Source organism: Chenopodium quinoa, unplaced genomic scaffold (genome assembly GCF_001683475.1).
Source record: "Chenopodium quinoa cultivar QQ74 unplaced genomic scaffold, ASM168347v1, whole genome shotgun sequence".
NCBI lineage: Eukaryota > Viridiplantae > Streptophyta > Magnoliopsida > Caryophyllales > Amaranthaceae > Chenopodium > Chenopodium quinoa.
This window is the reverse complement of record NW_018743977.1, coordinates 1,167,618-1,233,284: the sequence shown is the minus strand read 5'-3', so window position 1 is coordinate 1,233,284 and position 65,667 is coordinate 1,167,618. Positions and strand designations below refer to the sequence as shown.

The 65,667-nt window shown below is 39.5% G+C and overlaps 1 protein-coding gene, 2 long non-coding RNA genes and 1 pseudogene across 5 annotated transcripts; 2 read left to right on the top strand and 2 right to left on the bottom strand.

The window, feature by feature from the left end:
• The first annotated feature begins 9,778 nt into the window (after positions 1–9,778).
• Positions 9,779–10,261, top strand: LOC110689854 (uncharacterized mitochondrial protein AtMg00310-like). The gene has a single exon (XM_021866687.1). It carries the CDS (start codon positions 9,779–9,781, stop codon positions 10,259–10,261), a length of 483 nt encoding a protein of 160 aa, XP_021722379.1.
• A 1,503-nt stretch (positions 10,262–11,764) lies between these two features.
• Positions 11,765–28,376, top strand: LOC110689698. Of its 2 annotated transcripts, XR_002504938.1 has the most exons (4): positions 11,765–12,594; positions 12,726–12,820; positions 12,899–12,943; positions 27,947–28,376. It is a non-coding gene; the product is annotated as an uncharacterized LOC110689698 (long non-coding RNA). The 2 variants fall into 2 exon arrangements; XR_002504937.1 differs by lacking the exon at positions 27,947–28,376 and having other exon boundaries at positions 11,824–12,594; positions 12,899–13,058.
• Positions 28,377–32,752: 4,376 nt separating this feature from the next.
• LOC110689697 lies at positions 32,753–50,051 on the bottom strand (annotated as a pseudogene).
• Positions 50,052–53,216: 3,165 nt separating this feature from the next.
• Positions 53,217–55,592, bottom strand: LOC110689924. Of its 2 annotated transcripts, XR_002504967.1 has the most exons (3): positions 55,562–55,592; positions 53,801–54,651; positions 53,217–53,700 (listed from the first exon to the last, which is right to left on the bottom strand). It is a non-coding gene; the product is annotated as an uncharacterized LOC110689924 (long non-coding RNA). The 2 variants fall into 2 exon arrangements; XR_002504966.1 differs by lacking the exon at positions 55,562–55,592 and having other exon boundaries at positions 53,801–54,839.
• Between the last annotated feature and the right edge of the window lie 10,075 nt (positions 55,593–65,667).

Sequence of the window (65,667 nt, the reverse complement as noted above, 5' to 3'; positions counted from 1 at the left end):
CTACTCACTTCCCCGGACCCCACCCATTCAACCGCCACCATTGCTCTTTTCTCACCACCATTACGTCACCGTGGCTTACTATATATTTGCCACCAACATTGCAATGGTCATATTTGACCATCAAAATTCCATATATAGAGCTTTAATAAAACCACAACATTTCTTGCTTTGGTGGTTTGTATGTCTCTTTCAATCTATTTTTTCTCTCAAATCTTCTCTTTCTTTTTCATTGGTGGTTGACATGGTTGTGGTTGATTTTACTTAATGATGATTATTGAGGGTAGTGAGGAAAATAATTTCATTGTAATCAAAATAATTATATTAGATAAATGTATGGTCATCATCTTTATGTTTGTAGCAGATTAATTATTAATAGACCCCCTTGTTGAAAATAATCTATTAAACACAGTGATTATGTAAATAGGACAAACAATAATGTTTAATATGCAACAATTATAAATTTTTTTTTTGAAGGAATGCAACAATCGTAACTTTGTTTAAAAGAAGTTTTTATTTGATTCAGTTTTATTTTATGTATTTATTAACGTTTATTCTCTTATAAATTTTACTCCGTATATTTGAAATATTTTATACATGAACATCAACTTTTCGGACGGTATAAAATTGTTGCCATCCTCCTAAGTTTCCAATCCATAGGAGTGTTATTGTGCTAAGCTATATGTGCGTGGTAAAGACCTCCATAAAGATCCCATATTACGGTTACTTTTTAGGTCTTTCGCCATTTAGTCCCTTTAGAATTTAAAGCATTAATTGTTTTCATTATTATTGGACGTCTATGATTCTTAAATTCTCATACACAATTATGAATATCTTTCTATTGCTTTCTGACCATGAATAAGTTAATTCGAAAGCTACACTATGGTCGTGTAATGGGCTCATATCTTTTTCAAAAGTAAAGGCATAAAGCTAGCTAGGCGTCACTTTTGCGTCTTAAAAAGCAAGATCTCGATCATATAAACCCCATTAGCAATTAAGGACAAGCAAAACTATCCGAAAAATAAAAAACCTGATTCGTAACCAATCTAAAAATTAAGGATTCGTTTGGCATCGTTGTGCTATTCTGTTTTTTGGTTTTTTTTTTTTTTTCAAAATCATATGATATATGTCATATATTAATTTAATAAATCAAAAATTAGTCAAACTTATTAATATTATGATAATTTTGAAAACTGACTACAGAAAATTGAAAACACCTTTTTCTTGTTTTCTATTTTTGATTTTTTATTTTAAAAAAAACAAAACTGAAAACAAAAAACGATGTCAAGCAAGCCCTAAGGTACCCGATCCGATGACTATAACGATTCGGATACCCGTTTCGATAATTTGTTATCGGGTATGATTATCGGGTACCCAATAAGATACCCAATAAGATATCTGTTATCGAGTACCCTTATTAGCAATAGCTAATATGGTGATTTTTTATGAGGAGAATTTCAATCCCTCTACATACATGTGTGGAATAATGGTAGAGGCCTAAGATTTGAGGAGGTGACAACTTTATAATTTACGTTATACAAAATATTGAGTGACACCGTTTCACCATAAGTCTACCTATCCAAAACTGTTATAATGCTCAATATCTTAATAAAATTTTCAAAAACTTATATAAGTATCTAAATTTTAAAGTTGAGATTTTCAATCCCTCTATATACTTGTGGGATAGTAGGGGCCTAAGGTCGGTTGAGGAATTGGCGACAATTTTGTAATTTATATCAAGGCGAATTTGGAGGAACAATATATTTCTATCAAGAATAATTGTTTTGACTACGGAACATATTATTTGGAGAATATTTGCCATAAGGAAAAAAAATAACATGTGAATTGTTTTATTGTTTTAAGTAAAGAAATAATGACTAATAACGTTTAACTTACAAATCTAGTTAGCTAGTATATATTTTTTTGAATAGTAGTTAGCTAGTATTTTAGTCTACTCAATGTAATTTTTTTTTAGGGTAGCATACTAGCATTACACATTCACACCAATAAAGGACAATTACTTCTTTTATTCTTTTTCGTTGTTCCATTTTCTTTTTATGGTGTCTCAACTTGCACTACTCCTATTTCGAGTTACTGTGATAATTTAAATTTTACGGCCATTCACACTTTGACCATAATATTTTACTAGCATATAGCCATAAACATACAAATAAGTCAATAAAAAAAAAATATAATTAACCTCAATGTATTTTTTTTTAAAATATATCAACTTTTCAAAAAAAAAATTAATACTACTATTCGTGGTCAAAGTTGTGCTTTGACAAAAATAAAACTTTTGCATTTACCCTATAACGGCAAATGAGTTGTAAACTTTTCTCTCTTTATTATTTTTTTCCCCTTGAATGGTTTGTTATCCGCATTTATTAATGCATAACTTCATCAATAGTTAATATCTTTAATTATATATTTGTGAAAATTATAAAAATTAAATTCTGATAAAGTAAATATTAAGAAAATCCGACAATATCTTATATGAACATGTTTTTTTAAGTATAAATCATAAATTGTAAATAAAGTGGAGTACTAATGAATATTGTACCCCATATAAAAAATATTGTAAGTATTTTTTTAAAATACGGAAGAAGTAGAAGAAATCATAAAGTGAAATAGTGAATATATAAAAGTTGTTCCATGATGTGGAGTATTGCATATGATAATGTTTGTTTACTCCCAAACATTTCTTTTAAAGACAAGAAAAAAAGACACAAACTTTTCACATTCCTTGAATATTGGCCTTCAACCCTTCACTATATTCTAAAATTTGACCATAAAAAGGAGAGTATATAATCTAAAAAGCCCTTCACTATGCTATGATTTTTTAACATTGTTTTACATTGGTTGATTAATCAGAATCGCAGAATCTTTTTATTTTTTTACATTACTTTCATGATATCAAAATTTATCAGTTAAACGTGTTGATATTGTTAGAAAATAAAAAGAAATGTGGGCAGTAAACAAAAATTAACAGAGAATAAGTCAGATTGGCTGAGAACCATTGATTGGTGATTAGGATCTTGTACTTTCTGAAAAACGAAATAATAATCTAACTTTTAATTTAGGGAACAAATTGTATGATATGCAAAATTATTGGATGCTTTATGATATGAAATTCATGATTATGTTATAATACTCCACATGGCTCCAATCAATTATTGTATAATTAAAAAGTTTATAGTATTAGATATTACGAATATTTTTTACAAATTAATCAATCTTTTAAGATGCAATTAAAAATTAGATTATTAAGTGTATCTGATTCTCGTGTTTGGGGTCATTATCTTTGAAAATGGAACCAAATTACCCCTTACATATTTATTTATCTTCCTCAAAGATGCTATTACTTGAGTATTGATGAATGTGCGAATAGTGTGATGCCTATGCATTGTATTGTAACCAAGCAAAGTTTGGTCTAGTGGTAAGGTTTGCATCTCCCAACCTTGAGGTTGTAAGATCATGCAAACTACCCTACCCCCCACTCCCAAAGTGTCTAGCCCGCTAACCTGGGTCGCGAGAATCCGTGAGAGGTTTCGATACGGTAGGATTCTTCTCCTTACTAACTAACCCAAAAAAAATGGACATTGTATTATATTGAATGATTAATGTGTTTCTCAATTAAAATAGTACTGTCGCAGCTCGAACATTTATCCAATAAATGAAGTAAAACAAGATTTATACCACCTATGCGATTGGAATTATGCCTTAATAATGAAGAACAAAATTAAATCAATAAAAGCATTGTTAAGAATGAGTTATCAATTCCCTGGGTCACTTCATGGCTCATGCAGGCACATCAGAATATTGATATTTCATTCTTTCTTATATAGTAAATTTTGCTTTTATATTCATGCTGATAAGTTAGGTTGTAGTTTTGAGAGAACAATGTTCTAACTTTTTCTATATCTTTCTTTAATAAAAAAATAAATAAATAAATAAAAAATAAAAGAAGAATGAGTTATAAATCATGGTATATTTATATGTTATCAGGAAGAACATGGATGATAGAGCATTTTTTTAAGTTCAAACATCAATCTTGAACAAGAAGCATTTACCACATATTATATACGGCATAAACTCTTGTCAGGAATATAGCAATACCAAAGTATTTGCACTATTAAAGTGTAGATTTGTTGAACTAGGATGTGCTTTGTACGTAGAAGATTTGATTCCATGACCTGGCTCTATCTGACAATGAGAATTAGTTCTTTTTTAGTTGTTAACTGTTTTTGTGAGCTAGTTTGACTAGCTGATTGTGATAGTATGAAATGGTTTAATCAGTTGCTTATATTAGTTGTTTGTGTAAAAATATTTGATGAATAGTAGTTTTTTTTTTTTTTTTTTTTGGTGAATAATGGTGAATAGTAGTTGTTAGTTGATAATTACTTTTATTGTGTATGAAAAATGACAATAACAAAGTAAGCTAAGTAAGTAATTTACTTCAGGATATACCAAACATAAAAAAAAATAAAATAATAAATAAAAAAAAAAAAAAAAAAAAAAACTTTAGGAATGAAAATTCATTTCCTCTCGCTCAAATACCACAAACCTCTCTCACCAAAAAAACTCGTATTATTAGCTTTCTCAATCAAGCACTTACATTAGAGGCTTGAGTTATATTGACCAAAAAAATTGTCACATTGATACATTCTCATTAAAATAAGATGAAGGAAATACGAAGCGCATTATTAAGGGCAACTTTTCGTGTCAAAAGGTAGCTACATGAAAGAACATACAACTTACCTTCGAAATTAGTCGAAGAAAATTAAAAATTCCTCTATCTCCTCAGCGTCCTCACTCAACTAACAATAACCACCTCGGTTCTTGTGGTGGATTGCCGGGTGGGAGTAGGGGTGGCAATATCATCCGAACCCAATGAATAGCTTCCACCCAATCCAGATATATGGATGAAAACTAACTGTATACAGATTTAATTAAACAAATGATCAATGGATCTGAGAGATGGATCGGGTCAGATTTGGGTGGATATCCATCCAACCTATCACCCAACCCATCTACCCATCCGTTAAATATTTAAAAAAAATAAAATATAATAGTTACCCTCTCCGTTTCTTTTGTTGATTACGGTTTGACCATATTTCTCTCACAATAGGATTAGAGGGACTAATTTTTTTTATTATTTTTTTTAATAATTTAATGTCTTTTTGCAATGTTAGGGATTGAATTGTGTTTTATTTTCGTAGAAAGCATCAAAAATTAGAATGATGTATCAAATTTTTAATTTAATTACTCTCTCTGTCCCAAAATATTTGACACAGTCAACTTTGCACACATGCTAATACACTAGTTTGACTTTATTTTTATATAATTAAATATTAATGAAATTTTTTTAAAAAATTATATTATAAAACTTATATTAATATCTATCTAACAATATATTTTATGATAAAATATGTTTTTATTATGTTAGTAAAAAATTATGGTCAAAGCTAATATATAAATAATGAAAAAAGTCCAATGTCCCAGATATTTTAGGACGGAGGGAGTATTACTTTATTCTCAAAGCTTGATTTTTATGTTTTACAAGTGTATAAATACATTTATATACTTTTATTCACCCGATCCATACATAGATGACGAGTGAATCAAATATAAATAAATTGATGACAAGTAAATTTAATGATGGATGCATGGATCGGGTGCGGATAAATCGTTGATGGCTGAAGTCCTAAAGCCGACTCGCTTTTGATCCATTGTCACCCGGGAGCTGATACACATAGGCTTAGTCAATGTGTAGCCCCACATAGACAACCAATAATATTGTGACACATCAGCATTGTAAAAAATGGATAGAAAGAGACTTGAGCGGGAGAATTAAACGGTAAAAAGCGTGTGAGAGTCCCGCCTAAGGAGAGAGGAGCGGTAAGCACATTGTTGAAATTATAGCGCCATTTTCATTAAAAAAAAAAAGTACTTCTTCAAGCAAGGTAGTTAAGTAGTTTTAGAAACCATTTGTATGCCAATGGCAAACAACGGTGTAGAAATTCATTGATTTGAAGTTGAAGATTTTAATTTGATAGCTGACATTGTTGTTCGAAACCTTTGGCGACATTATCGAAAGTAAGATTTAACAGTAATTGATCAAATCGAAATTTTATAAACGAACTAAATTTGTTCTTTATTTACATAGCTTACTGAGTAAATTAAGGAATATGTTGTATAACTTGTATTTGATGAATTAGATATCTACAAAGAAATATAATTGGTTTGAAGTTATAAGGGTTGAAGAAGATATGTTTTAAAAGTTTTGCAATGGATTTGTAATCCATGGTTTAATTTTTGATATAGTATGTTTTGTGTGGAAAGTTAATGGTTTGTAGTTAATAATGTATAATGTACCTTACTCATATGTTTTTAAAATTATATTTAAGCAATGTTAGTGAGATGAATTATTTTAGTATCATTATAATTAAAGTGGTAAATGCATTATTATATGTAGTTTTCAGAGTTCTTTGTCGGGAATGATTTATGAGTTAAATTTTGTTTATAAAACATTCATTTTTTATACTAAAATAATACAAATAATACTAAAACAATAATTTTTGATACTAACAAATTATGAATTACAAAATATTTTCAAAACAATTTCAATGCTACAATAATACACCTGGTCTCCGTCGTCTATTTCGCTCGCTCATCCTCCGTAGTTTGCCTCTGATTTCACCCTCCATTGTTTCCGACCATCGTATGGACCACATCACTCTTTGATTTCGCCAACCATCGTTTCATACTCTAAACCATATCACTCTCTAATTACGCCGACCATCGGTCCTTCCTTCCTTCTCAACCACCTTACTCACCTTAAGCCACCGTCGTCGCCCCTCCATGGTGTCTTCTCGCAAATCCTCCAACATCATTCGCCGCCATAAATACAATTAAATTCAAATTTAAAATTCAAAATTCAAATTTTTTCGTTGCAAAATTATCAAACAGAAATTTCTAAACTATATATTTATGTGAGATCAAGTGGACCAACTTCTCCCGACCAATAGAAAGCCTTGTTTATGTGAGGTACACATAGACGATCTATGTGTACCCTTTTCGTTGTCACCATCCTAGGCTGGAGCAAATCGAGCAATTATGATATGATGGACGCCTACCTGTAGTCCTGTACCATAGATTTTTTTTTTTTTTAAAAGAAGTCCTGTACCATAGTTTAAAGGAAGAGTCATAATGCCAAATGTAAACATACAGCAAGAATTTTGTAGTGAAAAGTAGACTTTTAGGCACCTTTTTAGAGTTTTTGCAACGATTGGGTCCTTTTAATTTTGACATTTTTGATTATGACATACCACGCACACATGCTCACATTGATGAATACGATTGATCTGATATGAGAAAATAAACTTTGTGATATAATATGATGTCATAGCTAGCTACTTGTTATAAACATAATCTGTCAGGATTTAACATAATCACTCGCTACAGGATATAACTATGTAACACCCTATTCATTTCAGTTTAGCAAAAATAATTTCAATTCACTAAAATTCAGTAACTTTAAAGAATAAATATAATAGAGAATCGGTAAAAATAATTTCAGTTCAATAAAAATAATTTCAGTTCAGCAAGTAAAATATGGTAACATATACCTCCGTATCATATTATTTGTGACATTTGTCGAAAATACTTATTTCATATTACATGCAACAAATATTTTATTTATGCATCTCTATTTTTCTCTCTTCATTTGATACTCACAAACAAATTTTACCTAGCAATCTATACAACTCTCGCTCTAAAGTTGCAAATAATACAAAACGGAGATAGTATATAATACTCCATATAATATTTGTAAAAATTAGTAAAATTTGACATTATGAAAGTTAAAATTAATGCCTATTTAAGTAATATTTTACCGGTTTAGGGAGTGATTGGACCGGTTTCTAGCTTCTCCATCTTGGTTGCATATTTATCCCGACGCTTATGCTGAACACTTGCTGAAATTTAGATCGGACCACACCCCCATTGTTGTCCGAACTCAAAAGGAGAAAAGCAAGAAAAAGCACAAGCAACGGAAAAGATTTAAATTCGAGACTGCTTGGCTTCTTGATGGTGCTTGTGAGGAAGTGGTGCGCAAATCGTGGAATGCTACTGCCACTTTTGACACCATTGGTAAATTGAGAGTGCTGGGGAAGGATTTAATGAAGTGGAGTAAAAGTACTTTTAATGACCTTGGCCAGAAAATAGAGAGTGCCGAGAGCAAACTCAAAGAGGTGCAGCAGCAGGGGGTGTCTCGCGACTCTTGTGAGAAGAGTCTTGAGTTGGAAAAACTTCTCGATGATCTTCATTCGAAGCATGAAACTTACTGGTTCTTGCGTTCGAGAGTGATTGAAGTTAGAGACGGAGACCGCAACACATCTTATTTTAACCACAAAGCCTCGCAGAGAAGGAAGAAAAATAGGGTTAAAGGCCTATTTGGTGCTGATGGAACTTGGCAGAATGATGAGCGCAAATTGGAGGAAATTGTGTGTAGCTATTACAAGAACCTGTTCACCTCGTCAGAGCCGAATGAGACAAGTATCTATGAGGTTTTACAGCATGTGAAGCCTGTTATTTCAGAAGATGACAATGCAGAGTTGCTCCGGCCATATTCGAAGGAAGAAATATTCTTGGCATTGCAGCAGATGCACCCTTGCAAGGCTCCAAGGCCGGATGGTATGCATGCGATCTTTTACTAGAAATTTTGGCATATTGTAGGTGATGATGTGACTAAATTTGTTAGTAGTATTTTACAGGGTTTAGCTCCCCCAAGCTCTGAAAATAATACTAATATTGCCTTGATTCCGAAAATCAACATACCTACTTTGATGTCTGAATTTAGACCCATAAGCCTCTGTAATGTATTATATAAATTGGTGTCAAAGGTTATTGTGCTTAGACTAAAAAGTATCCTCCCTTCTGTTGTGACTGAGAGCCAAAGTGCTTTTGTACCGGGCCGTTTGATTACTGATAATGCCCTTATTGCTCTTGAGTTGTTTCATACGATGAAAAAGAGAAATCGGGGTAGAAGAGGTACTATAGCATTGAACTTGGATATGAGCAAAGCCTATGATCGTGTTGAATGGGGCTTTCTCAAAAAACTCCTTCTCACTATGGGGTTTGATGGTAGATGGGTGAACTTGATTATAGACTGCGTGGTGTCTGTTTCGTACTCTTTTATTGTTAATGGAAGAGTATGTGGTGATGTGTCTCCCTCCCGGGGGCTTCGACAGGGGGATCCTTTATCCCCTTATCTGTTTATCCTAGTAGCAGATGTTTTTTCTCACATGTTACATAATAAAGTGCAGGGAAAAGAGCTTCACGGGGCAATAGCTAGTAGGAGTGGTCCTGTTATTTCACATCTTTTGTTTGCAAATGATAGTTTGTTGTTTACTAGAGCCAATCGACGAGAATGTGAAGTTATAGTTGATATACTCAACACTTATGAAGTAGCATCCGGGCAAAAAATTAATTATGAGAAATCGGAGGTGTCTTTTAGCAAAGGTGTAAGCATCGAGCAAAAAAGTGAATTAATGGGTGTTTTGAATATGAGACAAGTGGACAGACATGAGAAGTACTTAGGGATTCCAACAGTTGCCGGAAGATCTAAAAAAGCAATTTTTGAAGCTATAACTGATAGAATTTGGAAGAAATTGCAGGGTTGGAAAGAAGTGCTGCTGAAATCTGTAATTCAGGTGATTCTGACATACTTGATGGGTGTTTACAAATTCCCTATTTCTGTCATTCAGAGTATCGGTCAATGATGGCAAGATTTTTTTGGGGTCAAAAAAGTGCTCGCCGGAATATGCATTGGAAATCATGGGATGGTATGTGTGTACCGAAATGCTTCGGAGGAATGGGCTTTAAAGATCTTGAAATATTTAATGATGCATTACTCGGCAAGCAGGCATGGCGGCTTATTCACAAAGATGATTCGCTCTTGAGTCGAGTTCTGAAGGCGAAATACTACCCCAATTCCTCCTTCCTTGATTCTTATTTGGGAGTAGGTGGGAGCTACTCATGGAGGAGTGTATGGAGTAGTAAATCTCTTGTGAAAGAGGGAGTTATCTGGCGCATAGGGAATGGCTCGAATGTTAATGTTTGGAGCAACCCTTGGCTTGCTGACACGGAAGGGCGGTTTGTGACAAGCCCGGTTGTTGAAGGAATTACGAATGTGAGTGACTTGGTTGATTTAGAGAATATGGAATGGAATTATGAGGTCATTTCTACAGCCTTCAATGACTGAGACCAGAAGTGTATCCTGTCGATCCCATTGAGTTCAAGAGCACCTAAGGACATCATTACATGGGCAATGATGGCCTTTACTCTACTAAGACAGCGTACATGCTTGGGAAGGGGTGCAATCTTGATGAGTATCATCGAGTTTGGTTGACAATATGGGGGATGGAAGCTTCGCCCAAAGTTCGTCATTTCTTCTGGCGTTTTTGTTCGAATACATTGCCGACGAAAACTTTGTCGAAGCAAAGACACCTTTTGGAAGATGCCTCTTGTCCTTGGTGTGGGGGGGAAGATGAGAGCAGCAACCACGCTATTTTTTACTGCATTAGAGTACGAGATTTGTGGGAAGAGAGTGGTTGCTTGAGCCTTATCCAAGACAGAAGTGGCAGTGCCTGTGATATGATGGAAAGATTGTAACACCCCCAAATCTCCCTCTACGGAAATACCAGTATAATACGTATAATTATACCGTAGAGATAGATTTAGGCGTATTACCGTCGCATGATTACGCAAGGCTACCAAAACTACTAACCCAAACCAATACTTTGCAGCGGAAAGTCAAATTCTTTCTTTATTAGTAATAACTATAAATAGAAACCATCGTCATGAGTACTCATAATTAGATAAAGACCAACAATCCTAATTCTAAGTGAAGAACATTCCCGGGACTCCCATAAGCTCAATTCTTGACTCCACCTGAAATTAGTCAACACTGCTTACCATTACGGTAAACAGGGCGAACCAAAACAAATAAGAAATACATATTAGCAAAATATGCTAAGTACGATAAATGCAAGATAAGTAAATTCAATTTATTTGCAAACATGCTTTTAAAACCAATTCCAATAATTAATCCAATGAATTCCAAAGCTCATGATTCAAACCAATTCTCAATAATTCAATAGTTCGATGAAACGATTTATAAAACCAATTCCTCTTTTGAAAACCAATTCCTCTTTTGGAAACCAATTCTCAAATATTCTCAAAATAATTCCAATAACTTAATAATAATGATTAGTCAAATCAATTATTTTCGAAAACTCAACCTCCTCTCTAAGTGTGCACACCCCCCAAGCTAATCTCCTACTATTTCAAGGCTATTCTTGGAGAAAGACTAAGTCATACAAAGTCCATAGTTTTCAATGAATCCGCATAGTGGGATTAATATAATAATCATGCTTGTAAAGCTTTTATAAATAATTCAATAAATCCTCATAAAATTCCTCTTTGAATAAATCAACCTTTATAATAGGTTAACTCCAAATTCCTTTTTATTTAATTCAACATGCTTTCAAAATGAACCTTTTGAGAATTAAATCTCATATAAATAACTTTTCAAAATTAATAACTCTTCCTTTGAAAAACCTTTTTTAAAAACTCTTTAAAACAATCCAACATACTTTCACTACTACATTTTCGATCAAATACAACGCCAAAAAATGAGCTATTGCAACGCCCTATCCAAATGCCGTGGCAATAGATAGCCTATTACAACGGTATTTTTATTGCCGTTGCAATAGAGTAGGCTATTGCCACGGAGTTAAAACTAATGCTCTTAAAGGTAGAGTTATTGCCACGACTCTAAAGAACCGTTGCAATAGCCTAGATATTTTAACAAAAATGAAAGCTAATGCAACGGTAGTGTTGTATCATGAAAATTTTAGCTAGGTTGAAGCGCGCATTGTTCCCTCTAATTTTTTCACCAAAATTTTGAACAAACACGTGTTTACTTTTCTCACCCATTTTCTCCCCTCATTCTCACGGTACCCATTCTCATCCTATTTCTCCATTTCCTCAATTTCCCCCAATTCTCCATTTTCTCAATTTCCCCCAATTCTCTAGTTTCCCCATCATCATCTCACATAAATAAGCAAGGTAAACAAAAATTCTGAGGCCGATTTTGAGGTGAAAATCACGAAAAAAATCATTCAAAAATTCGAAGCAGAAGGCAACCATCGCCGCAGCCGGCAACCACATCCACAACCACCGTCGCTCACAAAATTAAATTCTCTCTTTCTTCTCCCTCCTCATTCAATGATGGTCACGGTGGTGATGGTGGTCGCGAGTGATAATGACGATGTGGTTCGATTTTTAGGGTTTTGATTGGTGTTCATGGTATGAGCTTCTTTAAACTTTCCTCTTTAAATTTCAAATTTAGGGTTCCTTTGCACAATTTATAGTTCAAATTTTTGATTTTTTTCGATTTCTAGGGTTTGGAATTGTAACTGTTGGCGGTGGTGGAGAGCAACGATGGTGAGTTTTGATTTGTAATTGATGGCGGTGGTGGAGAGTTGCTGAGCTAACGTCGCTCAAACTCCAGCTTCGTGCCCTGATCTTTGAGTAAGCCTTCTATCTTTATCTCTCTTTTTTCCTCTTTCTCGCTACTTTCTCTCCCCTTTCAATTATTGTTCCAATTTCGACAATTATACACTTAAGAAGTTTTAATCAATTGACAATTTAATGTTAATCAGGAACATCATCATCGTCCATGGTAGTTGGTGAGAGTGATTTGCTAATTGTTGGACCTGGTGTTCTTGGTCGCTTGGTAGCTCAACAATGGAGTCAGGTATAATCGTTATTTTTATTGTATTTCTACCTCTATTTCTTTCGTTTGTAAAACATTTAATTCCTCGAGAACTGTCAGGTTAATTTCTTTCGTTTGGGATTCTCGCCTTTATGTTCTTGCCAGGTTCCTTCTTTTATCTTTAATTTCTGATTTTTAGTAGATTTTGTTATAAATTTTTTATCATATTGTTAGTATTTTGTTTGATTATTGAAAAATTGGTAGATTTTTAACTTGCAAATAAGTGTTGTTTCGGATGAAAACAATCGAATCTCGGAAGATCCTTTTATCTTGAGGGAACTTGGTCTCGGTCCGAACGACGCAGGAGCCGAGGGTTTCCTGCACAACAAATACACGTAAACTAGCCTCGGGGGGGACGCCGAGGAAGGCCCCTCCGATGCTTAAGTCAGTATATTAGAGAGAGAAAGCTGTGCAAGAGTTTAGTTGCTTGAGGCTTTATTGTCTTACCAAGAATTGACCAAATTGTTGGCTTTTATACCTTGGCTAATGAAGGAGGCGGATTGGGCCCGGAAGTCAGTTGGGCTGGGCCAAGCTGATTGGGCCGTTGACTGACCTTGACATGGCTTTGAGGATGTTGATTTTTGACTTTAGCACATTTGGAGAGTTGAACCTTAACCTTGGGCTTTTAATTGGATCATTCAGTGACCAGGCCCAATTGGACTAAATTGGACCCAAACAACTTGCCCCCCAGACCCGATTTGGAAGGATGACGGGTCGGGTTTGATTTAATCAGAAAAGGAGGGAAGTGAATGATTTGTTAATCCAAAAATGTGAATTTAAACCGTAATTAACCCATGATTAATGAGATAACAACAGTTAATGTGGATAATTGCGGAAGTTGGACGGGTAGTGGGCGATTTAACTGCAAGGTCGTGTGTTTAACGGTTACTTAGTGGGGTGCTTGAGAGAAATTGAAACGCAGACTCCTTGAATTCCCATTTCTGGAGATATAAATAGAGGCGCGTCTTCTCTCCCCACTCATTCATCAACACAAACCCAGAATTCTCAAGAACGCTCAAGAGCCCGCATCAAAACTTCGCAAATTCCCCGAGCATTAAGCTTAGAAGCTGAGACTTGTCACTACCAATTCGTAAATCGGCGACTTTTGCTTCAGATCAAGGTAAATTCCTTTGATTTTATTTCATTTTTCTTCGACTTTGCACTCTTTCCCCTTTTTCGACTTTTTCCTTCGAAATTCGTCAATGGTGAGGGGAGTTAGAGGTGGAGCCCGTGCTCCAAGAAGAGCAAGGCTAATCCCCGATCCCAGGGACAGGATTGGGACCTGGAATGGACGAAGGACAGAGTCTGACCCTGCTGAAGGGGTTAGGGCGACTCCCATTTCTTCGGCTCCTCCTCAGAGGGCTGAGGGGGTGAGCGCTTCAGGACGGGATGATGAAGTTCCCGCTGTCCTTTGGGATATCCTCCCAGGGTTTTCAGAGTGGGAGGATGCCGAAGTAGCTTCGGCCATGATAAAGAACCGCCCCTACTCATGGTGGGTGGAGAATGCTGATCAGTACCGGTTTGCCGAGCAAATTGAGTTGCACTACGGCATTTTTGAAGCTGATGGATATTGGTGCCGAATGCCCTCAGCATCCGATAGAATCCATCGTCCACCCCCGGGGTATGTGGGGGTGTACACGAGACAACTCCAGTACGGGCTGAGGTTCCCTTTGGACGTATTCGTCCGAGACTTGCTGATCCATTACAACATTTCCCTGTGCCAGCTGACCCCCACCAGCATCCGAAGGGTAATGACGTACTTATGGGTCTGCAAATTCTTCAGGTACGTGCCGAACCTGCATTGCTTCAAAAGGCTCCATCGGCTAGTGCCAAACATTCAAAGTGGGCACGGATGCCATGGCTCTGGGTGGTATCGGATTGAGTCTCGGCCCCCGTTCCTAACCATGTGGCCGAACGACTCTTCAGACAAGGACTGGAGAGGTCAATGGATTTGGGTTAGGGCACCCACGGAGCCGAGCCACCCTTACGTTTTCAGCGCTCCCCGGTATCTTGCCGAGCCGGATCCTGATATGGGAAGTTTAGGTCCTCCCGAAGATAGCGGGCCAGACCCGAACCTTAATCAGCAGAACATCTTCGGCAAGCTGCCGAACCGGGGAGGCAGCGGCCGAATGCAGCATATCCCGGAGACTTGGCTCCCCGATACGCACTATGTTTTCCAAGAGAATATGCTGGCAGCTGTCGGCCTCAGCCGAAAGTTTAGGGATGGTAATCTTCTTCGGCTGGGGCCGAGGCCTTTTAATTATCTCTTTTCTTCTTTCATTTTGCTTTCTTGTGATGTGCCGAACTAACTGAATTGACTTCTCCCCTTTTCTTTTTCAGAACGGGACGAGACCAACGTCGGCATTGATTACGCTCGCCTTGGCGTCAACCGAGAACGAGTCGTAACTGATCGGGCTCCCCCTATCACTGAACCAAGGCGCCGAGAGGTTCACCTAGACTCTTCCCACTTCCAAATTGAGGCTGTTGCTCTGTATCAGAGGCAGAAGCCTTGGTGGAAGAAGAGAGATCCCTTGTTTCAGCTGCTGGAAGAAGAAGCTGAAGCTGCCCGTACAGCCGAAGAGGTTGCACGGGTTATTGAAGCTTGTGAAGGTGGAGAAGGGTCCTCCAGAGTTGCTGAAGAAGCTGCGGCTAGGGCAGCTGAAGAAGACGAGGCTTTGCTGAAGACCTCGGTGAGCCTTTAGACTTAACTTTGTCTTTCTTCTTTTTTTTTTTTTTTTTTTTTTACATTCTTCCCCCTGCCTGCCCTTTACAGTCTGAAGAGAGCAGCAGACACAGGGAAGGGAAAGCCCCTGTTCGTCCCGAAGACCAAGTACAAGAAGAGTCTTCAGACTCGGGTATGGACGAGCAGCCGCTTCAGAAGAGGCGCCGAAGAATGGCCATCATCGGCCCGCATGACTTTCAGCGGAGGCCGATGACCATCGGCGTTGAAATAAGGGAACCCGAGGAAGGCAATGGATCGCCGAGGGTTCCCCGGCCACCGCCTCAATCACCCCCAAGGGCCTCTCCGCCACCCCCCGAGATGGAGGTGGATCAGAGAACTCCCAAACCTAAGGGAGAGGTTCTGGAAGAAGCTCGAGAGAGTGCCGCCGAGGACAAGGATGGAGACGCCGTGATGCCCAGTGCTGAGGGTTTCACGGCGGACATTGCCAGAGAGGTTGGGGCCTTCGTCCTCACACCTGAAGAAGAAGAGGTCACAATAATTGACTCTTCTGAGAAGGAGGAGGACGTTGAGCCACCCAAAGCTAAAGAGGCTCCATCGTCATCCTTCCCTTCCTTCCAGACGCTGCAGTCTGGAGAAATGGGTTTCTCGGCCCCCCGAATTCCAGTCCCAGACCACATCTGGGACCTCATATGGGGTCAGAACCGAGAAGGTGCTGCAGCCTACTTCGGCGATTTTGCTGGCCTGTCCGAAGTAGATAGGGCAAGGATTTGGTCGCTGAAGGCCACTGCTGGGATGGGCGAATCCAGCAGATCAGTTCCTGACCCTGCCAGGTCCAACCAACTGCTGATGATGCAGGTAATTCTCCTTGCCTTGATTTCTTTCTGAACTCAACCTTTCAGCTATTATTTTTTACTTTTTTAACTTGTGCCCCTGTTTTCAGTTCGTGCACAATCAGACTCTCACTGTAGAGCTGATAGATTCCCTACAAGATAGGGTGGACGCTGCCGAGCACGATCAAAGGGTAGCCGAGGAAGAGCTAAAGCTTGCTAAGCTGAAGCAGGCAGCAGCTGAAGAGAAGCAGCAGAAGGCTGAGGAGTACGAGAAAAAGGCTGCTGAAGCCCTCCAGACCTTCTGCGACGCTATGGAGAAGGAAGTTTTTCCCCCACTGATGGAAGGGGAAAAATTCCTCCAAGAGCACCTGGGGGTGGACATCTCCAAGTTCAAGGCTGCTATCGAGAGCCGAATCCAAGGAGCTGCTGCACAGGCTGAAGTGCAGCATCAGCTAGAATCTCTTGAAGCCAGCAGAATGGCTGCTGAAGAGATGCTCCAAGCTAGGGATGTCCAACTCTCAAGGGCTGCTGCTGCTGCTGAAGCTCAAAGAGCTAAGCTACAAGAGGCTGAGGATCAGCTCACTGCCAAGAAGGAAGAAATGGTCCAAGTTCAGGCCGAGGCTTCCCAGGTTCAGCAAGAGTTTACCGAGCTGAAAGGCTCCTCCTCCAAGCTCGTCGATGAGCTGAAGAGATCCGAGGAAGACTTGGAGGAGACGAAGAAGAAGTTGGCCGATGCTGAGGCTCTACTCAAAGTCCGTATCTATACCCAAGAAGAGTATGAAATGGGTTTTAGAAACGGGTTCAGAGTGTGCCGAAGGGTCTGCCTTCATGCTGAGCCGAAGCTGGACTGGTCCAAATGTGCTGAATGGGTCCAAGATCCCGAAGACCCTCACATGAAGTATGCCACTCCAATCGAAGCTGAAATCCTTAAGGCTGAGGAAGCCGAGGAAGAAGCTGAGAGGATGGAGTTGGAGGCTGAGCAGAGGGAAAGGGAGGCTCGGCAAAGTGCAAAGCCTGCTTCTTCTGCTGCTGGAGCTGAGACCACCATTGGGCCCAATGAAGCTGATCAGTCTGATCCTCAGGCTGAAGCATAGGAACTCGGGCAGTCGTCTTCAGAATCTTGCGGTTCATCATGCGCTCAACTTTAGACTTGCCGCTTTCTGAATTTTTGCCTTTTGTTTTTTTTTTGCTTCAGCTTGCCTTATCGTACAACAGCTTATTATATTTTTATTTTGCCTGTACGTATTTCGGCAGCTGTTACTTTCCGCTTGTGGGCGGCTGCCGACTATTTTTGTAATTCAACATTTTTATTTCAAAGAAGTTCACTTTCTCAGCTTTCTTGTGTATTTTTTTTTCTTCGCTTTACCAGTCTTCGCACTTTACTGCTTTCTTTGAATGATCTTTCAAATATTTGCTAAGTGCAGAACTTCGGCTAGCGAGAATCATTTCTGCTGAGACTTCTTTTTGCCGTTTGTACTCGGATGTTTTCAACTTGTGAAAAAACTGACATAAGTATCAAACTTCGGCTGAGCTGAAGGGTATTAGATCAGTTGTGCCATTTCTCTATTTCCCTCTGCCCCCCAGAAATCTGAAGATGAGGTCTTCTGAATTCTGGAATGGCTGATAATTTTTCTCGGCTAAGCCGAGGATCTTTGAACACTTTGCTTTATTTTCTACATCTGTTTTTAAAGTACTGATTTCCCACCTGAGAGTTTTCACTCTAGAGATGGTACTCTTGTGACACTTTCTTCAATTCATCCAAGGGAACAACTATCCGAAACACCATGCCGGGGCAGCAGTTTATCTGAAGTACGAGGCATCATCATGCAATACTTCAGAGCTGCAACTACCACCCGGAACTGATTCATCCGAAGTACAAGGCATCACTATGCAATACTTCGGGGCTTTATCAGTTCCTATTTTTTAGGCTATGTTTCGGATAAGTCTATGGCCTTTTTGCCCAAAGGAACAGATTCTCCGAAGTACAAGGCATCACTATGCAATACTTCGGGCTTGTATCTTTTTTTGGCAGGTTTTACGGCTTGCCGAGGTACAAGGCATCATTATGCAATACCCCGGACAGCGCCGAATGAAACCTTGAATTTTTGAAAAACCGTAGAAAGCATAAAGACTTAAAGAATACACGCAATCTGAATGAATACTGGCTCGATGGCCTTTTTATAAACAAAATCAGTGTACTTACATAGATTGTACTATCCGAAGGATTTACACATAGTATTTTTTGAGCACATCGGCATTCCAATGGTTTTTCAGCTCGGTGCCATCCATTTGTTTGAGTCTGAAGGTACCGGGCTGAAGCTCTTGATAAATCTCATAAGGTCCCTCCCAAGATGCTGAGAGTTTGCCATGAATGCGACTTTTTTGAACAGCTGCAGCATTCCTCAAAACTAAATCCCCAACTCTGAGAGGTCGTTGATAGACTCTTCGGTTGTAGGACTTGCTCATTCTGAGCTTGTGTGCAGCCATCCTTTCTCGGGCTAGATCTCTAATCTCGTCAAGGAAGTCGAGGGACTCTTTCATGAGCTGCTCATTTTCCTCGGCTGAGAAGAGATTCACTCGTAGGCTTTCTGAGCCCACTTCCACTGGAAGCACTGCTTCGGATCCATACACCAGCTGAAAAGGTGAATGCCCCGTTGCCTCCTTCTCGGTTGTCCGGAGTGACCAGAGGGTTCCCGGAAGTTCCTCTACCCACTTGGACTTTTGATCCTCTACTCTTTTTCTGAGAGCGTTAAGGATCTGTTTATTTGCGGCTTCGGCTTGGCCATTACTCTGAGGGTGGCAAACCGCGGAGTAAGCCAATTTTATCCCGAATTGATCAGTGTATCGGCGCAAGGGCAGGTTGTCAAACTGTCTGCCGTGGTCGAACACAAAAACTTTTGGGATGCCGAACCGAGTTATTATGTTCTGCCAGATGAACTGTCTGACAGTTTGCTCAGATATGCTTGAAGCAGCTTCCGCTTCAATCCATTTGCTGAAATAGTCGATTCCGACTATCAGCCACTTTCTTTTGTATGGGGCCTCGGGAAAGGGTCCCAGAATATCCAACCCCCATTGTGCAAATGGAAGAGGATTAAGAATTGGCTGGAGATCTAGGCATGGCCGATGGATTACCGGTGCAAATTTTTGGCATTTCTCGCATTTTCTGACCATGTTCTTTGCATCCGAGATCATTGTAGGCCAAAAATACCCTGCCCTGAGAGCTTTGTGGGCTAAGGTTCTCCCTCCTATGTGGTTTCCGCAGATGCCGAGGTGAATCTCTCGGAGAATATAGTCGGCATCCGTTGGACCCACGCATTTCAATAATGGAGCGGAGAAGGATTTTCTGAGGAGTTGGCCGCCGAAGACGAGGAATCGTGAACTGATCCGCTTTATCTTGGAGGCCGAATTCCTATCCTCGGGGAGCTCGTCCCTGAGTTTATAAGCCAGGATGTCATCCATCCAGCTCGGCTCGAGTGCAGCGCAGCAGATTGATATTGCTTCGGCTACACTCTTTTCTCGGCGCACCTCCACATAGACAGAACGGCTTAACTCAGTCAGAGTTGAGCTTGCAAGTTTGGAGAGTGCGTCCGCTTGAGCATTTTGACCCCTTGGGATCAGCTCTACTTCGAAAGATCTCAGCTTCGCAATTGTCGATTTGATCCTTGTGAGGTAAGCTGCCATTGAAGGCTCTTTAGCCTCATACTCCCCCCGGATCTGATTGGCGACCAGCTGAGAATCTGTCTTGAGGTAGACATGCTCGGCTTCCAACGATACGCACAGGTCTAAGCCAGCAATGGCTGCTTCATATTCGGCCTCGTTGTTAGAGGCTTTGAATGAAAATTTTAGTGCATACTCGAAGGTTTTGCCTTCGGGAGAGGTGATGACGACCCCTGCCCCCGAACCGTTCACGGTGGAGGACCCATCCGTGAAGACGGTCCAGATTTTCCTCCTTGCATCCAGAGTCTCCTGATAGGAGCACTCGGCCAAGAAGTCTGCCAAGGCTTGCGCCTTGATGGCTGTTCTCGGCTGATAACCGATACTGAACTCGGTGAGCTCGAAAGCCCACTTTGCTAGTCTACCGGATTTTTCAACCTTGCCGAGGACTTTCTCTAACGGCTGATCAGTTAGAACCGCTATTTGATGAGAATCAAAATAGGGTCGCAACTTCCGAGCAGCCACCACCACTGCATAAGCCACTTTTTCTAACAATGGGTAGCGCGTCTCGGCATCCGTCAGGGTGTGGCTGACGAAATAGATCGGCTGTTGAACTTTTTCTTCTTCCCTTAGCAGCACCGCGCTTACCGTGGCTGGACTGACCGCCACGTATAAGTATAGGATGTCTCCTACGACTGGCCTTGCCAGTGTTGGGAGTTGAGCCAGGTGTTCACGGAGCTGCTGAAAGGCTGACTTTTGTTCGTCTCCCCATTCAATGCCTTTTGAATTTTGGAGCTTCAGCGCCTTGAAGAAAGGGAGCCCTTTGTCTGAGGCTCGTGAGATGAACCTGGACAAGGCAGCCATTCTCCCGGCTAGACGCTGAATATCCCTTTTTGTCTTCGGCTCGGGGAGGTCTAAAGCAGCTTGTACTTTGGCGGGGTTTGCATCAATCCCCCTCTTGCTGACCATGAAGCCGAGGAACTTGCCTGACTTCACGCCGAAGACACATTTCTTCGGATTCAGCTTCATTTTGTATTTTCTGAGGGTGGCGAAGGTTTCGGCTAGGTCCGTGACATGATCTTTTTCTTTTATGCTTTTGACGATTGAGTCGTCAACATAAACCTCCATGTTTCGGCCTTTTTGCTCGGCGAAAACCTGATCAACCAACCTCTGATATGTTGCCCCCGCATTTTTCAATCCGAAGGGCATCATTCTGTAATTGTACAACCCGGAACTTGTTATGAACGCTGTTTTAGCTCGGTCCTCGGGGTGCATGAAGATCTGATGGTATCCCGAGAATGCGTCCATGAAACTGAGCAGAGCATGCCCGCTTGTCGAGTCGACCAGTTGGTCGATCCTCGGCAGCGGATAGGAGTCCTTGGGACATGCCCTATTCAGGTCCGTGAAGTCAACGCACATCCTCCAGTTACCATTTGCCTTCTGAACCATTACAACATTGGCCAGCCACTCCGGATACTGACAGGGTTCAATGAACCCAGCATCTAGGAGCTTATCGACCTCAGCTGCGATGTTCTGGTTCTTTTCGGCGGAGTAGTTCCGCTTTTTCTGCTTAATGGGTCGACTGGAGGGGTCGACATTAAGCCTATGGGAGACGAAGTCCGGATCAATCCCGGGCATTTCTGCGGCTGAGAAGGCGAACACGTCTCCACTGGCCCGTAGGAGTTGGACGAGTGCCGCACGGGTGTTTGGCTCCAGTGACGACCCGATGCTAACACATCTGTTCGGATCTCCTACGGTCAGTTCTATTGACTCGGTCAGGTCATCCGTCTCCATGCTCTTAGAGTTGGATTCCTCGAATTCCGGCCTGCTATCAATATTAGCAGACTTTCCTGACCGCGGCTGGCCATCAGAGTCGTTCGGCTCTGAGGCGGAGTCAGCCTTTTGGCCCCCATCAGATTTCTCGTTGTCTGGGGCTTCATTAGCCGAAACGTCTGAGCCTCTCGGCTTTTTGGCGTTTCGGTCCCGGTGCTTTTCCTCCCCATCGCCACGGTCGCCTCGGCGAGACGTGGATGGCTTGAGGTGATTGCATCGGCGGGCTTCTTTTTGACTGCCCTTTATTTTCTCGGAGCGTCCCTCGTCTGAAACGTATATCATGATTTGATGATACGTGGAGACGACTCCTTGAATGCCGTGAATGAGGGGTCTCCCCATGATCACGTTGTATGCAGATGGAGCATCTACGACCAAAAATTCGGCCATGATATTCCTAGCTGCTCGGCCTTCGCCGATGGTGACAGGAAGTGTAATCTTCCCGTCAGGATACGAGGAAGAGCCGTTGAATCCAGACACCGGGTAGGGTGCGGGGGCCAGGTGCTCGGCTCCCATCCTCAGCTGGTCGAACGCTCCTCGGAAGAGGATGTTCGCCCCGCTACCGCCGTCGACGAGGGTCCGCCAGACGTTGCGGTTGGCGATGCCCAGAATGATTACTAGTGGGTCATCGTGGGGGTATACCACCCCCTCACAGTCTTCGGCTGTGAACAGGATGTTCGGCGCCGGTGACTGGGACTGCCGAAGCTCAGCCTGATGAATCTGATGGGTTAGACCCCTCAGTTGGCGTTTGGCTGTGCCTCGCGAGATTCCCCCGGAAATAACTAGGATGTCGAGGGACTCCTTGCCCTGAGGTCCCTTATCCTTCTTCCGAGCGAAGTTGAGGTCCTGCCGAGAATCTTTTTCAGCTTTTTTCTCCTCGCGCCTGTCCGCGAGGTATTGGCTCAGGTACCCCTTGCGGACCAGATCCTCAATCTGGTCCTTCAGCTGGACGCAGTCCTCGGTGCGATGTCCGGGTGAGTCATGGAACTCGCACCACTGGTCCTTTCCCCTCGTCTGATGCCAGGGAGGCAACGGACGAGGTTTTTTGAATCTCCCCTCGTCCTTCGTCGTGCTGAAAATCTTAGCACGGGGAAGGGAGAGTGGAGTGTATGAATCGTACCTTCCCGTGTAGGGAAAGTGTCTTTCCTTCTTCGGCTCGGCAGCAGAGGACGGTTCTGAGGCCTTAGCCTTCCCTTTCCTCTGCGCCGAGACTTCGGGCTGCTGCCCTTTCGGCTTCTCAATTCTCGGACGAGACTGAGACCTGGATCTGTTCCACTCCTCGGCTCGGATGAACCTATCCGATGCTTCCAAGGCTTCCTCCAGGGTCTGCGGGGGATGCATGACCATGAAGTCCAGGAACTTTCCAGCTTGGAGGCCGTTCCGTAGCGCGAACACGGCCAGGCCTTGATCCAGGCTTGTGATTCCGGATGACTCGTTGCTGAAGCGAGTCAGATAGTCGCGGAGGCTCTCGTCCTCCGCCTGCTGCAGACTCATTAGCTCTGCAGTGGTCTTCTCTCGGCGGTTGGCCGTAGAGAATTTGCTCTTGAACTTGTTGGAGAGGTCGTTCCAACCGGTTATGGAGCCTTCCTTGAGCCCTTTGGTGATCCAGGATTGGGCAACACCTTTGAGGGTCGTAGGAAAGTATTTACACCAGGTAGCCTCAGACCTCGGGTTCAGATACATGTGCCCCTCGTAAGAGGCAATGTGATCCTTAGGATCTGAGGTACCATCGTAAGTAATATGTGCCGGGATTTTGACCGTTGGCACATGCTCTTCCAGAATCCACTTCTGGAAGGGCGAGTTCGATGGAACCATGACCGCCTTCCCCTTGTACCCGGCCTCAGGGACCTCGCTCCCTCCTCTCTCAGAGGTGGAAGTGGTTTTCGTCCCCGGCTGAGACAAGGTTGGGTGGGGTCCGGTATCCTCTGGGAAGGTGAGGCGGCTATGCACACTCACCTCCCTCGAACCCAAGCGTTCGTGAACGCTTTGGCGGGCGAATTCCGGGTCCTTGGAGGGCCCCATGGAATTCTGAGCTTCAGAGTGGTCAGAGGGTTGAGGGTTCCTCCTCCTCTCCTTACTGGAGTTTCGGGTGTCCCCTCGCCACCTCTGGCCGAGCTCTCTATGTGGTGGAACTTGTCCACCATCATCCTGACCGATCCTCCTTTTCAGGTTTCTCGGCTGGTGATCATCAGGCATCTGGATTGGAGCCCCTTGAGCTTTAAGGAACTCCATGCAGATGGCCACTGCTCTGGCCACTTCCTCGGTGGAGGGTCCGGAGGGAGGAGTCTCCCGCGGATGTGACCTGGATTGCACGCTATGGCGCGGCGGGGAGTTCCTCGCACCTGAGCCACTCGGTCTCGGGGATGGCCCCGGCTGCCGAGTGTGGTGCGAGGTGTTCTCCTCCTGGAGGCTAGGACCTCTTGAGGCTTCCCTTTCCGGAGAAATGGGGGCCTCCGATTCGGAAGAGGCTTGCTCCGGGGAGGGATAAACCGGCTGGCGTTCCCTCACCGTAATCCGGCCTCCTCCCTTCTTAGCCTTCTTGGAACTCTTTCCACTCTTAGTCATGGCGACTGCCGGAGTGTTTGATGACTGACGCGAAATTTAGTAGCGTTCCCCACAGACGGCGCCAAATTGTTTCGGATGAAAACAATCGAATCTCGGAAGATCCTTTTATCTTGAGGGAACTTGGTCTCGGTCCGAACGACGCAGGAGCCGAGGGTTTCCTGCACAACAAATACACGTAAACTAGCCTCGGGGGGGACGCCGAGGAAGGCCCCTCCGATGCTTAAGTCAGTATATTAGAGAGAGAAAGCTGTGCAAGAGTTTAGTTGCTTGAGGCTTTATTGTCTTACCAAGAATTGACCAAATTGTTGGCTTTTATACCTTGGCTAATGAAGGAGGCGGATTGGGCCCGGAAGTCAGTTGGGCTGGGCCAAGCTGATTGGGCCGTTGACTGACCTTGACATGGCTTTGAGGATGTTGATTTTTGACTTTAGCACATTTGGAGAGTTGAACCTTAACCTTGGGCTTTTAATTGGATCATTCAGTGACCAGGCCCAATTGGACTAAATTGGACCCAAACAAGTGTGCTTTTGGTTGTTTTGTTGGTTATGGTAATGCAAATGTTATGGTATAGGTAATGACAGTAGATTACTATAGTTGGTGTCATAATGTCTAGTAACTAGTGCTTATAGACGATTCATGTTGGAATTGGTTAAGGGCATTGCGTTTCTTTTGGGCGCGATAGAGCAAAATAGTATATTAATACTTCGGAAATGAGCATGGTTACTACTTATTAGTACATTACAATTTGGAAAAGCTGAACTATGTGTTTGGGGAATGGGGTGCAATGGGATTGGGGTCTTGATAAAAAAATTTCGTATGAGACAAGTGTGTTATGTTTTGGAGTCAGGTAAAATCGCTATTTCTATTGCATTTTGGCTTGATTAGTAATACTTTGGTACCGAATTGTGTACCGTACCCAAACTTGTTTTTTTTTTTTTTTTTTTTTGTTTGGATGAAATTCAAAGTTTATGTTGCTGCAGTGTTGTGTTTGTTTTTTATAATTGTATTTGTGGTGTCGAGGTTGGGGTACTGGGGGAAGCAAGGAATGGGGAGAAGGGAGGGCGGCTGGCAGTGGCCAAGGGGAAGGTGGGTGAGGGGAGTGGCTGGGCTTATAATTTTTTTTAAGTGTTTATAATTTGTTTTTTTTTTTATTTTTTTTATTTTTTGAGCTAGGCCCTAGGAAGAAGTTTACAGATTTCTTTTAAGAAAAAAATCAAATGTCATAATTTGAATTTTCAAATTTATTTGAACCTTGAATAAAATTGCCCAGAACTTTATAACGTTCACCTAGTGTTCATCGTAATGTTTGAGTGGGAGTTAGGCCGTTGTATATTTGATTTCTATGGTAAATGCCAATGGTTTCATTCTTTGTGTAGCTTTATTGGGTATAAACTTTCATACAAGGCTGTGTAGCTTAAATTGTCACCCTTTTGAGTGTATGATTGTTTCTGATTTTCTGAACATTGGTCTCTTTGATGTATCTAAGCTTCAAGATAGGATAACAAGGCACAAGTATTACTAATTTATACTCCTTTTCTCTAAAATATCTAGAGAAATTATTATTTTGATGCTATACACATTTCTGCAGTTTAACAATTTTTTGGTATTTTTGTATTCAGAAAACCATCCAATTTTTTTTATAAGAAAAAGTTAGTTTTTTTAATTATTATTATTATTGGTCATCCTTAGGATTATTGAGTTTTTTGCTTTTTTCTGAAGATTTATGTGTGTTTGAATAAGTTTAGTTCCTGACATCTAATTTTTAACTTGTCCGGGCATCTGTTTAGCTTCAATGGACAATTCCATTAGTTTTCTGCTGGTGGGTGGGAAACAATTTTCAAATTTCAACCAAGTAACAACCCCTCTGGTTAAAACTTTAAGTAGTACATATAGGTATATAGCTAGATATATTATACAAGTTAGTATTCAAGTAGCTTTAATGGAGGAGGGGAGAATAACTGATAAAATTAACCCAATCTAAGGAAAAAATAAAAATAGGTCATGAAACAAAGAGATATATTATATAAGATGAACTGATATATATATATATATATATATATATATATATATATATATATATATATATATATATATATATATATATATATATATATATATATATATATATATATCATATGTCTAAATTTCAGATTTTTTCTACTATATACAATGAAGTATAACATGTTAACAACATTTGTACTTGCATACAAGAGGCACAAGCAAAAATAATTAAAAAGTCAGAGTTCATAAATTAGAAAATAATTAAAGTTAGATCCACTATAAAGGACAGTAGTACTTCACTATATTGTGTGGTTTCTTATAGTAACTAACATATTGTCGTTGATTCCTCCTCATTAGTGATGGCATGCAGTATTAAAAATGTAGCGAAAGATAATTCTTTTATATAAAAATAAGTGGTAAATGACATGCAGTGGTTAATAATTTGTGAATATGTTATATTAAGACTAAACTAGTACATAAGTAGATTGCTACTGGTGAAATTTGTGTGTTGTCGAAATAGTAAAATTGATATGTTCCTTACTACTTGTGTAGCTGTGTGTAGGCTGATACACAATTGGGTGGATTGAATCAGAATTAGATGGGCCATGTCAATCAGTTTGTGCTTCATTGATTAATTACTACTTGTACTTTGCAAACTCCTTGTGTTATTGAAAATATATGGAGTACGAACTTGGCCATATTTATAATATACTCTTATAAATCCGTGTGTCCAAAAGAGATAAAGGGTTGTATTTTTAGGGACAGAGGGGAAGGGGAACCCATTGAAGCTCTGAGGTAGCTTAACATTACTCCAGTCATGGGTGGGAACATAGGGGAATTGCTTGGAGCCTTGACAGTCAGCACCCCACAACTTAAATGGAACTTTTGGTCCCCTAGAATACTTTTCTGGTTCAGGGTCTAACTTCAATTCTTGTTAAATTAGTTTTACTTGTTAAATCTTGGAGTAATTTAGTTTATGAAGGCAATATAGACAATGTGAATGTGATAGCTTTCTTTAGAGAGGATGTTGGGATGTTACTCTTTTTTTTTTGTTAACATGAGGTCGCGCTCACAAGCGCTTGCTGTACAATCCCTGTTTAATTCCAGCTGGTACCCTTTTCCATCCCCATATTTCTAATTTTTGGTTGCATTTTACTAAAATTTATGATTATAGTTGATCTATTTGGATATTTATTTTATTGTGTTAGAGTTGGTTCAAAGAGTTTTTATTTCTTGCTCTAATTTTGTCAAAGTTTATTGTATAGCTGAATTTATATATTAGGGGGATGTGTTTGTTACTTGTGGGCTGCTGTGATTTGTTGTCAATATAGAATATTAAGGTCATTGATTATAGAGTAAACTAACTTTGAATTCTTTGGCATATTGAAACACTGGGTGAATTCGGATTGTGGCCTTGAAGGTTGGTAATATGAACCATAGGGTGATTCTTCATGCGTTTTGAACTTTTCTCATGTTGATTGTGGCCTTGGTCTATTATAATTTACTTCTATTATATTTCAATATATTATTCTATTTTACGTGTAGGTGCATGGGGAGCTAAATGGAACGGAAGTATAGTGACTAGTCATCTAACAAATGGTGCATATATGTTGGCGACTCTTATTCAAGTTCAACTTTGTGAAGATTTGAAAATTCCGGCTTATATATATGTTGACAATTTGTATTTTGGACGATTAAATTAATTATATAACTTTTATTTTTTATTAGTAGGGTGTCATACCAAAAACAAACAAGTAATATTTTGTAATGTACGTATGTCGCATTATAATTATTATATATAAGTTTAATGATACTTTGTTTTGGTTAGTATATTTAGATTTGTACTGACTAATTATACATATATTAAATTACCATTCCAAAAAATAAAAAAAAAAATCAAATGATCAATCCATTGCAGTAGATACGTACTACTATCATTGTAGTAATTAGTTTCATCCGTTGCAATAGGTTCAATTTCATCATAATTATTAGTCAGTACCCTATTGCCACGGATAAGTTATGCCGTTGCAACAGGTATAGGTCTATTGCCACGGATCATTGGTGCTGTGGCATTAGGTGTCATATGCCGTTGCATTAGACCTACTGCAACGCCAGCATATGTCACGGTACATGGCCGTTGCATTAGGCCTAATGCCACGGATTTTGACGCCTAATGCAACGGATTTGGGGGTTGCAATAGATAAAAAATGTGTAGTGTTTTTAAAACCAAATTCCTTTAAACATAATAAATAGTTTCAAACCATTCAAAACATGATATTAAAATCAATATTTCAAAAATACATTTATTAAAACAAATATTAAAATCAATTCCTCCAACCATACTTTGTTTCATAAATCATAATTCAAATCAATTTAATTCAATCACCAATAAAATCATATAAAACATGATATTCAAACCAATCACTTTTGAAGGTATCTAGCCACCTAAATATACCTTGATTTCGAATATCGATCAACACTTTGCACTTTCAAAGTTCAATCACGAATACACCTTGCAATTAACATAACCATAAGGTTATCACAACATCTTTAGACATAAACCCAAATCTAATGTGCATGGACAATAAAACTCTTTTAAAAATAATACTTTAATATAAAATTATAGCTTTGAAATAAGTATTTATATTATAGAAAACTAACCATGAAGAAAATAAAGGAATAGGATTAAAGAGAATTGGATTTGCGTTGGAAAGAATAGGCAGAACTTGCAGAGGTCATAACTCCTTCAATATAACTCCGAATTGGGTAATTCTTGATCCTAACCTCAAGGATTGTTTGATAGGAACAATTTTATGTGAAATAGAAAAACCCCAAAACTGACCAGAAGTGCCCGAAAATTGGCTCCAAAGATATACGGGCTGATTATGTATGAAAAGAGTAGAAAGAAAAGTATGAAAAGGTTTAGGGAAAAGAAGAGTACGAGAGAAGAAGAGAATTGAGTTTTTGGTGTGAATAATTTGAGAGGTATGAGGGGGTATTTATAGGCTAGCTCATGCAAGAATTATGGTAGAAGAATGTAGGAAGAATTATGGTAAATTGGTTTAAGGAAATTACTTGGAGAAGAGAGTTTAAAAATCAAGGAAGGTTTAATATTATGGTGACTAAGAAATAATTAATTATGAAAAGTGTGTTGTCATGAAAAAATAATATGGCAGATAGCTTTGCTTGGGGAGTAATCAAGAATGATTTAGGGTAGGGAAATAAGATGATCAAATATTTAGGAGATGGAAAATAAGAACTAAGGAAAATATAATAGAATTGAGGAAGATAATTAAAATACAAAAATTACCAAAATAATTTTGCTCAAAATACAATATAGTGGCCAAAAATTTGAGCTTTCCTAAGCTCATATTTTCAGACCTCCCTTTAAATATTTAGGCAATTATTTTGCTAGTTTTTAAGGAATAAAAATGGTTGTGTAAATAATATATTTTGTAGAAAATAATAAATTAGAAAATACCAATTATTCACTAAATAATTTAACTAAGAAATTCAGATTTTCCACACTTAGAAAATCTGAAAATCAAAGCTAATTAATTAGGAATTTTCGGCCCTTTAAATAATAAAATATAATTTTGCTTAATTAAAATATCCGAAATATATATAAATCATCCGGTTTTTAAAATAAAATAAATGGATAATAAATGTTATCCAAAATCCAAAAATAATAGTTAAGTTAAAATGTTTTTTGCTTTAAAATTCAAATATCATTTTGCCTCCAAAATTCAAATAGTAAAATAAATTACTAAAATACCCTTTTAAGAAAATACTAATTAATTAGAAAATACGTGTCAAAAATACGGGGTATTACAAAGATGGAGCAACATGGATGCAAAGAAAATGCAAACTGCTGCATTTCTTGCGTGGCTGATTTGGTTAGAACGCAACAATTGGGTATTCTTAGGAAGCACAACTCCAAATAATGTTTTGATGGGGCCTTTGAGAAGGCTTGTGGATGAATATGGTGCATATGCAAAGAAGATATATGGTGTTGCAAGGCCTGTGCCGAAGCGTAGTCCTTCAAAGTAGCTGCCTCCCTCAGGTTCTGTGATCAAGCTAAATGCAGACGCAAGTATGATGGAGGAAGGTTGGGTGGGATTGGGTGTTGTTGCTAGAAACCACAAGGGTGAGGTACTTTTTTCAACTTCGAGAAGAGTGCGTGCTTGGTGGCAAGTTGAGATTGTAGAGGCAAAAGCAAAGCACATGGCGGTAAGGCTTGCAGGCAAGTATGGCCTTGAGGAGGTGGTGCTTGAGTCGGATTGCGAAACTTTAATGAAACGTCTTTTGAAGGCAGTGATTTATTTCTCTGATTTAGATGGAGTAATTGAGGATATCTTGTTTTTGAGTAGTAATTTCAATTCCTTTGCTTGGTCTCATGTAAAAAGGGGAGGGAATTGGGTAGCTCATCATCTAGCTAGGATGATACCTTTTGGGGTAGAACAAGTACGGATTAACCATTGCCCATCAGGAATTACTCCCTATGTACTCTCGGACGTTTTGTCCCTTGATTAATAGAGTTTGCTCGCTGCGTTTCCCTCAAAAAAAAAAAAAAAGTAATATCTTACCGTACATGAAAACATTTAATTCTAATGATAAATTTTATAAATAATTATAGTTAAAATGAGTATATTAATAGCGTAAAAAGTTAAAATATATCAACTATTCTGAAATGAAATTATAATATTAGTAAAAATTATAACAAATCTTTTTATTGTTGAAAATAGGATGTTTTTACACCGGTTGTTTGAAGACTACCATATTATTTTAATAATAAATAATATGATTGGTTTATTTTTTTCACATTATAAAATGGACACAATTAGTTTTCTAATATCTACAATGCAAATATAATTTTTGAAAATTTTAATCCAACATAAAATAAATATTTTTCGAGAATCTACAAAATAAGAATAAAAATTAAATAAATGAAACTAAAAATTTGATAAATTAAAAAACTGTTGATGATTCTATTTTATACCAAAAATAAAGTATTATAATTAATTACTTGGAAAAAAAATATGTCAATTATGAACTATATAATCATTAAAACATTATGGTACTAGTCATATTTCAAACGACTATTATATAATTTTTAGTGAAAATATTATTACTAATTTAACGACATCTTACATGCTACTACTTGTGTTTTATGTATGTAGTAAAAAAATATATATATATATATATAAAAATCAGTCAAAGTTAATACATATCAACATATGAATTCGATAAGTCGATATAAACAGTGCAAAAAGTCAAGAAATAAAAAATCAATAAAGGCATTGAGTAGGATCAAGACAATGCAGGTAAAGAATTGTGAGCTCCAATCTATGATGACAAACATTGCAATCATACTCACACCCAAATATGAAATCCACTAGATTAGTTAATTAACTACGTAATCCATCATCTTTAACACCTTCAAATTAACTGTAAAGCACATTCTTTGTTTCTTTCTCTTTTCTCTCTTTTTACAGGCTCTCTATAATCTGACCTCATATATTATGTAGTCATCTACAACTAATACTAGTTTACAAGTATCTTGATTCTTGATGCTAAAATATACATTTGATTTATTTATTTATTTTTTTGAGTAAATATAGTAAGTTTTTATTAGCAATAAGTATATATTTTTAAGAGACGATTCCAAGTATATCCCTTTGCCCCTTTTTTGGATTTTGTACTTTGTACATAATGTAGAGGTGATGTATAGAGGTGATATAAAAAAATAAAATAAAATTGTAAAATAGAGCTATTAAAGGACTGTATTTATTCATGTTCATGTTAATCAATAGACATGCATATTGAAAACCTTTAACCTTGGCACAACCAACTTAATTAATTTTGTTGAAATCTTAACACTAATTCTAAATGTTTAATTAATTAGTTAGATGTCAATCCAATTTGTCATATATTTGTATCAATTCAAGTTGGGGATAGCCAATATGAATTAATTTAGCGTATACTAAGATTGCCATCCTAATTCATGCGAAATACATATCAAGCAAAGCTTGGTGGAGTTGGTGGGAAACTCACCTTGTGAGGTTACAAGTTCGAGCCCCACCAACTACAATTGCTTGAGGGTAGGGGGATTCCCTTACCTCCCCCCTACTCTCAAGCGTTGACCTGTGGAGCGACATTAGTAAAGTAATATAACTAGGTAAAGCTATTTGTGTTAATTCGGACCAAAAAATCTTAACACTAACCCATTTATATTAGACACTAACACTCAAGTTGAAAATCTTATCAGTTATCACTAACCCGCTTATTTTGTGTCTAGTTTTAGAACATTGGAACTATGGGGAGGGATAATAGCAATGGAGGAGACTTGGACAAGTAGGGGGGTTGTTTGTCTTGGAAAGTTGGAAGAAAAACCCACCAGTACACATGACTTCAAGTTCTGGCACCTATAAATTTTGAGCCCAAAATAAATTCAACAGGCCATGCAATTATTGGCAATTAAGATAGTGTTGTAGTGATAATCTATCTTTGGGATTGGGTAAATATCATTTTCTCTAGAATTATTGGGTCTAATAAATTGTGTTTTACAAGTTTGTAATTATGTTATTAACTAGAAAACACTATTAACAAACAAAAGAAGATAGAAGACTATATTTGTATCACACTACACAACTAAACAATGTCTAAGCAATACTCATCACGCATTCACGCATAGGTGCGAAGTAATTGTGTAAATTCAGCAGGCAGACCCATGAGGCCATGACACATTTTTTTTTTTTTTTTTTTTTTGACATATGCTTAATCAAACAAAAATCACCTAAGAGAGAATCCACTTCACAAGACCAGAGGAGGTTCCATCCCAAAACCATTTGGCAATAAGAGGAGTAGCTCTTTACTTATAAAGTATTTAACTCTCTCTTCATTTCTCATTGTGAGACATTTACATGTGCTGTTTGGAAATCTTATACTTCAACAGTTCATTTGTTCAACAACCATCTATAGAGACTACATGCATCTCAACCTATATATTTTTCCGTTCTATCTTGATGTAAAGGAAGATGTAGAAAACTCATTTCCCGACGTATCATAAAAGGGGTCATCACTCTTGCACAACACGTACACAACATCTACCATACTTGGCCGCTTTGAGGGATCCTTATTAACACAAGCAACAGCCACATCCATCATATTTGTCAAGGCTTCAACTGAACAAGATTCCGTTTGAAGGAACTTGTCTATCCACTCCATCAACTTCTTCACCTTTTCGGTCTCATCAATGTAGTCCCAAGTTTCATGGGCACTAGCCCAAAGTACTTTTCCCTCCACGTCAATGGCCTCCCTACCTGATAGCAACTCGAGCAGGACTACTCCAAATGAGAAGACGTCCATCTTTGGAGAGACTATACCATCAGTTAAGTATTCAGGTGCAATATATCCTTGGGTGCCTACAATGTGCATTGTAATAGCGTTACACCCAGACCTTGCTAACCCGAAATTGGCAATCTTGGCTCTCATATTGGTGTCAAGGAGAATGTTGCTGCTCTTAATGTCTTTGTGAATGACTTGTGGTCTAGTATGCTCATGAAAGTATTGAAGCCCATTTGCAATATCAATAGAAATTCTTAGTCTAGCTTTCCAGTTTAATTTTCTCTTGTTTTCGTGTAGCCAAAAATAAAGAGATCCATTTTCGATGAACTCATAGACTAGGTAGCAAGTAGCATCTTCAGGGTCTATGGAAAATCCTTCCAATCTAACCAAGTTTCCATGATTCACCTGCAAACGACAAGTGGAAAAAGGTATTAGAAGTTAATTACTTAATTTATATTCCTTCCATCCGAATTCAATTGTCACATTATTAGTTGAAGTTAGAGAATTTTCAGTGATTCTCCCTCCCCAAGATTAAACCCAAGTTGATGAGACAATCAAATGGAGTAGGTAATCAGAAAATTGTTAACTTAATTGATTAGTTCTTTGTATACTTGCACGTCAAAATTAGTAGTATAAATGCAACCATTTGGCAGAAAAAGAATTCCAAAATTTACATGTTAACAGTTATGCTACCAAGACAAACTAATGATTCCAAAATGTTCAATGATACAAAAATCAGGAGTGTTTTACATTAAATTAATTTAGTCTCATTAAATTAATCAGTAGTATGAGGATGCCCCACTTTATCACGTATGTTTATCAAGTGTCAATTTGTAAATAAATCAACAAAAATGACATTTTTGTAATATCAATAAGTGTGACGTTTAATGAAAAGTTAATGATGTATTTACAGTTTTGCCACTCAATGTGATAAACTTGTATTTTCTCTTATTCAATCAACCATATAAACAATCTTTAAGCAAAATTCCTATAATAAATTCACAATTTCAAATAGATTATAGTCAATAATGAATTAATGAGTCAACAATTCACAACTATCATCCTGGATATTCATTGATCTCATTCACTCTCATCCACTTATCACTGTTTTTCCTCTAATTTTATTCCAAGGGACACTTGTTTTTTCCCTAAATAAATCATAACTCAAGAATTTGAATTCAAATTAAAAAGTCAATTCAAGCTCAGAGCAACTCCTATTAATTCAAATAGCTCGATTGTAGAGGTAACTTGGATGATTATGTTGCTTGTCAATCCCAATATCTCTGTTAACCCTCGAACGTATTTACCGACTTACGTATAATCATGGGTTGTTCAGCGTTCACCACTAAATGCAACATGACAAATTACTTCATGCACTCAGATTATATAACACTTCAATTGGTTCAATATGACAATATATACTCCCTCCATTACATATTACTCGCAACAAATTAGGATATTGCGGACTCCTAGGCAAAAGATCTTAATGTAATTACTGAAAAATAAGGATATGTATTTAGTATTAATCCAACCCAAAAAAAAAAAAAAAAAAAGGAACCAAAATCAAACCAACCACCCAGCACCACGAAACCACCACCACTGAGCAGCACCACGAAACCACCCAGCACCGTACCACCACCACCTAGCAGCACCACAATCGAACCCACGAACTCACGGATTTGAACCCACAAATTCGAACCCACGAATTCAAACCCACGATGTCGAACCACCAACGAACCCGGCACCACAGTCGAACCACCAACGAACCCAGCACCACAGGCGAACCACCAATGAACCGATCACCATATTCGAACCACCAAGCACCACAACCACACAGCGAACACCCAACGAACCCAGAAAACCGTCAGATCTGGAAAATTAAAGCTTTAATTGGTCAAATTTAACCATCAAAACTCTAGATCTAGAGTTTTAATGGTTAAATTTGTCCATAAAACCTTTAAATTTGAGCTTTAGCGACAATGACGAAACAACAAGAAAAGAAAGAGAGAGAAGATGAAAGCGGCGACAAGGAAGAAGACAATGGCAGTGACTTCCGGCGACAGTAGCGGTCGCCATAGAAGGTTGCGGTCGAATTGAGGGTTTAAGTTAATAAGATAAAATCAATAGGTTAATTAAGGTGTTTTAAAAAAAAAGTAAGGGTAATTTTGTAAAATCACATAAAAAAACTTAATATAAAAGGAAAAAAAAAAATGGTTTGTTGAGAGTAATATGTAACGGCCAATTTTAATAATTGTTGCAAGTAATATGTAACGGAGGGAGTATACTATCCAAGAATGTGTTACCAGTAGAAGTATAATTACATGCTTCGGGGGTAACGATTCTCCTAAATATCAGGTTGCATTTACTTAATCCTTAATAATGGAAATTTAGCTCTGTCTCTTATTCCCTCTCTAACATCGTATCCTTCATTGTTGAATTTTAAGGGGCTATTGGGTTTTATTAGTGGGAGCCTCAATATTTATTTTTTGTATTAAAGATATAAACTCTTTCGTAGCACTTTTTTCTTTCGAAAGTCAGGTTTTTTTTTTTTTTTTTTTTTTTTTTTATTTTTTTTTAATTTTTTATTTGCTAAGAGGATATTTCTTTTTTCGAAAGATTAGTTTTCATAGCCTCTTTTGGGAGAGGATTTGCTTATTTGTTCTAACATTTGAAATTGTTTCATTATAGAAGAATTGGATGGCAAAATTCATTAATTTTTAAATATAATATAATAAATTAGATAAAATAATTCTCAGGGTTACAACAAATCATTAGATTATTTTCCCAAAAGGATGCATTTTCTAGCAACATGAGCAAAGATGTTCCACAAAGTAAGATTTAATCAACTACCGTAGTTTAGAATTTTTTTTTTTTTCTTTTGGTGTTAAGGAAATTTATTTATTTGATTCAATATGTTATTAATTATTATGGGCTCTGTATAAAATTCACATAATCAACGGAATAATAATATTAAAACGAGTACGGAGTACAAAAATGAGATATACCTTTTGCAAGATCTTTAACTCTTCATAAGCATTCCACTTCATCTTCTTAATAGCATAAAATTTCCCATCAATACAACCTTTATAAACAGAACCATGTATCACCTTCCTCTCATCAAATCCATCAGTAGCCTTTCTCAATTCGTCGATTTCGAAAATCTTATACTTATCCAATGTATCAGAAACATCAGCCAACAGCAAGTTCTGTTCTAATTGCTTCAAAATCCTCCTCTCATGACCTACATTTTCCTGCCTATTAATTTCCTCAAAATCTCTCTGCTTTGACTTTTTCCTCAAGTCAACTTCCCAATAAACTAATAACAACCCTGAAACCAAAACAAGCAACAAAACACTAACACCTAATCCAACACCTAAACCAACAACAACCCCTTTATGATCACTCTTACTATTCACCACAATAGTTTGATTACTCCCACTATTATTAGTCTGATTAGTAGGAACACGAGTAGCAGGGGGTTGAATCGGCTGAATCGGTTGATTAAGCTTAACAAGTTTTGAAACCGGAACGAAAATCGTTTCATAAACTTCAGGATCATCCCCATTTAAATCAACAATAGATTGCCTAGTTACTCCAAACAAAGATGCAATACTATCTGTTTGGGTCCAATTTAGTCCAATTGGGCCTAGGCATTAAATGATCCAATTAAAAGCCCAAGGTCAAGGTTCATCTCTCCAATTGTGCTAAAGTCAAAGATCAGTCCTCAAGGCAAGCCAATTGGGCTAAGGCCCAACTTCTCCATATATGCAAAGGTATAAAAGCCATCAATATTACATTTGTACATTCATTCAAGCAAAGCCTCAAGCAATTAATTCTCTTGCATAGTGTTCTCTTTCTACACACTGTACTGACTTTAGCATTGGAGGGGCCTTCCTCGGCAACACCCCCGAGGCTAGTTTACGTGTGTTTACTGTGCAGGAAACCTTCGGCCCAACATCACTTGGACCGAATCCAGTCTTCTCCACTTCATCGGACCTTCGACAAGGTCCCATTGTTTTCACCCGAAACAATTTGGCGTCGTCTGTGGGGAAGACTTTCAAAAATCTTTAAGCCAAATTTCTAACCAAGATCATCTTGCAATTATCTTAGTAGCAATGGCTAAGAACCGCAAGAGCAAAGGCCTCCGTCAAGGAGCAGGCGAAAAGCCTAAAACCCCTACACCATCACCCTCGCCGGACCGGAACTCTCCCAAGGGTGCCAGCTCGGGGGAGGATCATACAGGGAGGATTCCCTTTCTCCCGTAATTCATAACTCTCATCATAGGCCGAGTCACTCTCGGTCTAGCAGGGGTGAGTCCGATCATAGGACACATTCAGTGCCCCAAAGCCAACCATCGACTGTGCGCTCTCATTCCCATACTCGGCCGAGGACCCCTTTGACGGGGCCCAGCTCGAAGGAGGTGGCAAGAGCGCTGGCAGTGCTCATGGAGGCAATGAGGGCACAAAATATGCCACCACCTCGTGATCGAACTCCTCCGCATACCCGGCATCAATGGAGGAAGCTAGACCATGATGGTGGGAAGCTTCCTTCCTTCCGGGAACTGGAAGAGTGGGAAGAGGATACCTGGAAAACTGAAAAAGAGAGGAAAAAGAACCCTCAATTTTTCAAAGGATCCTCAACCTCCCGACCAGAAACGCATAAGAGCAGCAGCTCAGCTTCTCGGCCAGAATCTACTCACCGAGAACAACCTGAGACTGTTCGCCGAAGCGTCCTCGACCGACTCGGCGGCAAGGAACCGAGCGTGCACAGTCGCCTCTCGTTCCCTGCGGCCGAGGCCCAGACTTCCCAGCCAGGGACGAAAACCACTCCTACCTCTCTAAGAGGGCGGAGCGCGGTCCCTTCGGCCAGGAACAAGGGCAAGGCCGTTATGCTACCCGCCAGTTCGCCATTCGAGCAATGGATACTGGAAGAGCACGTGCCCACGGTTAAAATACCGTCGCACATCACATATGACGGGACCTCGGATCCGAAGGACCACGTGGCCTCGTATGAGACTCATATGCATCTTTGCCCCAGATCCGAAGCGACTTGGTGCAAATATTTCCCAACCACTCTCAAGGGGGTCGCGCAAGCGTGGATCTCCAAGGGAGTAAAGCAAGGCTCCATAACAGGGTGGGATGATCTGTCCTCCAAATTTAGGAGCAAGTTTTCCACGACAAACCGCCGAGAGAAGACTACTGCAGAACTCATGAGTCTGCAACAGGGGGAAACCGAAAGCCTCCGAGACTATCTGACCCGTTTCAGTAACGAGTCATCCAGCGTCTCTCAGCTGGACCAGGGGCTAGCCGTTTTTGCAATGCAGAATGGCCTTCAGCTCGGGAAGTTCCTAGACTTCATGGTCATGCATACCCCGCAGACGTTGGAGGAAGCTCTGAATGCCTCGGATAAGTTCATCCGAGCCGAAGAATGGAACAAAGCGAAAACCCAACCTCAATTCGGGGGAGGGAAACAAAAACAAATACCCTTGTCTGAAGGCCAAGGCCATAAGGCAAAGGGAAAGTCAAAGGCCTCGGAGCAATCTTCGGCCAGCGACCCAAAGAAGGAAAAATCTGCCTCATACACAGGCAGATACGAGTCCTACACTCCGCTCTCTCTTCCACGCGCCAAAATTTACAGCGTGACGAAGGAGGAGCAGAGTTACCGAAAGCCGAGACCACTCCAAGAGTGGTATCAGCAAAAAAATAAAAATCAGTGGTGCGAGTTCCACGAATCTCCGGGACACAACACTGAGGAGTGTATCCAACTGAAGGAACAGATAGAGGACATGGTCCGGAAGGGATACTTGAAAAAATACATCGCGGATCACCGCGAGAAAAAAGAGTCCGAGAAGTCAGCAAAGGACTCTCGGCAAGACCTCGACTTCCCCCGGAAGAACAGTAAAAAGCCAGAGGGGAAATTCTCTCCGATCAATGTTATCTCGGGAGGAATATGCTCTCGGAGGGAGCACAAGCGACACCTTAGGGCTTTGACTCACCAGGTGAACAACGCTGACATTCAGTCTCCCCAATCGCCGGTGCCGAACATGACGTTCACAGCCGCCGACTGCCGGGGGGTAACGTTCCCTCACGAGGATCCGTTGGTGATCATCGCCACGGTGGCCAACCACGACGTCAGTAAGGTCCTTGTTGACGGTGGCAGCGGAGCAAACATTCTGTTCCGAAAGGCCTATAATCAAATCAAGCTGAAGCCCAAGCACCTTACGCCGGTACCCTACCCGGTATCCGGGTTCAACGGGGCTTCAACTTATCCAGATGGGAAGGTGACACTTCCTATCACCATCGGCTGCGATGAGGCAGCCAGGAACATCATGATTGAATTTTTGGTCATTGATGCTCCTTCAGTGTACAACGTGATTTTGGGGAGACCCATAATTCATGAGATCCAAGGGGTCGTCTCAACTTATCATCAGCTGATGATTTACGTCTCAGACGCTGGCTTCCCCGAAAGGATACAGGGCAACCAAAAGGACGCCTGAAGGTGCAACTACCTCAAGCCATCCAGTAGTCGCCCAGATGACGACAAGGATGAGGAGGAGAAAGAAAAAGAAAGAGAGCCAAGCACAAAAAAGCCGAAAGGCCTAAGTGCTTCGGCCCAAGGATCTGTACCCAGAGATAAAGGGCCCAAAAGGGAAAAGGCTAGCTCTTCAGCTGAACAGCAAGACTCAGAGAGCCAGCCGAAGAACAAAAAGACTGGGACACCTGCTGACATAGGCAGCAGGCCAGATTCTGAAGAGTCCAGTCCATCAGCAATGGACATGGACCAACAGACTGAAACAGTTGAGTTGGCCGAAGGAGACGTTGAGAAATGTGTAACAATCGGGATGGACCTTGATCCGAACACCCGTTGTGAACTTATTCAGCTCCTTCGGGGCAACATAGATGTGTTTGCTTTCTCGGCAGCTGATATGCCCGGGATAAGTCCAGACCTCATCTCCCATAAGCTTAATGTTGACCCAACGTGTCGACCAATTAAGCAAAAGAAGCGGAATTACTCCGCTAATAAGAACCGAGACATCGCAGCCGAGGTCAAAAAATTGCTGGAGGCAGGCTTCATCAAGCCTTGCCAATATCCAGAATGGCTGGCAAATGTACCTGGAGGATGTGCGTTGACTTCACGGACCTAAATAAGGCTTGTCCGAAGGATTTCTATCCCTTGCCGAGGATCGATCAGCTAGTCGATTCGACAAGTGGCCATGCCTTGCTTAGTTTCATGGACGCATTCTCGGGGTATCATCAGATCTTTATGCACCCCGACGATCGAGCAAAGACGGCATTCGTCACGAACGCTGGGGTGTACAATTACAAAATGATGCCCTTCGGATTGAAAAATGCGGGGGCAACCTATCAAAGGCTGGTGGATCAAGTTTTCGCCGATCAAAAGGGCCGAAACATGGAAGTCTATGTCAACGATTCGATCGTCAAAAGCAAAAAATCTGAGGACCATGTTAAGGACCTGGCTGAAACTTTCGCCACCTTAAGAAAGCATCAAATGAAGTTGAATCCGAAAAAGTGTGTCTTCGGCGTGAAGTCAGGGAAATTCCTTGGGCTCATAGTCAGCAAGAGGGGGATTGATGCCAATCCCTCCAAAGTCAAAGCAGCGCTCGACCTTCCTGAGCCGAAAACAAAGCGGGATGTTCAGCGGCTCACCGGAAGAATGGCAGCCCTCTCGAGGTTCATTTCCAGAGCTTCGCATAAGGGGTTACCTTTCTTCAAAGCCCTGAAACTCCCGAAAACAAAAGAGCTCGTTTGGGAGGAAGAGCAAAAAGACGCCTTTAAACAGCTTCGGGAGCATCTGGCTCAACTCCCAACGCTGGCTAGCCCAGCAGAAGGAGAAACTTTGTACCTGTATGTGGCCGTTAGCCCAGCCACCATCAGTGCAGTACTGCTGAAGGAAGAAAGCAAAAGTGAGCAACCGATCTACTTTGTCAGTCATACACTGACGGATGCCGAGACTCGCTACCCTCTACTCGAGAAAGTCGCTTTGGCGGTAGTAGTAGTTGCTCGGAAGCTGAGGCCCTATTTTGATTGCCATCAGATAGTGGTCTTAACTGATCAGCCGTTGGAAAAAGTTCTCGGCAAGGTTGAAAAATCTGGTAGGCTAGCCAAGTGGGCTTTTGAGCTCACCGAATTCAGCATCAGCTACCGTCCGAGGGCTGCCATTAAGGCTCAAGCTCTAGCGGATTTCTTGGCCGAATGCTCATACCAAGAAGCGCTAGACAATGAAAAGAAAGTCTGGACCGTGTTTACGGATGGATCTTCCACCGAAAACGGTTCGGGGGCAGGAGTAGTGATAACTTCTCCCGAAGGCAAATCCTTCGAGTATGCACTAAAATTTTCTTTTAAGGCCTCGAACAACGAAGCCGAATATGAGGCAGCAATCGCCGGCCTAGAATTGTGCATCTCCCTGGAAGCCGATCATGTCTGCCTGAAAACAGACTCTCAGCTAGTTGCATATCAGATTAGCGGCAGCTACGAGGCCAAAGAGCCCTCCATGATAGCTTATCTTGCCAAGACCAAATCAGTCATTGCAAAGCTGAAAATTTTTGAGGTTCAGCTGATCCCAAGGGGTCAGAATACTCAAGCCGATGCACTCTCCAAACTTGCCAGTTCAACTCTTACCGAGCTGAACAGATCTGTATATGTAGAAGTGCGTCGAGAGAGAAGTGTCGACGAAGCACCTGAAGTGTGCTGCGTGACCCAGAGCCTAGTTGGATGGACCTCATCCTAGCTTTCAAACTTCGGGGAGAAACTCCCGAAGATAAAGCTTTGGCCTCCAAGATGAAGAGAACCAGCTCAAGGTTCATTGTCTTCAGGGGGGAACTTCTGAAAAAGTCCTTCTCAGCCCCATTGCTGAAATGCGTGGGACCAACAGATGCAGATTATATCCTACGGGAGATTCACCTCGGCATCTGTGGGAACCACATTGGGGGAAGGACCTTAGCCCAAAAGGCATTGAGGGCTGGATATTACTGGCCCACCATGATCGCAGATGCTAAGGAGCTGGTCCGGAAATGCGAAAAATGTCAAAAATACGCTCCAGTTATCCACCAGCCAGCAAGGGATCTTCAGCCGATCCTTAATCCACTCCCGTTTGCCCAATGGGGACTGGATATACTAGGACCATTTCCAGAGGTTGTGTACCAGAAAAAATGGTTGATAAATGGTGTTGACTACTTCAGTAAATGGATCGAGGCCGAAGCAGCCTCGAACATTACAGAGTAAACTGTCAGAAAATTTATCTGGCAGAATATCATCACTCGTTTTGGCATCCCGAGAGTATTTGTCTTCGATCATGGGAGGCAATTTGATAACTTACCACTGAAGCGGTATACAGATCAGTTCGGCATCAAACTGGCATATTCAGCGGTATGCCACCCGCAAAGTAACGGACAAGCCGAAGCTGCAAACAAACAGATCCTAAATTCCCTCAAAAAGAGGGTGGAAGATCAAAAGTCCAAGTGGCTGGAGGAGCTCCCTGGAACCCTTTGGTCCCTTCGGACAACTGAAAAAGAGGCAACGGGCTATTCCCCTTTTAAACTGGTGTATGGTGCCGAAGCCGTTCTTCCAGTGGAAATTGGCTCTGAGAGCCTACGAGTGCACCACTTCTCGGCTGAGAATGAGCGACTGATGAGGGAATCTCTCGATTTCCTCGACGAAGTAAGAGACTCAGCCCGAGACAGAATGGCTGCTTATAAGCAGAGAATCAGCAAATTTTATAACCGAAGGGTCCATGCAAGGCCTCTTAAAATTGGAGACCTTGTCCTTCGGAATGCTGCTGCAGTTCAGAAAGGCCGAATCCATGGGAAACTCTCAGCTGCATGGGAAGGGCCTTATGAAATCTGTGATGAGCTTCAGCCAGGGACATACCGACTTCGGCATTTGGATGGAACTGAGTTGAAAAATCACTGGAACGCTGATGTACTGAAAAAATATCATGTGTAAACCCTTCGGGGAAGAACAATCTTTGTAAGTACATTTTGAATTAATGAAAGGCCTTGGAGCCACCATTTATATAAATATTTGCAACTTTTTATCCTTTCAAAGTTTTCTTGGTTCTATCTACTCTTTAAGGGTTTTTTATTCAGCCTCGTCTGAAACCTTCGCCTTCGGGTGACTGGGTTTCAGATTGCTGACAAAACTCGTCTTTTTAAAGAACACTGGTCTTTCAGCTGAAGTCAAACTTTAGTAAGACTTGTTCTCCAAAGACATGAGTCCATGGACAATTCTGGGATATTGCCTTAACTGAGCCTTGTATCCCAGAAAGCCATTATCCGAAACATTGCCTTCAGTTGGCCCTGTGTTTCGGATATCCATTTTTCAATGATAGACAGAAAATCAAGGATAACAGCAACTGTTGGAAATTGTTTATTCAGCCTCGTCTGAAACCTTCGCCTTCGGGTAACTGGGTTTCAGATTGCTGACAAACTCGTCTTTTTAAAGAACTCTAGTCTTTCAGCTGAAGTCAAGCTTCAGTAAGATTTGTTCTCCAAAGGCATGAGTCCATGGACAATTCTGGGATATTGCCTTAACTGAGCCTTGTATCCCAGAAAGCCATTATCCGAAGCATTGCCTTCAGTTGGCCCTGTGTTTCGAATACCCATTTTTAAGAAATAAAGAAATTGTTTATTCAGCTGAAGCCATACTTCAATTTCTGGGGGGGGCAAGAAGCACTACCAGTGCAAGTTTATGTTCAGCAGAATTGAAGAAACAGTAAAGCATTCAAAAACAAAGCTGCTGAAGAAAAGAACATCAAATTAATAATTCATGCTCAGAAATTGAGCTACAAGTTCAAATAAGTTAAAAAACTATATCGGCAGCCGCCCACAAGCGGAAAATAACAGCTGCCGAAATACGTACAGAAGCAAAAAAATAAACTGTTTTGTACGACAAGGCAAGCTGAAGCAAAAAACAAACAAGGCAAAAATTCAGAAAGCGGCAAGTCTAAAGTTGAGCGCATGATGAACCGCAAGATTCTGAAGACGACTACCCGAGTTCCTATGCTTCAGCCCGAGGATCAGACTGGTCAGCATTGTTGGGCCCCATGGTGGTCTCAGCCCCAGCAGCAGAAGAAGCAGGCTTTGCACTCTGCCGAGTCTCCCTTTCCCTCTGTTCAGCCTCCAACTCCATTCTCTCAGCTTCTTCTTCGGCTTCCTCAGCCTTAAGGATTTCAGCTTCGACTGGAGTTGCATACTTCATATGAGGGTCTTCGGGATCCTAGACCCATTCAGCACATTTGGACCAGTCCAACTTCGGCTCAGCATGAAGGCAGACTCTTCGGCACACTCTGAACCCGTTTCTGAAACCCATTTCATATTCTTCCTGGGTATAGACACGGACTTTGAGTAGAGCCTCAACATCAACCAACTTCTTCTTTGTCTCCTTCAAGTCTTCCTTGGATTTCTTCAGCTCATCGGCGAGCTTGGAGGAGGAACCTTTCAGCTCATTCAGCTCCTGCTGAACTTGGGAAGCCTCTGTCTAAGCCTGGGCCACTTCTTCCTTTTTGGCCATCAGCTGATCCTCAGCTTCTTGGAGCTTAGCTCTCTGAGCTTCAGCAGCAGCAGCAGCCTCTGAGAGTTGGACATCCCTGGCTTGGAGCATCTCTTCAGCAGCCATTCTGCTGGCTTCAAGAGCTTCTAGCTGTTGCTGCACTCCAGCTTGTGCAGCAGATCCTTCCTGGATTCGGCTCTCAATGGTAGCCTTGAATTTGGAGATGTCCACTCCCATGTGCTCTTGGAGGAATTTTTCCCCTTCCATCAGTGGGGGAAAAACTTCCTTCTCCATAGCATCGCAGAAGGTTTTGAGGGCTTCAACAGCTTTTTTCTCATATTCTTCACCCTTCTGCTGCTTCTCTTCAGCTGCTGCTTGCTTCAGCTTAGCAAGCTTTAACTCCTCTTCGGCTACCTTTTTGTCGTGCTCGGCAGCGTCCACCCTATCTTGTAGGGTATCTATCAGCTCTACAGTGAGAGTCTGATTGTGCACGAACTGAAAACAGGAGCACAAGTTAAAATAAAAAATAATAATAATAATGATAATTGAAGAGCTGAATTTTAAAGGAGATAAAGGCAAGGAAAATCACCTGCATCATCAGCAGTTGGTTAGACCTGGCTGGGTCAGGAACTGATCTGCTGGATTCGCCCATCCCAGCAGTGGCCTTCAGCGACCAGATTCTTGCCCTATCTACTTCGGACATGCCAGCAAAATCGCCGAAGTAGGCTGCAGCACCTTCTCGGTTCTGACCCCATATGAGGTCCCAGATGTGATCTGGGATTGGAATTCGGGGGGCCGAGAAACCCATTTCTCCAGATTGCAGAGTCTGGAAGGAAGGAAAGGATGACGATGGAGCTTCTTTAACTTTGGATGGCTCAGCATCCTCCTTCTTCTCAGAAGAGTCAATTATTATGACTTCTTCTTCTTCAGGGGTGAGGACGAAGGCCTCAACCTCTCTTGCAATGTCTGCCGTGAAACCCTCAGCACTGGGCATCACGGCATCCTCATTCTTGTGCTCAGCAGCACTCTCTTGAACTTCTTCTTGGACCCCTCCCTTAGGTTCGGGAGTTTACTGATCCACCTCCATCTCGGGAGGTGGCGGAGGGGTCTTTGGAGGTGATTGAGGTGGTGGCCGGGGAACCCTCGGCGATCCATTGCCTTCCTCGGGTTCCCTTATTTCGACGCCGATGGTCATCGGCCTCCGCTGAAAGTCATGGGGGCCGATGATGGCCATTCTTCGGCGCCTTTTCTGAAGCGGCTGCTCGTCCATGTCTGAGTCTGAGGACTCTTCTTGTATCTGGTCTTCGGGACGAACAGGGGCTTTCCCTTCTCTGTGTCTATTACTCTCTTCAGACTGTAAAAGACAGGGGGGGAGGAAGAATGTGAGTAAAAAAAAAACAAAACAACAAACAGAAACAGACAAAATTAAGTCTGAAAGCTCACCGAGGTCTTCAGCAAAGCCTCGTCTTCTTCAGCTGCCCTAGCTGCAGCTTCTTCTTCAGCAGCCCTGGAGGACCCTTCTCCTCCTTCACAAGCTTCAATAACCCGTGCAACCTCTTCGGCCGTACGGGCAGCTTCAACTTCTTCGTCCAGCAGCTGAAACCAGGGATCTCTCTTCTTCCACCAAGGCTTCTGCCTCTGATACAGAGCAACAACCTCAATTTGGAAATGGGAAGAGTCTAGATGAACTTCTCTATGCCTCGGTTCAGTGATAGAGGGGGCCCGATCAGTTACAACTCGTTCTCGGTTGACGCCAAGACGAGCGTAGTTAATGCCGACGTTGGTCTCGTCCCGCTCTGAAAAAGAAAAGGGGAAAGGTCAGTTCAGTTAGGTTGGCACAGCATAAAAAAGTGAAGTGAAAGAGGAGAAAAAGAGATAATTAAAAGGCCTCGGCCCCAGCCGAAGAAGCTTACCATCCTTAAACTTTCGGCTGAGGCCGACAGCTTCTAGCATGTTCTCTTGGAAAACATAATGCGTATCGGGGAGCCAAGTCTCCGGGATATGCTGCATTCGGCCGCTGCCCCCCCGGTTCGGCAGCTTGCCGAAGATATTCTGTTGATTAAGGTTCGGATCTGGGCCGTTATCTGCGGGGGGACCTAAACTTCCCATGCCGGGATCAGACTCAGCAAGGTACCGGGGAGCGCTGAAGACGCAAGGGTGGCCCGGGTCCGTGGGTGCCCTAACCCAAATCCATTGACCTCTCCAGTCCTTGTCTGAAGAGTCGTTCGGCCACATGGTTAGGTACTGGGGCCGAGACTCAATCCGGTACCACCCAGAACCATGACTTCCGTGCCCACTTTGAATATTTGGCACTAGCCGATGAAGCTTTTTGAAGCAGTGCAGGTTCGGCACATACCTGAAGAACTTGCAGACCCATAAGTATGTCATCACCCTTCGGATGCTAATAGGAGTTAGCTGACATAGGGAAATATTGTAATGGATCAGCAAGTCTCGGACGAATACGTCCAAAGGGAACCTCAGCCCATACTGAAGTTGTCTTGTGTACACCCCCACATACCCCGGGGGTGGACGATGGATTCTATCGGATGCCCAGGCATTCGGCACCAATACCCATCAGCTTCAAGGATGCCGTAATGCAACTCAATTTGTTCGGCAAACCGATACTGTTCGGCATTCTCCACCCACCATGAGTAGGGGCGGTTCTTTATCATGGCCGAAGCTACTTCGGCATCCTCCCACTCATAAAACCCGGGAAGGATATCCCAAAGGACAGCGGGAACTTCATCGTCCCGCCTAGAAGCGCTCGGCCCCTCCGTTCTCTGAGGAGGAGCCGAAGAAATTGGAGTCGCCCTAATCCCTTCAGCAGGGTCAGACTCTGCTCTTTGTCCATTCCAGGTCCCAATCCTGTTCCTGGGATCGGGAATTGGCCTTGCTCTTCTTGGAGCACGGGCTCTACCCCTAACTCCTCTCGCCATTGATAATTTCGAAGAAAAAAGTCGAAAAAAGGGGAAGGAGTTCAAATTCGAAGAAAAATAAACTAAAATCAAAGGAATTTACCTTAATCTGAAGCGAAAGTTGCCGATTTACGAATTGGTAGTGGCGAGTCTCAGTTTCTAAGCTTAATGCTCGGGGAAGTTGCGAAGTTTTGATGCGGGTTCTTGGGTTCTCTCGAGAATTCTGGGTTTGTGTTGGTGAATAAGTGAGGAGAGATGACGCGCCTCTAATTATATCTCCAGAAATGGGAATACGGGGAGTCCGCGTTTCAATTTCTCTTAAATACCCCACTAAGTAACCGTTAAACACACGACCTTGCGATTAAACTGCCCATTATCCGTCCAATTTCCACAATTATTCGCCTTAACTGTTGTTATCTCATTAATTACGGTTTAAATTCAAATTTTTGGATTAATTATCATTCACTTCCCTCCTTTTCTGATTAAATCAAACCCGACCCGTCATCCTTCCAAATCGGGTCTGGGAGGCAAGTTGTTTGGGTCCAATTTAGTCCAATTGGGCCTAGGCATTAAATGATCCAATTAAAAGCCCAAGGTCAAGGTTCATCTCTCCAATTGTGCTAAAGTCAAAGATCAGTCCTCAAGGCAAGCCAATTGGGCTAAGGCCCAACTTCTCCATATATGCAAAGGTATAAAAGCCATCAATATTACATTTGTACATTCATTCAAGCAAAGCCTCAAGCAATTAATTCTCTTGCATAGTGTTCTCTTTCTACACACTGTACTGACTTTAGCATTGGAGGGGCCTTCCTCGGCAACACCCCCGAGGCTAGTTTACGTGTGTTTACTGTGCAGGAAACCTTCGGCCCAACATCACTTGGACCGAATCCAGTCTTCTCCACTTCATCGGACCTTCGACAAGGTCCCATTGTTTTCACCCGAAACACTATCCAAAATATCATCAGGCTGAAAAACATAAGTAACCAAGAAATTAACATTATCCCTCAACTGGGTATTATTAGGACACTTACAGAAAATAGGAAAATAATAATCAACCCCAACAGAAAGATTAAGCATTAGGGTTAATAATTTGAGTAGAGTTGTAACTAGTTAGATAACCAAAAATTTCAGTAGAAACTCTATAAAAATTATCTTCTGGTTTGAAAGTATAGGACATTTTAACAAAAGAAAGGGATTTAAGGGTTTGATTTTGAACAGGGTGACACCCACATGAAATAGGGATGAAAAGGGGTTGATTTGGGAGAAGAGATGAAGATGGGTTTGAAATATTGCTGGGTTTTGAGATTGAAAGTCTGCTGACATTGAAGATGTCACCAATTGAAGCAAGGTCTAAGAAATCAGGGGATGTAGCTCTGTATAATACATAGGTTTGACATGGGTAATTGGTGGTTGTGCTGTTAATTGTGCAAGTATAGCCATTTGTGACTGGTTGAGAATTTGAATGCTGGATTATATTGAGAAGTAGAATTAGACATTAGAATTTACTCAAATGAGAGATTTTTGGCAACATTTTTTTGCAGGGATTTTGGGTTTTTTGTGATTGTTTGATTTTTTGTACAAGTATATACATTTTTTTTTATGTGTTTTTATAGGTGAATTGAAGGTAAGTTTGGTGAGATAAGCTTTGTGAATACTCAGTACTCAGTAGTAGAATTGTCAAAAATTGGTTACCCTGCTAGGCTAATGATCCTAGTGTAAGTTTGAATGTTAGTTGCATTAGTACTAGTCTACTAGTATGGAAGTCTGTTATTTATGGGGCCCTTTTATAAATGGTGTTTTGACTCTTGAGATAAGGACATTGAAAGTGGTTAATCAATTGCACATTGATTGGCACTCTGCAAGAATTTTCTTCTTGTTGAAAATAATATAAAGTGAAGTTCACATGAACTTCTCTAGTACAATAATTGGTAGAAAACTTAGTATTTGAATTGTATAATAGTACAATTGTGCAAATAATTGTATGACAATATTTTGCCTATAAATAAGTTCACCATTGTGAACTATGAAGAAGGCAATAAAAATTAACCATAGCAAAGTTTCTGTACTTATTCACTTTCCTATTTTCAATATCATTCTATAGTTAGAAAGTCACCTTTGTAACACGTTATCAACACCAATTCCTAATCAGGTATATTTATACCTACTTCTCAAAATTATAACAAATAAATACTATCTACTTCTAAATGTTTTGAGGAGTATACTCTATATTTGCCCATATTTTGGAATCCTCTATACCAGAAACTCAAACATTTATTGTATCATATATTACATAAAAAAAAAAAAAAAAAAAAAAAAAACAACGGTGAAAAATTCTCTTACTTATGAATTCATTACTATCCTCCCTTGTTTTATTCATGTTGGTATCTTGGTTTTTGTTTGATTCATGCATGATTACATACTCACCTTTTATACTTATTACTTTTTTTTTTCTTTCTTTTACATACTTTTTGTGTTTCTTTCCGTTTTCGAACCCATGATCTTTGATAGATATTAGGGCTCTTGGACCACTATGTCTTACATTCCCAGTGTGATAACCTTTTACAATTATAAATATTTATACTTGGACCATAATTTTGTCAGTACATTAAACTATTATATGATACTTTTACAGTTGTACAGAATAGTAACGGATAAACCTACCTATATAAAAAGCAGATCTTCCCCCCGATTTCACCACAAATCCCTTATCCTTTCCCATTTTTTTTATCCAAAAATCACCCAAAATTTTTCACCCCCTTCTTCTCCGATATGTTCCCCAACGACGGCAATCAAAACACCCAAAACACTCACACCTTCACTTTTGAGAAAGAGTTAAGGAAGATAAAACAATATTTCTTCTAATTATGGCGCTTGTAGTTCTGTTAGTAGAAATATTAATTTTTGTCATGACGTACAAGTGAAGATTGTTTATTTTGTCATTTTAGTAGGTTAAAAGCATGTTTTTGTTTTATTATATTGTTTTGTTGTTATTAATCATCATTGTATAATATTACCGTTATTATTATAATTATTGTTACTACTGTTGTTGTTGTTGTTGTTTTGCTGTTTATGCGACTAATATGATTTATTTTTGCCCAATTATATAATTACTCACAATAATAAACCAAGGGGGAGAAAAGAACTATATTATTTATGGTTTATGCTTTATACTCGAGTAAATCTCGAAAAAATCTCATAAGCTTTAAAGATGTATGCTAAAATGGCTAACATTTAGAAACAATGACAACAGGTCAAAAGGAGTATTTATGCCTCACAATAAGAAAATATGGCAAGAAACACGTTTATGAGAAATTGCCAGCATATTCTTCGAGGTTATATTGTATAAACATACGACCCGTGGAAATCAATATGATATCTAACCAAAAGTTAGATGACAAAACATTTGATTATTTTATGGCATGATCATTTGGGACATCCAGCAACTGGGATGATGCAAAGAATAATAGCAAATTCAGTTGGACATTCAATAAGAAATGTCAAAATTTCTCGATCGGATGAATTAACCTGCTCTGCATGTTCTCTTGGCAAATTAATAATAAGACCATCTATGAATAAAATTGCTATTGAATCTCCAAAATTCTTGGAAAGAATTCCGGGAGATATTTGCAGGCCAATTAATCCGGCATGTGGACCATTTCGATATTTCATGGTTTTAATTGATGCTTCTACAAGATGGTCACATGTCAATCTGCTTTCAAGTAGAAATGTTGCCTTTGTAAAATTACTTGCCCAAATTATCAAATTAAGAGCACAATTCAAGATCATACAATAAAGAAAATAAGACTCGACAATGCTGGGGAATTTACATCCCAAACATTTAATGATTATTGTATGTCAATTGGAATTGATGTTGAACACCCAGTAGCTCATGTTCATACACAAAATGGTTTAGCTGAATCACTAATTAAGATATTACAATTGATTGCAAGACCATTATTAATGAGGTCAAAATTGTCATCATCTGCTTGGGGACATGCTATAATACATGCGGCAGCACTAATTAAATTGAGACCTACAGCTTATCATAAATTCTCACTACTACACACTACTAGAAAACAGGCCATTTCCGACGGAAAAATTCCGTCGGAAACACCCTAAAATCCGTCGAAAAACCCGTTTTTCCGTTGGAACAAGTTGTCGTAAAACAATTTGTAGAAAAAACGGCCTTTTCCGTTGGAACAGTGTTTTCCGACGGAATTTTCTCGTCGGAAGAGGAGTTCCGGCCACCGGAAAGTTCGTCGAAAATTTCCGACGGGGTACAAATCCGCCGGAAACAACACATAAAAAAAATAAAAAAAAAAAAAAAATAAAAAAAAAAAACCACCACCACCACTTTCAGCCACCCAAAAACCCTTTTCAACACCACCAGCCCATACCACCCTAACCTGCCACCACCACGTCCAACCCCTTTTCTCACCAAACCCGCACTAGTACAAAACTAACCTCAAGTAACACCCAAAAAGTGTTACATAAAGTGGTAAAAATGTTATTATAGACAATAGGTAACACTTTAGTGGGTGATACATCTGCCCGTGTTACCTAAGGTCTTATGTAACACTTTGGATAACATATGGTAACAATTTTAAAAGTGTTACTATATAACCTCTTATGTAACACTTTCTTATATCTTTAGTATCATTTTTAAAGTGTTACTTTTTATTTCTTATGTAACACTTACTTATCTTTAGTAACATTTTTCAATCATATAGTATCACTTTATCCAACATTATGTATCACTTTTTCGAACTAATGTAACACTTTGTTGATTATTAGGTAACATTTTTCAATCATGTTTTGATATATAGTAGCACTTTATTCGACATTATGTATCACTTTTTTCAAAGTAATGTAACACTTTATAGATTAATAGGTAACATTTACAATTTTTTTTTTAAATATAAAAAAAATTATTTATACAACAACTATATGAATAGAAATCAACACATATGATAGAAAACAATTTGGATTGAAATACTTTCATAATTCTTACAAAAAAAATCCATAAACACCAGTTTTAATGTTTCGCCAAACAATATAATAATCCAAACACAAAGAAAATTAAGTTCGATCTCTAGCTTGGAAAAAGTAAGGAAAAACAAAAAACTTCCAAATTTCAAAAAAGTCAGCGATAACAATAAATAGCATTAATAACAGCGTATAGCAGCAGCTACACAGCTAGCTAGTAGAATGGCAGCAGCTACGCAGCTAGCAAAATGGCATAAGCAGTAACAGAAGCTGCTAGCCGCAGTCTTTAGCAGCAACCAGCAGTAGCAAACAGGAGTGGCAGCTTCCAGCAATAGCAGACAGCAGTTGGCAGCAACCAGCAGTAGCAGAGAGTAGTGGCAGCAAACCGAAGTAGCAAGAGTCAGCAACAGTAGCAGCGAAAAAACAGCAGTAACAGCAAAAAACAGCAGCAAAACAGCGGTAGCAACAGCAAAACAGCGGTAAAAGTAAGTTCTTGTAGCATCATCAATTGCCATCCTAATTCTTCATCTTGATCCAATTGATCCTATGTGTAAAAGCATCATATATCAAACAACTAGAACAAAAATGGAATAACGCAATAATAAGAGTTAGTGCTTTTTAAAAGATTATATATTAACCATTACCTCATTTCGCTGTTGTTCATTAGAGTGTACAATGGGAATATGATGTGTAAGTTCTGGATTGGATGACACATTTTCAAGTGATCGAGTCAAAGTATCCAACACTTTAGGATCAATTTGCTTGAGCGTCTTGATTAATTCTACTACAATTTCTTTCACAATTTGGTCTTTATGGGGCTTTAAGAACTCATATGATTCTCGTAATTTTCCTGTAAGTCATGTCCAAATCTTTGTGGTTGTGAAAAACTTTGTGCTTGTGAACTCCCTAAATGCACCTGTGAACTAGCCATGTTAATAGGTTGTAGTTGTCATCGTAGTAATAAATCACTTTCCTCTCAATGCCACAACCTGAAATTAACTAGCCATGTGATCTAAGTGTTGTCTCTCGGTGTTTTGAAGACGCATCTTAGTCAAAGAGACACCTGCCGTGTCCTTAATGTTTGTGGTTATCTTCCCTCTCAATGCCACAACCTGAAATTAAGTATTCATGAACATCATTAAACAAATATTACATGATTTTCTAACAATTATGATTCACAAAATTAAGTTGTCACAAAAAAAAAAAAAAAAAAAAAAGAACCACTTTCTTTGAACGAGACCTCATGTTTACACCGGTTTTCTTCTCTCATTTTCATCCTCTTCACTTGAGTGGTTCAGTTCACCCTCTTCATCAGGTGTATACTCGTCAGTATCTTTAGTCACCTTCTTCCTTTTTTTCGTTTGTTTCGATCCCTTCATCGACTGTTTCATTTCATAAGCTATGGATGTAACCCCAAAATCCTTCATCCTGATTTTATTTTGTTCTATAATTTCTTGTCTAAGTTTCTCATATTCTGCCATCTAGATCTTGCTTCCTACAAAGAACACACAAGACAGTCAGTTAATGGACATTATTGGTGACAAACAAATTTTCAGAGTATCAGACCCCTGACAAATTATTAGCCTGATGTTCAGAGTTTACATTGCTAATTTCACCTTCCTGATTTACCTCAAAAGAGAGTGGCCAGAAAAACTATGTCCTGATTTTCAAAGTAGAATTACCATTCATTTTGTTTGAGATCATGGATGCAATCTAAGTAATTTTCCATTCATTTTGTCTGATTCCTTCTATACAAAAGTGGATCAATTGGTGCTCAGCTAAAGGTCCTTGAAATTGCAAACAGATTGGGGCTTAGTATAACAGCACATGAAGTTGCCTTCAAAGATATAGGTAATAAATCATCTATTATGGATATAAAGAGAAATGATTTACCCTAGATGATACTACGTAGTATTTTTACAGGACCTAGGCCTTCAAACAATCAGATCAAGCAAAGTAAAGATTCAGTATTCACTAAGTTTGGGTTTGGAGCACAGGACATTCAGCCTTGACTTCATATTTACCTGACTGACCCAAGCCAGACTGAGTCAAAAGGTAATACATATAGCACACTTGCATCAGGCAGTACATATAACGATTAATAAAAGCACCTGAAAGAGCACAAAAAGAGTATGCATATCACCTGAGCACAGGATCAGCTTATACTCAACTCTAATCAGCTAATAGTCTGAGGTAGATATTAATCTTGCTAATACTCAGACTCAGACTGTTAGCAAGATTAATTTACCTCACACGCAGCTTTATAAATATTGCAAAAAGTCTGAGGCAAATTAATCTTGCTAGAGCTAAAGTCTAATCAGCTATAATCATGCAATGTAAAGACAAAAGTTCATTGAAACTATGTCAACAGTAGAAACTACCTCGGTGAAGCCGACACAACTCACCTACTGCCCGAGCACAAAGATACCACACAACTCAAAACTGCCAAATGTAAACACTATCACTATAATATTAGACCTCAAATAAATTTAACAATTAAATAAAGGTTAAGAGTAAATTATGTAGCACGACACTAAATTTAACCACTGACTTATGACAACTAATAAATATGAAGCTCGTTATTTCACTATTCATGACCTTGTTAGATATTCACATCAATGTATGAAATAATTTGTGGACTATTTAGCAGATTTTACTCCAGGCTGCAATTAAGAAACTAATAAAACAGTCTGCAAATTTAACACCACATGATTTTTTTAATGGTAAAATGAAGACTTCAAGGAGAGAAAGAGGTGAGAACTGAAATATACTCATAAACATTATTGATTAATATGGAACATGAAAGAACCGTGGTAGTGCTAGATGTTTGGGATTAGATTCTGCCCGATTTGAAGTTTGATGAAAGAGTACAAGGGACTAGGGAAGACATGAGACATGATGTGTTTGCTGTTCTTTGAACATAAAGCATGACATAACAGAAAGAGTAGGATAGCATGACATAAGCTTTCCTATACAAGCAAGATATTTACTAAGCTTGGGAGGTACTGTTGGGACTTTGGAAACAGCAAGAATCGGCTTCTCACCCAATATCAAATTTCAGGCCAGATTAACTAATTTATTGTATGAAGGAGTGTGATCTTTAACTGTAAGTAATAGGGACCTAGCAACCTGCTGTTAAGAAAATTTCTTGTGTCAAAATTGAGAAACAATCGTTCATTTATTATCTAGAAAATTAAATGAGGCATTGACCAACTAAGAGTTGGAGATGTGTTCTACAAGAACAAAAGAGAATTCAATCAATGATAATGTAGCAATAATGTAGCCAATAAAGCAACAGATGAATAACTACTATTGATAATATCTTGATTTCCAAAGGGAGTAATTTGATACGTAGTATTGGAATAATGTCATGTTAATTTCCTCAACCTTTTTGAGTAACATTCAAATTAAGGAAACTGCTAATTTCCTCCACTCTAATTTCCTCCACTCAATAAACCACTTAAATTATTATGGTTCTAAGTAGGATCAATTAAATTAACTAGAATAATCAACTATCATGCTAAATAAATTTGTTTGCCGAATTTTTATTGCCATCTTCAAGTTGAGAATACTAGAGAGAGTCCAAGACTACTTAACAAACTCAATCAACTTTTCATTACAAAACCACTAAGATCTGCTATACCGAGTTTATCATTGACAAGCTTCTTAAGGAAAAGTACTCAATAGTCATTACATGACCAAAAGTCAATCAATGAGCTAGGTTGACAACAAACAAAGCTATATCTCAAACTAAACAAAGTCCACAATAATTGTCTTGTTTTTCTCTCATACAAGTCATATTAACAAGATACCAGGTTTGTAGCATCTAGAATGCCAGAGACTAAATTCATCCAGTTCATATATTTAGATTTAGGAATTGAATCAACTAATTGTGTTAAATTCACAACTTCACGTCATTCTTTAAGAATTGATGATTTTTAGGAAAATCAGTAAAACCTAAGATCAATAATACGAAGTATATAACATCGTTTAAATAAGAAAATCCATTAATATACAAAAAAAAAAAAAAAAAAAAAAAAAATAAAAATTTGCATGAAATCGTGAATAACAACAGGTGCAGATTTCAATTGAAATAATATAAAATCCAATCAAAAACAAACCCTATAAACTAGATTGTGATAATTCATATGAAAATTAATGATTACATAACCAAAAACATCAAAAATCCACCAAAAAAATAACAAGATACCTGATTGGAAGCGCGAATTGATGGAACCCCAAATGACGATCGAGTCGACGACTGATTTTGTGATAAAATTCGCGCGAATTGAACTTGAATAATTGAGAGATTGGATTTTTTGTGATAACGTAAGATTGTCGTTGCTGAATGAGGAAAATAAACTTGAATTGAGTGATTGGTTTTTTATTTTTTTTTTCTTAAATATTCTGGCGGTTTAAGCTAATTGAGGCCCAATATTTATTTATTTTTAATTGCTTTGGCGGTAATCCTAAACTTTTTTAATAAATTGGTAATTAAATTTGAGGATTAATACTGACTTTTACTTTTTTTATACATATTTAATTCACCTTAAAATAATATAACACCTCTTAGTGTTACCATAAAATGTTACTTATTTTAAAAGTGTTACTTTGGAGTGTTACTTATGTTAAAAGTGTTACATTAAGTGTTACATTCTAATAAAGTGTTACCAAAGTGTTACCTATAAATCTAATATTTTGCATTTCAAGAAGTGTTACCAATTACATGTTACATAATGCCAATTATGTACTAGTGTCGTTTTCCAACCATACCCCCTGCCCCTACCCACCACCCTAACCATAACCCGAAAAACCCACCCACCACCCTCACCCTAACCCGAAAAACCCACCCACCACCCTAACCATAACCCAAAAAACCCACCCACCACCCTCACCCTAACCCGAAAAACCCACCCACCACCCTAACCCTAACCCGAAAAACCCACCCACCACCCTAAATATAACCAAAAAACCCACCCACCACCCTAACCCTAACCCTAACCCTAACCCGTATCCCCTCCCCACCACCACCACCACCACCACGTCCAACCCATTTTCTCACCAAAAATCCAACAAAAAATCAAACCAAATTTGAATACAATTATAAACACAAATATATATCTTACATTGCACCGCGAATCAACAAAAAAATCAAACCAAATTCGTACAAAAAATCAAACAAAAAAAATAATTACAAACACAAAACATACCTTAAACCCGAATTGAGTTCGAATTTGGTTTATTAAGGCCAAATTTGATCAAGAAAAAGTCTAGATCTAGACTTTTCATGGTCAAATTTGACCAAAAAAACCAATACATTACCGTCACACCACCCGCTGGAAAACATCAATCAAAACAAAATAAAGGGGCGTAGAGGAAGGTGAAGGGGCGTATAGAGGAAGGAGAACGGGCGAGGAAGGAGAACGGGCGTATAGAGGAAAGAAAGAAAAACCAATAGAGGAAGGAGAAGGGGCGAGGAAGGAGAAAGAGAAGGAAGGAGAAGAGAGAGAAAGATAGGACGGAATGGAGGAAAGAAGAAGAAAGAAGAGAGGAGAGAAAGAGAGGATAGAGAAAGAGAAGAAAGGAGGAGAGGAGAGGAGAGAGAAAATAGAAATGATAGGGGAGGGGGGAACTGGGTTTTCTAGGGTTTTTAGGTTTGTTTTTGTTTTTTTTATTATTTAATTTTCCGACGGAATATTCTGTCGGAAATTTCCGACGGATTTTAATTCCGTAGGAAATCCGTCGTAAATTTCCGACGGAATAAAAATCTGTCGGAATTTACGACGGAAAAAACATGTCCGTCGGAACTGGTCCATCGTAAATCGACCTATTTCTAGTAGTGACATCTTGTTTGTGGTCGAGAACCAAGTATCTTACATCTAAAAATCTTTGGTTGTGCTGTATATGTTCCCATTGCTCCACCTCAACGAACAAAAATGGGTCCACAAAGAAGGCTGGGAATTTATTTCGGGTTTGAATCCCCCTCTATAATTAAATATCTTGAACCATTGACTGGTGGCTTATTCACGGCTAGATTTGCCGACTGTCACTTTAATGAAGCAGTATTCCCAGCCTTAGGGGGAGAGAAAGTGGACCCATGCAAGAAAGAAATAGAACTTATTTGGAATGCAACATAATTGTTGATGTTAGACCCATGAACAAATATGTGTGAACAAGAAGTCAAGAAATTTGTTCATTTACAAAGTGGTACGGCAAATCAATTGCCTGATGCATTTGTAGACACAAAGAAGGTGACAAAATCACATATACTAGCAGAAAATGCCCCTGCACGTATTGAAATCCCAACTGATAATATGGCCATTGAGAATGAATCTCAAGCACGCAGAAAACGTGGGAGACCACTTGGTTCAAAAGATTCTAAACCAAGGAAATTGAAAAGATCGGATGAAATAGAAAATGAGACTAATGATGTTCCCCTGTCAGAAGGTCAAGAAAGACCAAATGTGGATGAAAGTAAAGAAAATGATGATAATCCAAAAGGGGACGAACAAGAAGATAACCCTGCGGGGAATGAATAAGATGTTCAAAACATCGATAAGAATGAAATTTCAATGAATTACGTCTCTACCAAGACTTAGTGGAATAGGAAAGATGTTATCGTGGATTAAATATTTGCAAATTCCATTGCAATCGACATTGTGTCTGATGAAAATGATATTGAACCAAGAACAGTGGAAGAATGTCGACACAGGTTTGATTGGCCAAAGTGCAAGGAGGCAATGCTGGCTGAGTTGAAGTTACTTGAAAAACGAGATGTTTTCGGAAAAATAACTCTTACACCAGCAGGTGTAAAACCCGTTGGATACAAATGGGTATTTTGTGAGAAAACATAATGAGAAAAATGAGGTAGTTAGATACAAGGCAAGACTTGTAGCCCAAGGATTTTCTCAAATTCCAGGGATTGATTATGAAGAAACATATTCTCTAGTAGTTGATGCAACTACATTAAGATTTCTGGTAAGTTTGACAGTTACAAAAGGACTGCAAATGCGATTAATGGAGGTAGTGACTGCGTATTTGTATGGGTCACTCGATACAGACATTTACATGAAAGTCTCTGAAGGACTAAAACTACCAGAAAACCACAAGCCTAGACAATTACTTTCCATAAAACTAAAAAGGTCACTTTATGGATTGAAACAATCTGGAAGGATGTGGTATAAACGTCTCAGTAAATACCTTATGAGAGAAGGGTTCAAGAACAACCAAATTAGTCCTTGTGTTTTCATAAAGCGATCACAATCAGGATTCGCTATTATTGCAGTTTATGTTGATGATTTGAATATCATCGGAACCCTAAATGAACTTGAGAAAACTGCAAAATAATTGATGAAAGAATTTGAGATGAAAGACCTTGGAAAAACTAAATTTTGCCTTCGATTGCAAATTGAGCACTTGAGTCATGGTATTTTTGTCCATCAATCAAACTATACAGAAAGAGTTTTGAAAAGATTCTTCATGGACAAAGCAACTCCAATCAACTTCCCAATGGTTGTTCATTCTTTGAGTATGAAAAACTGATCCATTCATACCATGAGAAGAAAATGAAAAATTCTGGGTCCAGAAGTACCATACTTAAGTGCAATTGGAGCCTTAATCACTACTAGAAAACAGTCAATCAACGACGGAAAAAATCCGTCGGAAATCCCTAAAATTCCGTCGGAAAGCGTTGTCGGAAGACCTTTTGTAGGAATTTCGCGATATTCCGTCGGAAATTCCGTCGGAAGAGACCTTTCCGACGGATTTTGTTCTGTCGGCGCTTTTGTTGACTTTCAGTGAAAATCCGTCACAAGGTTTCGACGGAATTTTCCGTCGGAGTAGGAAATGTTCCGTCGGAGGAGGTATATTCCGACGGAAAATTCCGTCGGAAAATTAAATAAAAAAAAATAAAAAAAAAATCAGCCCGCCATTAACCCATATCATCAGCCCACAGCCCTGCTCACCACCCCAACCAACCCCTACCACCAACCCACACCACAAGCCCACACCCCTGCTCACCACCCTAACCAACCCCAACCACTAACCCATACCACCAGCCCACACCCCTGCTCACCACCCTAACCAACCCCAACCACCAACCCACACCACCAGCCCACCCCTACCCACGCATATCACTGCCCCCTACCCACCCCAACCAACCCCCTCCACCAACCCATAAACACGCATACCACAATAAATAAACCACCTACCACCACCGTAAACCACCCTAACCGCCACCAGCCACAACAAAAAAACCCACAAAATTCACCCAAAAAAAAACCAAGCAAAAATAAATCAACAAAAATAAACTCAAATTAAACAACGAAATCAAAAAACCACACAATCGAAATTAACCCACAATAATAAATAAATAAATAAATAAAAACAAAGCAAATTATTAGAAACAAAACGAAGACATACCTTCATTTCCACCTCCAAAACCTTGAATTTGGGATTATATGGTTAAATTCGACCATAAAAACTCCAGATCTGGAATTTTTATGGTCGAATTTGACCATAAACACCATAATTAAATGAACGACCACCAGCCCACAATTAACGAAAATTAAATGAATGAAACGAAAAAAAAATGAAAGAGGGAATGATGATGAAGGTGAACGAAAAAAAAAACGAAAAAGGGAAAGAGGATGAAGGAGAACGAAAAAAAAAAAACGAAAAAACGAAAAGAGTAAAGAGAAAAAAGGAGACAGAGAATGAAGGAGAAAGAAGGAGAAAGAGGATGAAGGAGAAAGAGGATGAACGAAGAACAAAGAAGGAGAACAGAGAAGAGAATGAAGGAGGAGAGGAAGAGAAGAGGAAAGAGGCGGAAAGAGGAGAGAGAAAAGAGAAATGAGAGGGGAGGGGAAGTTAGGGTTTCCGGGTTTTAATTGTTTTGTTTTTTTTTTCTTTTCTTTTTTTTTTTTAATTAGTAAATCCGTCGGAAAAACTTAAAATTCCGTCCTCGGAATTTCCTACGGATTTAAAATCCGTAGGAAATTAATATGTTCCGACGGATTTCTTTCCCTCGGAATTGACAGCTTCCGACGGAAATTTCCGTCGGAAACAATTTGCCGAGGGAATTTTCCGTCGGAAGCAGTAAATTCCGAGGGAAAAAAATCCGTCGGAATATTTCTGAGGGATTTTCCGTCGGAACTAACATTTTCCGGCGGAATTTTCCGTCAGATCCAATTTCCGTCGGAAAGTTCGAATTTTCCGAGGGAATTTCAGTCCGTCGGAATGATTCCGTCGGAAATCGGCCCTTTTCTAGTAGTGTAATGTACTTAGCTAACAACACTAGACCCGACATAGCTTTCTCTGTGAACTTGTTAGCCAGGCACAACAATGCACCAACATATAGGCATTGGAAGGGAGTCCAACACTTACTCCGGTACCTACGAGGAACACAAGACCTTGGTTTATATTATCAACCAAAACAAGATGCTGCCCTCATTGGGTTTGCCAACGCTGGATATTTATCGGATCCTCAAAATGCTAAGTCACAAAATGGATATCTGTTCACTTATGGCGGCACTGCAATATCATGGAAATCAACAAAGCAGACATTGACTGCAACATCCTCAAATCATGTAGAGTTGATAGCCCTTTATGAAGCAGGACGGGAATGTGTATGGCTGAGGTCGATAATTAGTAATATCTAAGAAGAGTGGAATAAAAGCAATAACAGAAAATCCAACCACCATCTTTGAACACAATTTAACATGCATCTCTCAAGTAACTAAAGGATATATTAAGGGAGATAGAACAAAACATATATCCCCAAAACTATTCTTCACACATGATCTGCAAATGGATGAGGAAATAGATATCCAGCAAATTCAGTCTTATGACAACCTTGCCGACTTGTTTACCAAATCACTTCCTTCCAAGAAATTTGAGCAATTATTTCACATGGAATGCGACATCTTCGTGAACTATGCTGAAATCAGGGGGAGTATTATATGCACTACACTCTTTTTCCCTTCGATCAGGTTTTTATCCTACTGGGTTTTTCATGACAAAGTTTTTAACGAGGTAGTATATCAAAGCATATAATATAATACTTTTAGCTATGGTTTTATCCCATAAGGTTTTACCTAGCAAGTTTCACGAGACAACCCATACTCCATTTCATGTGAACGTTCAAGAGGGAGTGTTGAAAATAATACAAAGTGAAGTTCACATGAACTTCTCTAGTATAATAATTGGTAGCAAACTTAGTATTTTAATTGTATGACAATATTTTGCCTATAAATAAGTTCACCATTGTGAACTATGAAGAAAGCAATAAAAATTAATCGTAGCAATATTTCTCTACTTATTCACTTCCCTATTTTCAATGTCATTCTATAGTTAGAAAGTCACCTTTTTAACACTTCTTGTATTCTCTCTCTCTTTTTTTCCTCTCATGTTTTTATGATTGCCTCTCAAGCTAAAACAACATGCCCAAACTCTATATTTCAAGCCAGTTTTTTTTTTTTTATATGTTGGTTAAAATCCAATTTTCAATTAAAAAAAATAAAAGGGTCGGGCTCGAAATTCTGCCCAAACCTGGCACTTTTTGGGCCGAGATAACTTTCATCAGGTTACACGCACCAGTCCAATTGCCCAAGCCCGGCCATGTCCCATTGCGTGTCAGCTTGCATGCTTAGGGTAAGTTTATTGCAAGTCTTGAGCAAAGTAAAAAAAACATCAAATGCTCCGGTCAAAATAGCCATATATGCTCCGGTTTTGAACCGCATCAATAGTTGATGTAGCAAATTACGGGTTAAAAATGCTCCGATTCAAAACCGGAGCATAAAGTGACTTAAGGCTCCGGTTCAAAGTTTGAATGGGAGCATAAAACCTCTTTATGCTCCGGTTAAGAGCTAAAAACCGGAGCATTAAGTGGTTATATGCTTTGGTTTTTGCCTTAACCGGAGCATATAGTGGTTCAAAAAAATATTTTTTTTTTTGCATTTTTTACAAAATCAATGCTAAAACTAGTATATATATATATATATATATATATATATATATATACTCATTGCAAGTTTAGTTGATAATACATTAATAAAACAAATTATTCACTATGCAGCAAACATACATCAAGTATTATATACGGAGTAGGAATCAGCAATTTCTATTCCTTGCACTAGAATTCTGCCAAGTAGTGCTTAGAGAAACTAATGATGTTCCACTAACCCAACCCTGCACTAATTTCTTCAGCATTATAAACGGCATCCATGAGCTTCTTACTCCAATCATGACTCCAATCCGTACAACAAATCTCCTTTGCAGATACCTCAGAACCTGCACAAATCAGAGACAAAAATCATCTTTATCCTTGATCAGATTATCAACGGAGACTAAATTATCCACAATTGTCACCCCGATCGTCAATTTCTTGATACCACGCCCAATTGCCACATGCATGTTTGACTATCAAGCAAAAATTATGCAAATGAGTTAACCATAATTAGCAACTATATAACTACGGTTGAGCAGTACATGTAAAAGAAAATTTATATAACTTTAGGTACAAATACTTATATTTAATATTTATCTAACTTTAGGTACAAATACTAGTAAAGAAAATTAATGTTCACCATCATGAATTCATGACTGAAATAGAGTGAAACTGCAGATACCTATGCCCAATATTGTCAAAAAAAGAGGCTCAAATAACCACATGTATAGCAAATGACTAATCATGAGTAAGAGACTGACATAGTATAAGTTGCAGAAGCTATCATTCATATGATTCACATAAATCACTTAGCTTCATTATAATGACAGAACGATAGCTATTCTTTGCCAAATATTTTATACTACGTATTTTGTTTCACCATAAGTACGTATTCTGCACATAGCATATCAAAATAGACACAACACAAAAATTAGTGCTATCTCATGTACCTTATCCCTAATCATGAGCAAGGTTGTTGCAATTATGACGAGAACATCTTGAACTTTAAGCCCTTCCTTTGGAACACCATCTGTGATCAGCATAAACAAAACATTGGGGTTCAGAAAATTGAAACTGACTAATCCAAAATAGAGAGAATGATGAGTGAGAAAGTGAGAGAGAGAGCCCTGTTAAAATTAAATACTACGGTTAGAAAAACCGGAGTACTAAGTGAGTTGGAGTGAGTCTTTGGGTAACGTGTGAATTTGGAGAAAGTATTTTATGAATTTGAATAATAAAAAAATATTTTAAAGTTAGTGGAAAACTGATGTGGTAAAGCCTGGAGAATAAGTCTGGCTCTGGGGAAAAAAACTCAACCTTATGCCAAAATTACTTTATTTATCCGCGTTTTGTTTTATCAGGTTGTGGCTTATTGCATTTTTCCAAATTACATATTACTTGCAACTTTTGCCAAAAAGGTTGTTACACATTCTTTTAACTATTTTCCTTTTTTAGTAAGTTATTTTAATGAAAGTACAAAAATACCCATACTAAATATTTCATAAACACAATTAGTTACTTAAATCAGATTTCATTATATTTCTAATCTAACTAATTAACATAATA

Excerpts from the sequence above, each read along its gene's own strand:
- LOC110689854 (XM_021866687.1), top strand. The coding sequence starts at position 9,779 with ATGGCAAGATTTTTTTGGGGTCAAAAAAGTGCTCGCCGGAATATGCAT.